Raw genomic sequence first — 58,586 nt, 5'->3', positions numbered from 1 at the left:
GTAGGGAAACTTTCACGGATTATTGTAGTGCTTGGATGATAAATAAATAATTTTTCTCTCTAGGCACAATTCGATACAATACAATATAGCAAAAACAAAACAAAAAAAAAACAATTCCCGTGACCATGAGAAAGTAAAACTTTTGGTCCATTCATTTGCACCATACCTATTTCTTTCCCACGTTTGTCCAAAAATCCATGGCGACCCAATGCCATGTCCAAACAAATTAAGAAAATGCCAAAATTATTTTGTTTTTTCTAGTTAAATGTCAAAATATACCTCAACCTCATCACAAATTTCGCACAATAACCACGGTGTTTTTACCCCAAATTTGGGATCATACTATTATTAAATCGTAAAAAAATTGCAAAAAGAATAAAAAAAAAAAAAAAAAAAAAAAAAAAAAAAAAACGTCGTCTGGTAAGCTGAAAAGTCAGCAAGGGTAGTTTAGTAAACTTAAATATCATGAGGGGTAATAATAAATAAAGTTCGTAATTAATATAAGAATTATTTTTTATAATCATCCCAACCTATATACTCTATTTTAAAATGTCTTTTAATTTTTAAAAAAAATTCAAAACACCTTTTAATATATACGATCAAACTACTCTTCTTGTTAAAATCCGTCTGCAGCACATAGATTTACTGACCCGGTGTATATTAACTATCAATTAGAGCCGTTAAGTTCTAATAAAACACATCAAAATGATTAAATAAGAACAAAAAAATTTAAGCGTGTTTAAAATTTATTTTAAAATAAATTTATTTTTTTATAAAAATAAAAATAAAAATATTTTTAATCTCAAACTTAAATTATTTTTAAAAATACGTTTGATAGTTTTATTAATAAATTATTTTCAGTATAAAAAATTTATTAATATCTCTCTTTACTTGAGAAAAAAAAATCAAAAATCAAAAATATTTTTCATTTTTTTTATTTTACACTAAATTAAAAACCATTCTTTTTTTTATTTTTTATTTTTATTACATCAAATACTGTTTAAAAACGTTTTTATTTTTTAAAAAAATATAAAAAATAAAAACAATATCAATTCTAAATATTTCACTTTGTTTCTTGTAAAAAAAAAAAAAAAAAACACGAAAAAACATAATTCCAGAAAAAAAAACACTCACGATCTGTCTCTCTCACCTCCCTGTTCTCTCGCTCTTCTTTATTCACTCTCACCGGAGAAGTTACAGAAGCTCACTCCAGATTTGATCGCGCTGTGGAAGGCTTGCGGGGTGAGCGAGATGCGGCGGCTGTTCGCTTGACGGTGGGCTTGCGAGGTGAGGCAGATCGAGGCGGGGAGGTTCGTGACAGGGCCGTGAGGTGATTGCGATTCGTGATTTGTGACTGCAATTTGTGATTGTTGCCCCGAGTGACAACAAAGCCTTGGGAATTGGGATTCGAGGTTGCCGAGGAGGATTTCCGGGATATTGCGGGTGAGTTGCGAGGAAGGTGGGAGCAGATCTTGGAGGCTGTGGGGTGGGCGGAGTTTGGCGATTGTTGGCTCGGTTGAGATTAGATCTCAGAGGTGGATGGCAGAGGTGATTGTTTAAGAAGCGCCGGTGGTTTAGAGGGCCGGAGGCGAGGCTGGGCACCGGGGTTGCCCGATTTTTCTCAGTTTTGAGAAGTTTATTTTTATTTTTATTTTTATTTTTATTTTTTAGGAAATCCGAGAAGTTTATTTCTTTCTTTTTTAAAAGTGATTTGGGCCGTTGATTTTAAGTATTTTAAGTTTTATTACGATAAAAAATTCTTATAAATAATTATATTTAATTTTTTTATTATATATTAATTTAAATTAAAAATTTAAATTAATAAATTAAATAGATTCTTAATTTTTAAATAATTCTGAAATAGTTTAGAAAATAAATTCAATTTTTTAGTAATTTATTATTTTTTAGGGACAAATTTATATTATTTTCATCTTAATTGAATTTTAATGTTTTAATATTAAGACACGGACCACGGTCATCAAAGATGCAAAGGGCATTATGATTATTTATATATATATATTGAGGTGTTTTAAACTGTTTTAAAATATTAAAAGGTATTTTAAAATATGGTTGGGTCATTTATAAAAATAATCTTTAGTATAATTGACATCTTTCACGAAGCTAGGCTTCCGAATTCAGGAGCTCTTTTTAATCCTTTTTTTTTTTTTTAACATAATCGCTATCTCGCACGTTGTCACGCCGTCCTTGTCGGCTTCCCTTTAATTTATTTGTTTCAGCAAATTTTCTATGTATATATACTGACACTGTATTATGGTATATTCTACTACTACAGTTTCGTTCCCCTAATTGGATGAGTATTAATTAAGCACAAACTTCGGTAATTGGATGAGTAATTAATTAAGCACAAACTTCGGTTTTTTTTTTTTTTTTCTTGAGTAGTTAATTGCTTTCTTTTTTAGGGATAATTAATTGCTTTCTTTTTTTTTTTTTTTCCTTGAGAGCTAATTAATTGCTTTCTCTTTTTTGAAGGGCTAATTAATTGCTTCCTCACCATAAAAATAAAGGCAATATTGCAATGATAACGGAAATAGAATAGTAACTGAAATTGGTAATAAAAAAAAAAAAAAAAAAAAAAAAAAAAAAAAAAAAAAACCTTCCTATTCGGAGAATTATGCACTATGCTTAATTTGTTTGTCATGATATAAAATGTCTTGTGTGATTCATATCTGAAAACAATGAGACTCCTGTATAATTTTGTTTTTTTTCTTTTTTCCTTTTGATTGATGAATAATCTTTTTTTTTTTTTCTTGAAGGGGGTTTCAATCTGTGGATTGTATGTGAAAAAAGGGTTACGAATTGAGACATTAATTTCCCATCATACTTGTTCCTTTTTGAAAGACATAAGTTGCTCGAGAAAAATATCGAATGATTGTTTTGTGCATCACTTTTTGTAGTAAAATTTTTGTAGATGAACAATATTAAGGGGAAGGGCAATTTTTACACATACTTCTTGAAATGGAGTTCTTTTTTATTTCTACCCCTTAATATTAGTCTATATATTTTTATTTTTAATTTTAAATTAAAAAATGATTATAATTTTTTTAAATGAGTACTTTTAATAAGTCATGTACTTACATTGACGTAGCCAGGATTTATTGATAGGGGTCAAAATTTTTGTTTATTAAATTTAGAGAACTATTAATTTAAGGGGGTCAAGTCTAATTTATACACATACTTTCTATATTGAAATTAAAACTACTATACTAAAAAAAGAAAAAAAAAATAGGGGGCCATAACCCTTCTTCCAACTTCATTGTCTGCGTCATTGGATATGTAAGTAGGTAGAATCTGTAAGGATAACAAATAAAAACTCATTAAAAAAATGCAGGGCAACGTAAATGAAAGATAAATAATCTATAGGGAAAAAAAGTCTATAAGAGAATGGTTGGCACTTAAAAAAAAAAAAAAAAAACGTGTGGCTTTTCGTTAAGTACTATTCTTACTTTGACTAATAATTTCAACTGAATTTTTACACATAATTTTATTTTTTTGGTTACAAATAGTCAACCCAATAAAATTATCCACAGTAAACTATATCACCTAAATTGATATATACAATCTAACTAAATAAGCCTTTTACTTAAGTAGTATCCTCTAATAATTCATTCTATAGATATTCTCAATGCACGATGAAAGATGAAAATATTCTTATTTACAGTATAACACTAGTTTTAAAAACTAGTGTAAATAAGAACATGCAAATATAAAAGAATAAAATCAATCATCTAACCCTAAAATTTGACTTAGAGTGTTATTCTAGTCCTTAAACTTTGAAAAATCTAGATCATCTTATTTTTTTTAATTAGTGTCGTTAAACGAGCAAGTTTAAACGGGACCAAACGGGCTAAACCCGAAGCATGTCACTAATGGCCCGGTTCAACTCGCTTTATTGTTCAGATGAGGTCGATAGTTTAGTCTCAAAAATATTTTTATTTTTAAAAATTACCCTTAAAATGTGCAGTCCGACCTGACCTTAGTTCGTTAGGCTTTAGGGTCGTGTTGGGCATTCCTTAATTCTTTTAGGGCTGAAACAACGTGGCTCAATCTAAAAACTCTCTTCAAACCTACGTAAGACTGGATAACTTAAACATTCACCTCTATACATGTCATTTAACATCAACATTTAAGAGAATGTTAGGAAAATGTAAATATAAAAACTTTGCTCAAGTATCAGCATAGTCTCTATACTTTGAAAAGTTATAAGATCTTCTTTTCTTCTTTTTTTTTTTGGCAATAAGTAAAGGCTCGATAATTTTGTTAAATGCTTACATATGAGTAAAAGACAAAATAACACAAACTTACTCTTGCTAATTTCCTTTTTCCGCGAACTAATGAAATACGTAGTACTTAACGTATAAACTGCTTATTAAATTTTGGCGCCATATTTAACATCAAGCTAACGCATGTATGCAGCCCCATACAACGTGGTTGTCAACGTACTAATGAGATACTAAAAATTAAACAAAAAATCTATTTTCGTAATAAATTTTTAATCAGAATAAGAAATAAGTTACCTTCAAAATACTTTTTTTTTTTAACTTAGAATATGCTCAACTTTGCTCAACTTTTTAATACAATGGAGAATTATTTTTGTAATTACATTTATTTTCATTCTAATTTCAGAAATGTATGTAAAATATGACAATTACAATTACCTGCAACTTAATTTTTTTTAATAAATAAACGTGCCTCTATCTATACCCAAGATAAATAACAATTTTGAGTAAAGAAAAAAAAATGACAACAACTTAACGTGTTGACAAATTAGAGGTGAAGTATCTTTTGTTTTGGGAATGAGTAAGAAGACACAAGAAAATCCCAAGAAATTAAAAAAAAAAAAAAAAAGAAAGAAAAAAAGTCTTCTCTATCCAAAAAGAAAAAGGTCGCACAGTACACGACTTAACCGCAGTTAGAATTTTAACTTCACCCTGGTTCATTGCGACTCTTCAGTCTTTTCCTTTCTTTGACACAAAAAGAGGAATATATAAAACAAGAAGAAAAAAGAAATCACAACCCAAAAAAAAAAAGAGTAAGAAAAGGAAAAAAAGTTGCTGGTGCTGCTTCTTTTCTTCTTCCTCTGATTCTCTCTCCTCTCTCTCTCTCTCCCCCTCTCTCTCTTCTATCTTTTTATTGTTTTCGGTGAAGAAGGGAAGAACGAAGAGGAAGAATCATATTCAAAGAACTTCCATGGCTTCCAGCTACAAATAATCATCATCTGGTACTGTTAGTTTTCTATGTTTTTCAGTTTCGATTAAAATCCTTTTCTTCTTGTTTACGAACATATTAATTTTAAGAATAAACTTGAGATTTTGAATATGATTTGCTAGTTTTCGCTGTTGTTAGATCTATGTTTGTTTGGATCGAAATCTTGTCTCTGCGTTTTATTTGGTGAATCGTGTCATTTCGTTTTCGTTGTTGTTTGTGGTTTTCATTTCGGGTTTTCGATCCAATTTTCTGTTTGGTAGAAGGCGGCTAGCTAAGCGTGCTCTGGTTTGAGCGCGAGATTCTCGGATCAGATATTGTTTGCGTAATCGCTTGGTCAAAAAGAAGTCTAAAGAGAAACTTTGTTGCTTAGAAATGAAAAAAACAAAAAACAAAAAAAGAAAAGTTTTGCTGGGAAGCTTGTTGTGTAGGCGATAAGAGATTTGTTTGTGTATAGCGAAAGTATGGGACTTTCTTTGCTCTTTAGCCTCATCAATGGCTCTTCTGATTCAAATGATTCTGATAATCCTGTTTGAGGTTTATTCTTCTTAGGTTTCTTCTGTTGCTGCTTCTTAAGTTATTTCACGGTAATTGTTTGTGTAATTACTGGGTTTATTTTTATTTTTTTTCCAGCCTGGGAAGCCAAACTTATAGTGACTTCTAACGTATATTTTTGTGGTTGATGATAAACCTAGGTGACATCTCTAATTTTTCTTTTTGTTTAATTATTTTGTTTTGTTTTCTTATGCTGTTTTAGTTATGTTTTGCTCATTTAGACGGGGCTTTCTTTTCCATTTAAGTCACAGTTGTGTTTGTGTGAACGTAATTATTAGCTTTTTGCCAGTTTCCTTGCATTAAATTTAAGTTCTTGCTATGTATCCAATGTATCTGATATGTTTTTAGGGTACGTGTTATTATTTTTTCTTTTCTCCGCTAAATTCTATTCAATTGATTCAGATTGCAGGAGATCAGATCCGAGCAACTTTTCGGAGTTGAGGATCCCAGAGAAGAAACCCTTGGATTTCTTTCGTTTCAAGTGATATATTTGGGCAAGTATTGAGTTCTGAAAAGGAACAAGGAGAAGGTTATATTTAGATTTGACCTTGTGTTGAAATAACTGGTTCACACACATTTTGGGATTTCCTTTTTGTGTGTGCTGAATGGGAATTTTTGAAGAAATGGGGTTTTCTGGTAATTTTGACTTTCTTTCTGCTCCTCCTCGGGAAGGAGAGGAGGTTATGGAGCATGAAGCAGAGGCAACAGTGGAAGAGGATTATAGTGATGAAGAAATGGATGTTGATGAACTTGAGAGAAGGATGTGGCGGGACAGGATGCTATTGAGGCGGCTCAAGGAGCAAAATAAGGGGAAGCAAGGAGCTGACAACGCGAAGCAGCGTCAATCCCAGGAGCAAGCACGGAGGAAGAAGATGTCAAGGGCTCAGGATGGGATTTTGAAGTACATGCTGAAAATGATGGAAGTTTGTAAAGCTCAAGGCTTTGTGTATGGTATTATCCCCGAGAAGGGAAAACCGGTTACTGGTGCATCTGACAATCTCCGTGCTTGGTGGAAGGAAAAAGTACGATTTGATCGAAATGGCCCGGCTGCAATAGCTAAGTACCAGGCAGATCACTCAATCCCTGGTCATAACGAAGACTGCAGTGCTGTGGCATCGACTCCTCACACTTTGCAGGAGCTACAAGACACCACCCTCGGCTCACTTTTGTCTGCTTTGATGCAGCACTGTGATCCTCCCCAGAGGCGTTTCCCGCTGGAGAAAGGTGTTTCCCCACCATGGTGGCCTACTGGTAATGAGGAATGGTGGCCGCAATTGGGTCTGCCCAAGGATCAGGGGCCACCTCCATACAAAAAACCTCATGATCTGAAAAAGGCTTGGAAGGTGAGTGTCCTCACAGCTGTGATCAAGCACATGTCTCCGGACATTGCAAAGATTCGTAAGCTTGTTCGTCAGTCGAAATGCTTGCAGGACAAGATGACTGCCAAGGAGAGTGCTACTTGGCTGGCCATTATAAACCAGGAAGAGGCTTTAGCCCGAAAGTTATACCCCGATAGATGTCCCCCTATGTCAGCTGGTGGGAGTGGTTCTCTTGTAATAAGCGAGACCAGTGATTATGATGTTGAAGGGGTGGATGGTGAACCTAATTTTGAAGTGGAGGAGTGCAAGCCTCGTGATATCAATCGCTTCAATATTGGGGCTGTTTCACCAAGAGATAGGCTTCTGATGCAACCAGTTGTTGCTCCTCAGATTAAGGGAGAGCTCATTGAAACCAACACAGATTTTGTTCAAAAGCGGAAGCAGCTCAGTGAAGAGGCAACGATGATGCTGGATCAGAAGGTATACACCTGTGAATACTCTCAGTGCCCATATAATGATTACCGTCTTGGCTTTCTTGACAGGACTTCCAGAAACAATCACCAAATGAATTGCCCATACCGTCCCAATTCCTGCCAACCTTTTGGAATGTCAAACTTTCAGATTAACAATGAAAAGCCAGCTGTCTTCCCCGTACCCTTTTCTCAACCTAAGCCAGGTCCTCAGCCGATGAGCCAGACATCTCATTTCAATGTTACAGGCCTCGATCTGCCAGAAGATGGACAGAAGATGATCTCTGACCTTATGTCCTTCTATGATAATAATGCGCAGCAGAGGAGCAAAGACTTGAATCCTGGGACCCTTAATGCTATGGAGAACCATAACCCAGCGCAGCAAAAATATCAATTCCAGATTGACGATAGCTATTTCGGTCAGGGAGTTGTTATGGGAGGCAACATCCCCGAGCAAGCTAACATCTCATCGCAGAATGCGGTTTTCCCATCAACCGAGGTTCAGTTTGATCAGTGCAAGGCATTTGATTCCCCATTCGATAATAATCCGAACGATAATATTGTAGACTTAAGATTCAGCTCTCCCTTTAACATGGCTCCAGTTGAATTTCCTGTGGATTCTCTGCCAAAGCAAGACGTCTCGCTCTGGTACCTCTGAAACAGAAGTCTATCTTAAGGCTTTCTTAGCTTGACTGCTACAATATTTGGATAATGGCAGTATAATTCTCAAAGTGGAAGCTCATCTTTTCATTGCTCTGCATCAATTGGATCTTTCTGGGTTTATTTGTCTAGTTTTTTGTTGAACTTCTGTAGATGTTTAATACTTTAGAGGAACTTCGTTTTTCAACTGCAACTTTATGTTTCTAGAGATAGGTTTGTCTAGTTGGTTTTGCTGCTTTTTTCAAGTAGGTTTTAATAAGGGACAGGAAAGAATCCGACCCAGTTATTTTCTGTTGCTGAGAAATTGGGGCATTTTCTTGTTGCTTAAGTTAACGTGTTGGGCTGTTAAATATTATTTACATATACCTCTATGTATGTAATGGTTTTATCTTCAAACTTACATTTAGGCTTGAACTTTGAAGTTATCATGTTAATTACCTATTTGCTGAAATGCTTTTTTCTTGTAAATATTACGAATCTTCATCTTGGTTTATTCAAAATCAGTTTTATTGATCTACCAGTGTTCTTGTTTTCCGTTTCCAGCAAGATACATAATAAATAAACATATGAAAGTGTGGATGAGCGAGGTAGATGTTATTTTTATGCGGTTTATTTTATTTTATTTTTTAATTCAGTTTATAATTTTAGCCGTTGGATATCCTTTAAGAAACGAAAAATAAAATAAAATAGGATAATAAGAAAATGATGGTATTAAAATAATATATACTGTTACTAGTTCCATGGGGGAGAGTACAACTGCGCGAGTACAAATTTTGTGGGATCGTCTGATGCTGCTTTTGCAGTCTGTACGGCTGCACCAGATTCGATGTCTTGAATTTCAGTTCTATGGGACGAGTGAATCCTTTTGGTCATTCTCTGCGGTTGCAGAATGCGTGGAAAGAAACAAAGTCCTTGAATTTAATCCTTAATTTCATTTTAATTTTTAACTTTTCAAAATATCGTAAAGTTGATCCCTAATATGCACATGAATCATGATGCTGATAGAACTAATTCTCTGAGGATAGAAATATGAGTGCGATTTTGACTGAAAAAATGTAAAATAATACCGCGTTGTTGACTGAATATTATTTATATTTTATTATATTTTAACACCTAACTCATAAAAAAAATTAAAATTGAAATAAATTGAAAGATCAATATTAATTTTGAAACATTTACAGATTAAACTAGAGTTGATAGATTCAGAAACTATTTTTAAATTTAACCCAAAAAAAAAAATTATAAAACTTCCTACAATGACAGTTGAACTAGTGGCTTAAGTGTTTCTGGAGATAAAGTAAAACTCAATGGGTCTTCTATCGATAACAGTATCTTGTAGCAACTGATGGCTTTCCTATGCTCTTGAATACTGTGATATGAATCATGATGTTGATAGAACTAACTCTCTGCGGATAGAACAACGCACATGAATGCGATTCTGACCGAAAAAATGTAAAATAATACCGTGTTGATTGAATATCATTCATATTTTATTATATTTTAACACCCAACTCATAAAAAAGATTAAAATTGAAATAAATTGAAAGATCGGTATCAAATTTGAAACATTTAAAAGTTAGTAAACTAGAGTTGATAGCAAAATTCAGGAACTATTTTTAGATTTAACCCAAAAAAACTTATGAAACTTCCTCCAATGACAGTTGAACTAGCGGTGGCTTAAGTGTTTCTGGAGATAAAGTAAAACTCAATGGGTCCTCTATCGATAATAGTATCTTGCAGCAACTGATGGCTTCTCTGTGCTCTTGAATACTGTGACATGAATCATGATGTTGATAGAACTAACTCTCTACGGATAGAACAAGGCATATGAATGCGATTTTGACCGAAAAAATGTAAAATAATACCGTGTTGACTGAATATCATTCATATTTTATTATATTTTAACACCCAACTCATAAAAAAGATTAAAATTGAAATAAATTGAAAGATCAGTATCAAATTTGAAACATTTAAAAGTTACATATTAAACTAGAGTTGATAGCAAAATTCAGGAACTATTTTTAGATTTAACCCAAAAAAAATTATGAAACTTCCTCCAATGACAGTTGAACTAGCGGTGGCTTAAGTGTTTCTGGAGATAAAGTAAAACTCAGTGGGTCCTCTGTCAATAACAGTGTCTTGCAGCAACTGATGGCTTTTCTGTGCTCTTGAATACTGTGACATGTCCAACTACAATCTTGAGCCTCGTTCAGTTCGCTTATTTAAGTTTTTAATTCGAGCTGAGATGTGATTTTATGTGAGAGCTTTTAACTATAGCAGAAAAAGTTAAATGTGACTTTTTGTGAGAGCTTTTAACTGTAACAAAACTAGAATTGAAAACTCAAATCGGTGAAAGAAACAAGACCTTGATAATGATATGATCTGCAGTTTATGTTTGTCTTGACATGGTAAAGGTATTAGGAGATGCACAGTCTTATATATGTATAACGGTGAAAGAACTCAGATCACTTGTCCAAAAATTTCCGCCCAAAATTTTTTCCACTCGTATGGGGGAAGAGGAAAAGAAAACTAGTAAGAGGAAAAGAAAACTAGTAAGAGGGGGAATAAAAATTAAGAATAATATTAGGGACATCAACTAAAATCTCAACTTTTGTATATCAACTGATGTGCCATGTGAATTGTCATTTTTATATTGATGGATGTTTAAAATATTACCACGTCAATTAATGAAAGAGATTATATTTATCAATAAAAAGATAACAACTCACATGACATTACTAAAAAATTAATAGCATAAATTTAAATAAAAGTTAGTAAATAGCATAATTTTGATAAATGTGGATTTTATTACTACAAAATATCAAGAAGACATATTCGGATGAATGCTTTTTAAGACACTATGATAGATAAAGTATTACATTTTATTAATAAATTTGTATATCAATTGTTTAATATTATATATACGAGTAAATATCATAAGGTTCCTATATGTTATAAGTCCTTTAGTTATGTATATTAAGGACTCGTTTACTTCACGGATTCGAGTTTTTAATTCGAGTTGGGATGTGACATTTACTGAGAGATTTTCACTATAACAGAAAAAGTTAGACGTGACATTTTCTGAGAACTTTTTACTGTACAAACCTAAAACTGAAAACTCGAATCGGTGAAGTGAACGATCTTTTATTTGGTTCACAGTTGATGAATAAATTTGGGGCCTTTACTAATGTGTTTAGAAAACATCGAACCGGGACTACAATATGATTGTTTTTTTATGTAGTTTCGTGAATGATAAGTATCAAATTCTATTATTGTTGATTATTTTATGAATTTACTGTACTTTTAAGTGATTAATGGTCTCACATATTCGTTGATTGTGCCTAATAATTTACAAATGAGCGAGATTAATTTTAATTTATGAAATTAATTACGTCTTGTATTAGCCTATGCGGTCCGTGGTAATCAACCAAAACGAATCCTCCAATTTATTGTTCGAGCAGCTGATAAAAAAAATAAAAAAATGTTCAAGCTAAAAGATAAGGGAGAAAGAGAATCAAAGTCAAAAGTCCTTTGTCTACAGCTTACGTGTCTCGTATTTATTGGGCAAGTTGGGAACTATAGATGGCAGCTGGACACGCGCCAACCTGAATCATATGACAGAACTATTATGGCGGCTGAAAAATTCCCACTTCTCACTATACCATACCCTGCCACCTCATCCAACGTGTCATCAGCTCCGTTTAATTTATTAATTTAAATTAAAATATAATTTTATGTGAGAATTTTAAATTATAATAAAAAAATTAAATGTGATAATTTTTTAAAATTTTTTATTGTAATAAAATTTAAATTTTAAACTCAAATTAGTAAAATAAACAGCCTTAACCTTCAAAATTTCTAACTTACAATTATATGTTTTTTTAACTGACATATATATTGGTCATGTGATTAATTCAAAAATTAGGGATAATTAGAATACTCAAGAATGATATTGAAAATGTTGATTATATAACTATCTTATGTTATACTTTAATTCTTTGGCGGTTGGTGATGATGGAGATTGGAGTGTGATGTTTATATGCTTTAAATTTGAGTTCATCTTTTTATTATTACTTGCTTATTATTATAGTAATAGTATGCAGAGGAAAGAAGATAACTACAGTTTAAAAGTATATGAGTTAAGATTTTATTTTTTATTTTTTATTAATAATTTTTTTAGTTAAATAGTTATATTAATCAAAGAATATAAATTAAGAATGAGGTAAAAATTTAGATTCATATACTATTAAGGATAAATTATGCAGTTTTTTATAGTATAAAATATGTATATATAAAATAATATATATATATATATATTATAAAATAAGTGTATGACGAAAAAACATGTGGAGACCTCAATTTCAGCTAGTTAGGAACAATCGCGGTTTGGACAGATTCCTTTAATCTGAAGGTCAACACAACTTAATTTATATAATATTTTAATTTTTTAAGAAGAAATTTATGTATAAACTTTTGATTAATTTTATGTATAAGCATTTATTTTAAGATATTTAATATATATTTATATATATATATGATACAAGAACGCATGCCTAGGGTAGGAGCTTCGCCAGAAGTATATATAAATACATATACATGTATATATAATACTTTTTGCAATCTGATTATTCTAATTACTTGTGAGTTGGAGAGTGGGGCCCATCAATCGGTCTAGTTCATTATTTTTTTATTTCTTTTTTTTTTTTTAAATCGAACTATTTTAGGTGGTTTGACAATAAATAATTCAAACAAACACAAGTGCGTCTCACAAAAGCAACCATTTATCATTTTTTTTATGTAGTTCATCAGCTCTTGCTTCATTAAATTTAAACAAAATAACAATAGTTTACCATCTTCAAACTCAATTATCTCGTTAGTTTTAAATATTAAACCCACCATATGATGGCACTTTTTTCTCCTTCTTTTTTGTGTTTTTTTTAATTTTTTTATTTTTTTTTATCATCGTGTAAAAAAATAATATAAATACTAAGACCCCGTTCTTTTCACAGATTCGAGTTTTGCTATAGTAAAAAATTCTCAGAAACAGTCACATCTAACTTTTTGCTACAGTAAAAAATTCTCACACAATATCACATCTCAACTCGAATTAAAAACTCAAATTAGCGAACCAAATGGGCCCTAATTCATACCTATACAATAATATTATAAGAACATGACATTGACAAAAATTATATGCAAAAATTGAACAAGGGATAGAGTGTATCATTTTATTCTTTATCATATACAATTAGATGAAGTGGATTTAAATTTGATTCGAGCTTGTTTTCTTGAATGTTGGTAAGATAACTTGGATGAATTCTTTTGGAATTGGTCCGTCATATGTGCTTATGTGCAGCGTATATATTGTCTTCATAGTTTAATAGTTTGGTTTTTATTGGCTTTTAACGTGAAAAATTGAACCAAAATTAAATCAATATAGGTATTGGCTTTTAAATTGCTCCGAAATTCATAAGGTCTATTGCATGTGTTTTTAGTCTGAAATCTATTGCATGTGTTTGACAATAGAAGAGGGGTTTTGCTTGAGTTATTACTTAATTTGTGTATGTAAGAGAAAAATAATGTAACAAAAAAGTGAATTTTGAATTTTTATGAGTTTTTAGTCTGAAATCTATTGCATGTGTTTGACAATATAAGAGGGGTTTTGCTCATTTAAGTGTCTATAACTTGAGTTATTACTTGATTTGTGTATGTGAGAGAAAAATATTATAATAAAAAAGTAGAATTTGAATTTTTATGAGAGAAAACACCGTAACAATGAAACTTGAGTTGTGAAATGAACACAAGCATAAACCGTATCAATTTATGAAAATTACATTTCATTATACTTAGAACGTAATAGTTTACTTTTTTCATAGTTTCTATTCAAAAGTTGAAATTTTGTAATACTACTGTTGTATCTTTTGTTGCTTAGTTTGCGAACAAAAGGGAAATAAAGGATTAGTCAAATGGTTAGAAAACATCTGTTTGTGAGATTCTAATATCTTTTGACAACTCAAAAAGAAGAAAAGATTTGTGAAATCCAACTAGGATCATTTCTTTAATTCCTAAACAAAAACAATCATTTGATTCCCTTAAAAAAAAAAAAAAATCATTTGATTAGAACAGTTTTTAGAACTTTGTTTTATTTTCCACATTGTTATCCAAACACGCCCCTACTAATTAGATTCTCCAAAAAAATTTCACGTGTCCAAGTGCATGTTCTGAAGGAATCAAAAAGTAAATCAAATATCTGATCATAAATCATATCGAAACAAAATTCATGCTTTAATAAGTAGCGAGGATCTTAAATCAGCAAATTGTAAGATCTGGTGATGGTGAGTTGCTATAATTTTACTCGTTGACTGGATTTTCTCTAAAGAAAAAAAGACTTAAAAAGAAAAGCGCAATTTGTTCATCATACCAAACAAAGAAGATTTATATATATCCACGTTCCAATATTTTCATGCGTCCTTTTGATGCTCTCCTGAACTTTCTTTGTTTTTTTTTTTGTTTTTTTTTTGTTTTTTTTTTCTAGCGTTAGAAAGAGAAGAAGTGGGGGGTGAATATATAAGATTAGTTCCATTATTAGTGGAATACAAAAGGAGCTGTGGAAAAGGCTAAAGGTTCATCTTCACTATAAATTCTAATTATCATTTTCTGTACTAGTTTGCCTACCTCTTATTCTTTTCTACATAACTAAGTTGACACTTCCTTTTCCGTAAATAAAAAAAAAAAAAGGCAATTTCCTAAATAATTATTATCCCATGTTTCATAATGAAATTAAATTTTGTTTTTAACTTATCAACTAAGTATTGAGATGAGAGTGTTAGATCTAAAAAGGTTTTACGCGGACGTTTGGTTCATGGATTAGAATCATGATATTATAATCATTTTCAATTTACGTGTATTTTTTATGAGAGAAAACACTGTAGTGAACCATAACCATGAACCATGATTCGAATCGGGGTACGAATCCCCCAACCAAACAAAATTTGCATTTTGAAAGAGCTTAATATTCATTTCTTATGAAGATCGATTTTATAACCTTTGCGGTAAGTGCACGAAGGGTTCTTCATTTTCTTAAGTAATAAAAGTAATGACTTCATTGTTTCATTTAAAATTGATTTGTTGTTCTATTGATCTCGATATTTTCACAAGGTTTACAAATTTAACACTTGTTTTAGTTGAATAAAATTGTTATCTTTATTATTTTATTAAATACAAGAATGTACCTAGATCACCCGCATGTGATTTTGATGTGCAGTAGAAGATTTCTTTCCCCGCTACTGTTTGAAACAAAGCTTTTTTTTTTTTCCTTTTTCTTTTCTTAGAAAGAAGTATTGAGTAGTAAATTGCATTGCATTTAAAACTATTCTTTTTTTTTTTTATGCATAATGAAACCGAATTCTTAATCTTGATAGATTACACCATGAACTTCAAAATCGGTAATAATTAAAGTCCAATAGTTGAGGATGTTCTCAAATTGAGAATTTCAGACACGAGATTTGTGCATGCATTATTTGAAAAATAATTATATTTGTCTTTCATGTGCGAATCACATATCTTAAACCATTAATTTTATATTATTCGTTAGTTGTTAAACCTCAATTGCTATTAATTTTAAATTTTAAGATGTCATTTACTGAAATTAAAAGTTTTGAATTTATTATGAAAAAATGAATAATTTAGGATTAAGGACAATTTACTCCGGTATTAATTGTTACAGGAGCATTGTAATTACTCCGTTGTTTAATATAATTGACTAACTTTTTATAGGGTGTTCTAATAATGTAAAATTTCCTATATATATATATATATTTGACAAGAAAAGAGTAGGGTGATTTATGAAAAAAAAAAACTAGTACATTTATATGTGGAAAAGGGCGTCTCTCTCTCTCTCTCTCTCTTTTAATGGGAAAAAGGCATCTCTCTGTGTTTTAAAGAGAAATTGCATTTAATTAAAAACTGATAAACAATTATTTCGATAACGAGCACATATAAAGTTTGAATTGAAGAAATCCCTCTCATTGAGATAATTTTCGAGCGGACAGATCGCTAAACTCCACAAAGAAGGGACATCTATACGGCATAAAAAAAATTCTAGCCGAACCAAGACAACCTTATAAGGAGACATATAAACGGTCTTAAGCTGATCACCAAAAACTAACAACAAACATCAAAACAAATGAGGGTAGGGTGGAGAAACCACCGTCCTTATTAAAAACATGAAAATTACATCAAAAAACCAAAAAAACTTCGACCACCACCATTAGAAGCCTCCGGTGAAGGGCAACTGGTCAATGGGCCGTCGAGGGAGATACTGACCAAGAGATGTCAACCACCAAACGTCAAACTTGCCTGAAAACAAAGCCTATCCATTCGGCTTCTAAACTCAAAAACCGGTTTAAATCTATCCAAATGAAACCACTACACCGTACACCACTATAATTAACGAGAAGCTCGAGACTAGGCGAGCCCGAGAACCAAGTTTCAAGACTGGGAGCCCAACAATGCATCCGGAAGTGGCCCTAAAACTCCAGTTGTCGCCACTCTTTTTTTTCTAGCTCGTGTGGGGGAGAGAGTTGAAAATCCTTATTCTTATTAGTCTTACACAAAAGGGCATCTCTCTTGATGCTTTACGAAATGCAATTATGATAAAGGCATAAGGTTGGAAAAAAAAAAAAGCCTTGGCTTCATGACACCCTTGGCGTACTTTCGAGATTTTTTTTTTAATAGAAAAAATGGTGATCTCCATTCAAAAAGAAAAACCAAATTGAAAAGGTATTTTTTATGCCCTTTGTAAAAGTAAACAAAATGGAAAAAGAAAAAAAAAAAAAAGAAAAACACTTTTGACGATTCCTCCACAAATCACAAATAGAAGTATAAAAAGTCACAATGAGTCTATTTGACATTATTTTTAGAGACTGTATTTAATTTTTTATTAAGAGGTTATAGTAAGTTAAAAAGTGTTTGATAAATCTTATTTTTATTTAATAACTTTTAAAAATCTTTCACAATTAGAATTCCATATGTTTACAAAAAAAAAAAAAAAAAAAAAAAAAGCATTCCATGAAGGAAGAAAAGTGAAGACACAATAAATCCTTACCAATAACACACACAAGATCCAAAGCTGCATCATCACTTTCTTTCGTTTTCCCAACCACCAAAACAACCAATCTCAAAGTTTAAAAGTTAGAACAATTTGCCATAAATTTCATTTTCCTTTTCCTTTATTTTCGAAATGGACAAAAAAAAAAGGGTCACAAGAGCACAAACTTTCCCGCGAATGTGACAAAGTAGATAATTAGTCCTCATTCAGTCACTTCCATATCTCTTTTTCTCGTGCCAGTTTTAATGTCAATGGGTCCCCAATCGTTCATATCCTTACCAAATAGAAAAATGCCAGAATGAATTTCCGTATTCACATAATTGCCACACTCGTCGGCCCCGTGTTTCATGTGCTGAGAATGAGATGAGACACAAACCTAGGGAATGGAAAAAGTCAGCAAGGGTGGTATCGTAAAAATGTGTGCGCTCCATTCATAAATTTTCAGGGCTTTCTTTACCGTGCCTTTTAAAATTGTGACTCACCATAAAGTAAGAGGACGTTTAGTTTATATATTAAGAATTATTTTCATTTTACGTATATTTTTTGTAAGAAAAAATACTATAGAAAATTATGAATCATGTTTCAGAATCATAGACGGATATGGAAAACAAACGTCACCTAAATATTGTTACTGTTAAATTAATTTTTCAACGGTCAGATTTATAATATGAGTATTTTTATGTGACGCATTGTAAATATTTTAATACGGACTTTCACATATCTGACCATAAAAATTTAATTTAACAGTAAAAAATACTTACTCCACCAGTAAGTTACAAATTGGAGATGCTCTGTAAAGTTTTTCAATTTTCAGTTCTCTAAGTTTTTTTTTTCTTTGGGAGAATGAACATTTTTTTTTTCTTTTAGGGTTTGGAAGAACAGTTCTGTTTAGTGGTGTCAAACGTGGCCCAGCACGGCACGTCCGACCCCAGGCCCGCCACGAGCCTGGCCGTGCCTGGGCCGGGCCTGAGGAAAGACCTTTAGGCCCAGGCCCTCGTCCATAAGGGCCATGGCCGGGCCCAACCCGGGCCCTTCACGGGCTAGTCCTGACCCTTTTAATTTTTTTACAATATTTAATTAAAATTATATATATCATATGCTCCCAAAAGATGTTATTTTATTGAATTGAGATAATAGGAATAAGTACACATAATGACTGCCTCGTTAAAAACCTTGCCAAGTAAAACACATGGAGAGATCGAGACAAAATCTTAGCGAAGGAAAAAAGAGTGCAATATTCTAGGATAAGTAAATTACAAAACCTAAGTGCTTCCAGAAGATTCTGTTATGTCTAAGTTAGAAAAATATTCTTGAATTGAATCATTTGTATATTGTTATTTTTGTCTTCTGGCATCTTCCTAGTCTTTAACGCACATTAGTCCCTCCAAGATATCCGGATACATTCTGCTTCTCTTCTCATCAAGAATTCGGTTGCTTGCACTAAATGCTTGCTCCAATGCTACCATTGACACTGGAGTTGTCAGAATGTCACGGGTTATTATGGACAGTGTTGGAAAATGATCGGTCTTGCTCCTCCACCACTGTAAGATGTCCAGTTTGTCGTCATCGATTACAAAATTTGATTCAAAATATTTTACCAGTTCGGTAGACGCTTGTGTTGATGACGATCCTGACGTTTTCTCTTTCTTCTTCAAGAAGCTCCACAATGAGACTTTAGGCCCCGAACTGCTTCTTGATGTCGATGTTCCCTGCTCTTTTTGACCTGTTCCGTATTTTGCTTCATAGAAACCAAATTATTTTTTTTAACATTTTCCTAGCATCAGTAATTGTTAGTTGCATTTCAATACCTGAATTTTCTGTCGTAGCAGTCATTAAAGATTCGGTCCCATCTACTCTGCATCTAGGATCTAAAATGGTTGCTAATGCATATAACATAGGACAACTAGACCAATAACTTTTAAATTTAGCTTCCTTTAGTTTAACTATAGTTCTAAAAAGTTTAGTATCCCTATAATAAGAAAATATTTCCGAAATATTAATTAGTTGATGCAAAGCTAAATGTGCAGTAAGATAATAAACTCCATAAATTAATTCAGTAGCATTGTAGAAAACTTCTAAAATTTTTTAAAAATACTCACTAATCTTCCAATCTATATCAAAAATTAAAATTTGATCGTTTTTACTGTTCACATACGTTGTGATGAGCTGTTGATACGGAAGTGCAGCCTTCAACATTAAGTAGGTGGAGTTTCACATGTCTCACATAAGTTGAAAACTTTCTTAAGCGCATCTAGCTATTCTTGCAATATTGTCAGAATTCTTAGAGTCGAGCTCCAGAACTAGATATGAAGGATGAAGATTCTCTAATATTTATTATATTAGTGGAAATATGTTCAATTCTTGCTTGTAATACTAAATTTGTTATGTGACACGCACACCGTTGATGAAAAATTTCGTCACCAAACGCTGGTTTCAAACTATGTTTAAACATGTTAATTGCAGCCGTGTTAGTTGACGCATTATCAAAAGTCATAGTTAAAACTTTATCTTCTATCCCATAAAATCCAAAAATTTTCATTATTGTTCCAAAAATAGCATTTGCGTTATGAGAAAATGGACATAAACGAAAATCTATTATTCTCTTTTGTAAAACCTATTCATCATCAACATAATGAGCCGTGACGCATAAATATCTAGTTTTATTACACCCCTCCCATAGATCAAAAGTACAAGATATAGTAGCATTGAAAGACCTAAAATTATCAACTAGAGATTGTCTCATTGCATAAAATACTTTTATGCAATCAGAATGAGTTGTGTTTTTACTTACCCGTTTAAATTGCGGGCATAAGGCTGTATGTATGAATTCTTCAAACGCTGCATCATCTGTAAAAGAAAGATGTAATTCGGCACTAGCTAAAAATTTAGCTAGTGCCTCACGAGCACGTTGTGCATTGTATGTAAAATTTTACAACCTTTGTGATGTGAGTGATAATGTTTGTTGGCAGGAGTCCACACTCCCACCTTGGTGCAATGATAGACATGCTTTTCAATGTCTATCTAAATGACCAGTACCCCCACCCTTTTTATTAGAAAAGTACTTTTTACAATATTTACATACTGCAATAATTTCCATTTCACCTTTTTTTGAATTTGGTTAGGGCTCCTCTGTGAAATGCTATCATACAGGAGCAGTTCGCGGTCTTTTTTCCCTGCCACGTTCTTCAACTTCCTCGTTGTGCACTGAAGTATTATCTACCGGAGCAGTTTTTGGTTTAGTGGGGGTGGAGTTGTGAGCCAACACTTCATCCTCGTAAAATGGCTCATCACCAAGCTTTGGGAGAGCAGTGAAATCAGAAAAATTTGATGCGGCCATTTTCTGAAAAAAAAAAAAAAAACAGAAACTAATGTTAATTCGTTCATTTATAAACAATAAATGATATAAATAAACTTGAGTAATATGATGTTATGTAACAAAATTGATAAGTAGAATACCTTTTTTTCCGGAATTTCTAAAAATTGATTGAACTTTGTAAATGAAAGAGCAAGAAAATGAATAATCTAGAGAGAAAAGCTTAGAATCAATATCAAAGAGACAAGATGAGAGATAGAATGAGAGTGAGGTGAGAAGTTAAGAGTGAATTGTTGTGTGAGATTAAGGGGTATTTATAGGGGATTTTTGGGCACATTTTCGGCTTGTGACCTTTGGGCATGCAAAGGGCTCAACAGTCACAAGCCTGGCGGGCCGTTTCGCAGGCCAAATAAGGGCTGAATCCATACTTGGGCTGAACTGGGCTTGGGCCGGGTTGCAGGGCTTCAAGGGCTAGGGTCAGGCCTCGGCTGCGGGTTGAGAAGCCGCAGCCTAGCCTTAGCCCATCTAACGTGCCGGGCCGGCACATCCTGTAATAGTACCGTATCAAGTTGTGCCGAATCTGACACTGTTACGGGCTGGGCCGTGTCGTCCATGGACAGCCCTGCCTATTTGACAACACTAGTTCTGTTACCAAGGATTAAAGGAAAAATTTATACATTTAGAAATGAACTTTCTCTGATAGTATTAGGAAAAAAAATAAATCATCGATAGCTTTTTTACTTTTAATCATCAAATTTATAATAAAAATTATTTTTTTATATATTTTTTTAATTTAATGTGATTTTAATAAAATCTAATAGTTATAAATTAAAACCATCCTACAATATAAATTCCTAAAAGAAAAACAAGTATAATTGACCTCCATCCAACAAAGCTGTGTCCTTTTTGTTTAATTGCTGTATTGCACGTTCTCCCACCGTCCCCATCGATTTCCCATATTTTATTTTTCTTAGCACGGTTTTTTTTTTTTTCCCCCAATCTTTTTCTTAGCTAGTTTGCTATATGAATGCTCATACCATAAATATACAACTTCTTTTAATCTAGAACTCATACACCTTCGGTTAAAAAGAAGGTAATTTCAAATTTAACCTCTGAGAATTCAGATTGTCTCACTTTGCCCCCTACAGTTTACAAGGGTACAGAATTAGCTTCAAACCTACCAGAAGTTGAAATTTTGGCACTTCCATCAATGAAATGTCACATTTTTTAATCGTTTTAAATGTAAAAAATTTTCATAACTTATCAAACTTTTAATAAATTCAAGGGTCAATTTTGTACCATTTTAATTGTAGTGAGTAAAGTAAGACAATTTCTATTTTTGGAGGTTAATTTAAAATCAATAAAAAATAATCACTGTGAAAGTCTTTCCACATCTTACCTAACAAAATACAAGATCGGTAGTTATATCATGTTTTTTTAACTATTAATGAATGAGAAATACTAGCATTATTCTTTTAATTACTCTCTTCATCATTCTTTATATTCACTATTTGACACATGAACTCTACTGACATGATATATTATTATTTAAACAAAAATTAAGATAGTGAAATTCACGTAACACACAATGAATGTAAAAAGTGAAAAGAAAATGACAGAAAAAGTAATGCTAATTTTTTTCTTCAATGATAGAGATAGGGGGCTTGGGGCCATGGCCCACCCAACTTTTTTCTTTTTAGTATAATCATTTTAATTTTAATATAATATATATTCGTATAAATTACACTTGATTTCTCTTAGGTTCCGTTCTTTTCACTGATTCGAGTTTAGAATTTGAGTTTTGTTACAGTAAAAAGCGATCAGAAACAGTCACATTTAAATTTTTTTTTGTTACAGTAAAAAATTCTCACACAACATCACATCTCAACTCAAATTAAATATTTAAATTAGCGAACCGAACGGGCCCTTAAATTAATAATTTTCTAATAAATTTCACTAAGATCAATTGAATATCACTGATAAATACAGTTGAGATGTCGATTGAACCTACCACCGCTATTAGCTATATTATTTCTCAATAAAAACTCGAGAACAACATATATATCAATGCAAATGATCCATCAATCACAAATTTACATATCAACAATTAAACATACTAATTATTACCCATTATCTCATACCATTTACATGTCAATTTCTACCTCATAAAAGAGTAGTAATGATCACTCCGGGTGACAATAAATAAACATTTCTCAAAATTCATTACATCGACTATTTGACTTTCTATTCCTTTTCGAAAAGAATTAATAATTAGGACATTTTTGATAGACTTTCTTATGGATCGTTAACTTCGCGAATTTGAGTTTTTAATTCGAGCTGACATGTGACATTTTTTAAAAGTTTTACACTGTAACAGAAAAAGTTAGATGTGATATTTTTTAAGAGCTTTTTACTGTAAAAACCTAAAAATAAAAACTCGAATCGGTGAAATGAACAAGGCCTTATTATATTGTCAATATCTAACTGTTAGTTTAAGTTAAAATAACATTAAATTAAAAAAATATGTATAATAAACAGTGTCTAATACACATAATATAAAACTATTAAGGTCCGTTTAGTTTGCTGATTTAAATTTTTAATTTGAGTTGAGATGTGACTTTATGTGAGAGCTTTTTACTATAGTAAAAAAGTTAAATATGACTGTTTCTGAGAGTTTTTTACTGTAGTCAAATTTGAATTTTAAACTCGTATCAGTAAAATAAATGAGACTTTAATAGTTTATTTTTTGTGATTCTATAGAAAAATTCTTTAGGTCTCGTTCATTTCACCGATTCGAGTTTTTAATTTTAGGTTTCTACAGTAAAAAACTCTTAAAAAATGTCACATCTAACTTTTTATACTACAGTGAAAAGCTCTATGAAAATGTCACATCTTAACTCGAATTGAAAACTCAAATCTGCGAAGTGAACGAGACCTTAATGATTTGACTTTTTATTTTTATTAAATCAGTGACGATGACGTTTGCATTTGTAATAACATTGTAACACGTTGATACAATTTTTGTGGGGACAGAACTTTTCACTTTCAGAACGAGCAAGCAGACACAAGAGAATCCCAAATGGCACCAGACGGCTTAACCACGGTTGAAAAGTAACCCGACCACGGTTAAATACCAAATGAGGAAAAAACAAAAAAACAAAAAAATAAAAAATAAAAGAGAGAGAGAGAGAGAAATGAGAATAAATTTTAAAAAAAAAAAAGTTGAAAGAAACTAGCTGGTGGAGAAGCTTATCATTCTTTTTTTGTCCCACCACTCCTGATTGCTCAGATTCTCTCTCTCTAGCTTCTTCTCTCTCTCTCTCTCTCCATGTGGAAAGCTCAGAAAAGTAAAATTACAGAGGAAAAAGGAGGGAGATCCTTCAGAGAGCTCGCACGAGGACCTTCCATGGCTTTTACCACTGAATAATCACCATCAAAAGTACTTTTATAACTCTCTTGTTTTACATCCCTTTTAGTTTTTTGATTTCGACTATATCCATCTTCTTCTTATCTGGGTATCTGTGATATTGGAAATAAAGCGTAAAAATGTTTCGGTTTTTTGTTTTTTGTTTTTTGTTTTTTTGTTTTTAAATTTCGTCAACTGCTTGTTTCAATGATATGCTAGATCTTTCTGTTTGTGATTGAAGTAGGCTTGTTTCTTTTCTGTTGTTTATGAGAAATAATTTAATTTTATAAAATTTTTTTTGTTGTATTGACCTGTTTTTTATCTAGATAGATGATGAATGAAATAACTTTGCTTGCTCTCGTATGTCTATAAGATTGTTATATTATGTAATTACTTGGTCAAAAATGATGTGCTAAAATAATTGTAATAAAGTGAAATTGTTTGCTTGGTTTTGAGGATGATTTGTTGGAAGCTTCTTCTTCTTTTTGGGTAGGCTATATAGCAGATTTGTGGATGCCCAAATTAATTTGTTTGCATAGTTGTGAGGATGATTCTTATGTTTGTTACTAATCCTTATTCGTGTGATTACATCATTTCTGTCCTTAATTCCTGAGGAAAGCTTGTTCGTTTTGAGCATCAGGATCAACCCCTTTAAGGATATTACCTTTCTTTTTTTTTTTTGGGTGAAGTTTATGTATTTTCTCTGTTTTTCTTTGTGTGTACATTTGACGATCCTTGTTTTTCTTTAGGAGGTATCAATTTGTTGATTTTATGCCATTTTTTAGTATTTTTCCTCAACTGAATGGTTTTGCTATTTTGTTCTTTCCTTTATTTTTGTATTTGTGTAATTAATAGCTTTTATGAGTTTTCTTGTTGGTTTGTTTTACATTGAATCGTAGTCTTAATTACTATCCAATTTAACTGGTGTAATATTTGCGGATGTAAAAAGTGACTGAAGTTGTCTTTCAATTTATGCAGATTGCAAACATCGGATCTGATCAACCATTTGGGGGTTGAGCTCTTAAAACTTTTCAACTGATATCTTTGAGCAAAGGTTGGAACTTGGTTCCGGACATAAAGATTGAAGAGTTGATCCACACACACAGATTGGCCTTCCCTTCGGGTGGGTTTTCAATGGGCATTTTCGAAGAGCTGGGATTTTCCGGTAATTTTGAGTTTCTTTCTGCTCCTCCACGAGAAGCGGAGGAGGCTTTAGAGCATGAGCCAGAGGCAACAACAGTAGAGGAGGATTACAGCGATGACGAGATGGATGTTGATGAGCTTGAGAGGAGGATGTGGAGAGACCGCATGCTATTGAGGCGGCTGAAAGAGCAAAATAAGGGAAAGCAAGGAGCAGACAATGCGAGGCAACGTCAATCGCAGGAGCAAGCAAGGAGGAAGAAGATGTCAAGGGCACAAGATGGGATCCTGAAATACATGCTGAAAATGATGGAAGTTTGTAAAGCTCAAGGTTTTGTGTATGGAATTATCCCTGAAAAGGGAAAACCAGTTAGTGGTGCCTCCGACAATCTCCGTGCTTGGTGGAAGGAAAAAGTACGGTTTGATCGTAATGGGCCGGCTGCGATTGCTAAGTACCAGTCAGATCACTCGATCCCTGGTCAGAACGAAGACTGCAGTACCGTGGCATCCACTCCTCACACCTTGCAGGAGCTCCAAGACACCACTCTCGGCTCACTTTTGTCAGCTCTGATGCAGCACTGTGATCCACCTCAGAGACGTTTCCCTTTGGAGAAGGGTGTTGCCCCTCCTTGGTGGCCTAATGGCAGCGAGGAATGGTGGCCACAATTGGGTCTACCTAAGGATCAGGGGCCTCCTCCATACAAGAAGCCTCATGATCTGAAGAAGGCTTGGAAGGTGGGTGTCCTCACGGCTGTGATCAAGCACATGTCTCCAGACATTGCAAAGATTCGCAAGCTTGTTCGGCAATCTAAATGCTTGCAGGACAAAATGACTGCTAAGGAAAGTGCCACTTGGCTGGCCATTATAAACCAAGAAGAAGCTTTAGCCCGCAAATTATATCCTGATAGGTGTCCGCCGGTGTCAGCTGCTAGCAGCGGTTCTTTTGTCATTAATGATACTAGTGATTATGATGTTGAAGGGGTGAATTTTGAACCTAATATCGAAGTAGAGGAATGCAAGCCCCGTAATGTCAATCTGTTCAATATCGGGAGTGTGGCACCGAGAGATAGGCTTATGATGCAACCAGTAGTGCCTCCTAAGATTAAAGGAGAGATTCTTGAAACCAATTTGGATTTTGTTCAGAAGAGGAAAACACTCGCTGAAGAGCCACAAGTAACGCTGGACCAGAAGATCTATAATTGCGAACACCCTCAATGCCCCTATCATGATTACCGACTAGGATTTCTCGATAGGACCTCGCGTAATAATCATCAGATGAATTGCCCATATCGGTGCAATTCATCCCAAGCGTTTGGAATGTCAGGCTTTCAGGTCAACAATGACAAACCTGCAGTGTTGTCCATGCCCTTTTCCCAACCTAAGCCACCTCCCGCACCTGTCACCCAGACGGCTCAAGTAGGTATTGCTGGTCTCGGTCTTCCGGAAGATGGGCAGAAGATGATTTCTGATCTTTTGTCATTCTACGACATAAATATGCCGCAGCGGAGGAAAAGCTTGAATCCTGGGAATTTTACGGCTACCGAGCACCATGATCCACAACAGCAAAACTATCAGTTTCAGATGGATGATGGATTTTATAGTCAGGGTAGTGGTGTTATGGGAGGCAACACCAACGCGCCTCTGCAAACTAATATACCTTCGCATCATGCGGTTTTCCCATCGTCAGATGTTCAGTTCGATCAGTGCAAGGCATTTGATTCTTCATTGGACAACAACCCGACTGATAACATCTCAGACATAAGATTCGGTTCTCCTTTTAACTTGGCACCGGCTGAATACACGGTGGATTCACTGCCAAAGCAAGATGTCTCCCTCTGGTACATCTGAAAATCGAGAACTGAATCTTAGTTTTTCATGGCTTACCTGCTTCAGTACTTGGGCAGCAGCTGTACCTGTATATTACTCGAGGGAAAGCTCAATCAGGATGGTTATAGTTCATCCTTTCACAGTCTTCATGAGTTTGACCTTTCTTGTTTACTTATTTTAGTTATTTGTTCAAACCTCTTAGATATTAAAAAATCTTAAACTTTGGTTTTTTCTCTATTGTAACAAACTTTGTCTTCTAAGAATATAGGTTCTGATATGGGACTGGAAAGTAACCGAGTCCTAATATTAGCCTCTGTTGTTGAAATTTAGGGCCATTTTCTTGTTTCATAAATTAAACTTTGGTCTATTTCCTATTATCTACAAATACCTCTCTCCATATTATATGTAATGGTTTTATGTTTTAGTGACACAATCAGATTAGATTTGTTCACTTATTGCTGAAATATTATTATTGTGAATATTACCTGAATCTTGGTTTATTCTTGATCGCAATAATTGGTCTTATTCTTCATTACTAAAGGCGGGAAATTGAGCCGTGTAGGTTCATGCTCTGAAAATTCAAATGGGCCTCTCTCATAATGATTTTTTGTTGGTTTTTGAGAACAAAAAATGACCCACTTGCATGATATTGAAAGTCCAACCAAAATGAGGATAACGATTGTCTTTTTGTTCTCGTCGTTCATGTTGGGTAAAATAATAGTGGAGCTTTGAACTTTGACCAGAGAGTTAGGACTAGTGTCAAGGCTTATGAAGAAGAATCTAAAATAATGGGGTGGTCCACATGTTTGGCACGAGGGAAAAATGAGGAAAAAGGAGGAGAGTTTCAGGAAGAAAAGAAAGCTCCAAAGCACCATAGATATTGGTCAAAGTTAGGCAGCTATGAAAGTAACTGAGCTTTCATGGAATTAAGACAATTTGTGAGAGGTTTATCAATGTAATATCTTGAAGATTTGATTCCAAAATTTTAGTTCCCGATTTATTTATTTATTTATTTAATATGAAACAACGTTAGAAAACCAACGTGAAACTGGAATACTAGAAGCTATTATTCCATACACATCCCTAGTCTGAGAAAGGTAAATGTAAGAGAATGTTGATTTGACACCCAAGGACTGAGGATACTGAAAATCTTTTAGTGAACGTTTGGTTATGTATTTAGAATCAGGATTCAAAATTATTCTCGTTTTACGTGTGTTTTTTGTGAGAGAAAAACACTATAGAAAATCATAAATTATGATTCGGAATCAGAAACGAATAAAGTTTAAAATTATTCTAAGTATGATTTTTCTAACAAAAATTTCCCTTTTTTTATTTTTTATTTTTTCATTTCACAAATTATTTTTTGTTGATGACAATCATAACTTAATTTCATATAGTTTGATTTTCTTTGTAAATATCTCCCCTATCAACAGTAGGGTTGAGAAAATTAAGATAGAACATCTTTTACTATGTTTAAACTGTAACAGATACTAGACAATACTTACCCATATAGTATTTTTCTCCCTTAAAGCCGCTAGTTAATACATAGAGTCCGATAAGCATATCTTGAGTTGGTACATAAATTGAATACCTACAGTGAGTGATGCGTCATGTTTTGTCTGACTATTGAAGTATTAAAAACCTTATCTGATCTAAACATGTATTAGATGTCTTATTTCAGGACGAAATAAATATAAAGACGCGTTTAGAATTCGTTTCAAAATGATTTTATTTTTTTGTATGAAAATGAAAATGAAAACGTTTTCAATCTCAGACAAAAATCATTTTTGAAAATGCGTTCGATAGTTTTATCAAGATATTGTTTTTAATATAAAAAAACTCATTCATGTCTCTCTCTTTTTCTCTCTACTCAAGAGAGGAGAAAACGAAAAAAAAAAAATGAAAAACGACTAACGTTTGTCATTTCTCTCATTTTACACTAAACCAAAAAATCGTTTTCATTTATGTTTTTTATCTTTATTGCGTCAAACGCCGTTTTGAAAACGTTTTTATTTTTTCTTTCTCAAAAAATGTGAAAAATAAAAACGAAATTAATTCCAAACACGGCCTTTATGTCTCATTTTTCATTAAGTTGTTGGCAGGGGAGAGATTTACAAAGGGAATTGAATTATATGATATGCAACTCTAATTTTCAAAATAAAAAGTTAATTGTAAAAAAAAATAAAATTAAGACAAACAAATATGAGGTTTTTTATAAGGTCATTCATCGAGTAATTAGCACTGTTTACTTGTGCACTTGCGGGTATTGTGGTCGGTTACTTGGTTTATGTGTTTGGTATCATCAAAAATAAACTTAATGACGATGAAATTTTCTAATTTTCAGCCCTTTGAAATTTTGTAATGGCACTCATTTGAGAAATTGTGACTGTAAGGGCTCGTTCATTTCACCGATTCGAGTTTTTAGTTTTAGGTTTTTACAAAAAGCTCTCAGAAAATGTCACATTTATTTATTTATTTATTTATTTTGCTACAGTGAAAAGCTTTCAGAAAATGTCACATTTCAACTCGAATCCGCGAAGTGAACGAGACCTAAGATTGGCTCATCAGATGAAAGCGATGAAATTTTCTAATTTTCAGCCCTTTGAAATTTTGTAATGGCACTCATTTGAGAAATTGTGACTGTAAGGGCTCGTTCATTTCACTGATTCGAGTTTTTAGTTTTAGGTTTCTACAAAAAGCTCTCAGAAAATGTCACATTTATTTATTTATTTATTTTTGCTACAGTGAAAAGCTTTCAAAAAATGTCACATTTCAACTCGAATCCGCGAAGTGAACGAGACCTAAGATTGGCTCATTAGATGAAAGCTGTCGCCTTTTGTCTATAGATTGTTGGCTATATTTAAGTCCCAACTAAGATGAAAATAAATAGATAAATAAATTAATAATAATAAAAATATAAATAATTTGCCCAGTATTTGAATCATTGGATACATTTGCAAATACAGAGGTCTTCTTAGGATGAGTTCTCTCGATAAGTTGGTAACAATTAGAGTAAAAAGGTCATTCTACAAGCGTAATGCGTTTGAATCATAGAGCAACCACAATATATCATCCTAGTACAATATATGGCCAGTTTGGTGCTCAAAATTACGGAGATTTGGATATGATTAAATTTTAATACCGTGTTTAGTGAATATTTTTAAAAGAGTTATTGGATAAACTTTTGTCCATCCCTTGCTTAAATACCCTTAGAAGCGGATGTTGCTATCCCTACTGAAGCATGAGATAATTTTTTAACTAGAGAGCACATTGTGAAAAATATTAGGATTTATTTGTCAAATTTTATAAAATTTGGAGTCTAATTGTAATTTTTTAAAAATTTAGTGGTCAAAATACAATTTTTATATGAGAAATATATTTGCAATTTATATTTTTGCCCCTTAATTTTTAAAAGATTACAATTTGATCCCAAATTTTAATTTTTTTTTACAAAAACACCCTTATCCTAATAACACAACACCACACATGGGATTGGATTAAAGTAAAAAATTTAATGCTAGTCTTTTTTATACATTCCAATCCATTACCTTAAATTTATCCTATGGCCAATATGCATACCAAACGGGGCCTATATTTAATGAAGCAAGGTACTATTGACCACTTTTTTTTTTCTCTCTTTTTTCACTCATTTGTTACAGTCCAATGAAAAAGTAATGTTATGAGGCTCTAATCTTGGAGAAAAGCCAAGACACAACTGTCGGCCGCCCTTTTTTTTTAAAGAGAATTTTTTTTATTTAAATTCTTTGTGTGAGAAAAAATATTAAAGCAGAATGATTTAAATTTAAATACTAAACAACCTCTAAAAAAATCAATTGTAACTCGCCAAATAGGCAAGGTTGCAAGCTAATTTTGAATGCCGTCAGAATTTACCGATGAATTTTTCTCAAATCAAGTGGATCGACATTTTTCCAGTCAAGGGGAAAATCACAAATCTATTTACCAACAGGTTTCCATCCGCTATGAGGTGCCGTGTTATTTCATATACCACTTTTAAGTTCTTAATTCATCTTACAGTTGATTTGTTTTTTTTTTTTTTTTCCTTCTCTTCAAATTCAGTTACCAATTTAAGCAAAGGTACTTTATCCATCACAACTATAACAAGTACCATATGAAGCAAGGCAAACGACCAGTTTTACTATTTTTGGCCAGGCAAAAGCCGTAAAACTGAGAAAATCTTGACTCCAAATTGGGAAACCCTTGGTCGACTTGCAGAATAGTTGGATTCATCATTAGAAAATCTATAAAAGAAGGCTCTGGAGTTGGGCACTAGAAGCTGATTTGAAACTTTCATGCCGGCGACCAAAATTTCTCCCAACTTTCAACTAATCATTATGCACTTATGACGCGCTTCCCGTTGCTTCTAGCAAGTAAATATGTAAAATCCGAGGGGCCTAATTCGGTTGCCGGTGAACTAACATGACAAAACCTAGCGGAAAATGGAAATCAAGAGGGCAAAGAAGGCTCTGTTTTTATCCATGTAGGCATATATTAGTTTCAACTCATTCGACAAGGACGAATTAGAAAAAGAACAAAAAGGGGCTAGCATTTGAAAACATCTCAAGTTTAAAAGCACACCTATCCAGGAACCATAACAATCCAACTCTTCTTAGTTGGTAAGCTCCATAATGGCAGAAACAATGTCTCCATCTGCAGCCTTCAGTGCTTTCACAGCCTTTGACCTTGATACTCCAGCTTGTGTCATGACCAACTCGATATCCTTTGGTTCCACTCCAGTCTCATCTACATCTTCGTCATCCTGGGCCATGGCCGAGGACTCAGGTTTAGAGATCACGTGGCTGAGATCAGGAGCCTTGAACTGCTCTGCAGCCTGTGTCTGGAGTTGTGAGCTCAAGTCCTCGATCTTAGCCTCCCCGAAAATGACATATGTATCTGAGGTTGGACTCTTGAAAACATCTGGTTTTGAGATGACAAACAAGATCTGATTGAAGTATCGTAAGTGTTAATATGGTAATCAAATTAACAATAAAAGTGGATCAATTTGAAAGAAAACATAGCCAAAATACCGGAGTAGGAAAAGGTACTAACATTCTTGCTCTTTTTGACAGTCACCCTGCTAACACCGGGAATAGGCTTCATTCCAAGCTTTAGCATTGCTTTCCGACTCTTCTTTTCACTTCTACTCTGCTTTGACCTACCAGTTGCATCTCCATCATGTTGCCCTGTTATAACACAAAAGGATGAAATTCATTCAAAACAAGAATATTAAACAAGTATAGACAGGATAGGATCATGTTTCATTACAAAGTCTGAACTTTTGAGCAAATCCAAGGTCAGAGGGAACATCACATTTATACATTCTTTAGCTTGTTTTCTTAAATAAGCAATTAACATACAATATTCTATCAAAGCTATGAATAATGTGATGGAACTTAGCAATTTCAACAATATACAAAATCACTAACCCATAAAATAAAGGTTAAAGTTTGTTGTTTGATAAAATTAAAAAAAAAAAAAAAGTTGCATTCAATAGACTCATCAAACAACTCACACACCCATACCCACACACACACTCATGATGACTTGAACCTCCAACCTAGAGGTTGGAGCGGAGGGGCTCACAACCAACTGAGTTGCCCTCGCTCGTTGATTACATTCAATAGACTAATTTACTAACTAAAAATCATTCCACAAAATTTAGCCCAAAAACCAAATATCTCAATGTAAGCCCACTTCATCACCAGCATTTAAAGAAAAGTTACAGCACCATTGCAATAAGAAGTAATTTACTGCCTATAAACTTAGTAAACCATCTCCTGACATCTTGTCTGATTGCTTCATAGTTCAGAATAACACATTCATACAGAGTTTTCTCCTATGGATATCTGGTTTCTTACCTCGCAATAAATGCTGTTAATAAGAACAAATTAGCATACTGCCAACTGGGTTCTAATTAAAAAACAAAATAAATAAAAAACACTAAACTAAACTAAACGCAAGAGAACATGAATATAAATGTATGCCATCAACTTAGATCTTCATGTCCAAAACCAAGTACCAAAAGAAGCAATAAATATAGGAGGATGTGGTTAACACAAGCTTCGATTTTTTTAAGGCCCCTACCATGTCAGATTACGCTAGTGATATAGTAGTTACCCACAATCATGATAGTCATTCCATAACTATTTGTGGAAAATAAGTTTTTTTTATTTTTATTAATTGATGATGCTATTAAAAAGGTAGCCTAGAAAATAAAATGGAAAGAACAATAGAGAGAGATAGAGCATTCAGTTGCAAGCAATAAACTTTACCTTCAACTTCATCATCATCCTTGTCATCCTCCTCATCATCCTCCTCATCATCGTCCTCTTCATCTTCAACCGTAGGCTGATCAGGCTGCAGATATAATTTATTATTAACCCAAATACAATTTCAGGCAAGAAAAAGAGGTGAAAACAATAGACAGATTCTAATACAGTGCATTCACCGATAGTTCTAAATTAGCCTCGAGATTTATGAGCACATAATTTCTCAATACTAAAAAGATACTGCAGGAAAATAAGGAGCAAAATCACAACATGAGCAACAATGAAGGCAATATAATGAGCAATAAAGTGGAAATGGAAAGGAAATGAACTTGTCTCCTTCAGGACAAAACAAAGTTACCATTTTCAAGTTTAATATTGCTGTATAAGATAAAGGGTATTAACGTAATTTGGATACACATCTTCCAGACCCTCAAACTTGCAATTCAACAAAAGAATATTCGGGATATTCTTCATTTTATTTCAGAAAAATTTGATTTGAAAAGGAACATACATATCGAAGGAGAACCAATGAAAAAGACAACAATAGCCACTACAACTACCAATATAGTATGAGCAAAATGAAAATATAACAATAAAATAACTAAGAATGAAAACATTGTTGGAAAATCTTGTAAATTGTCAAAGCTACATAAAGCCAGTAGTGAAAAGACGGCAATTTTACTAACAAAAAAGCATAACAAAAAATCCAAATACCACTAGAAAAATCTCATCTTCAACGGTTTAAAGCTTCAATTTATGTTCGTTTCCATAGAATTCCTCAAAAGCAAATAATTGCGTAAACCAACTACCGGATCTTACAGAGAAAAGGCAAAAACAAACAAAAACGCAAAAAAAAAAAAATCAACAAAATTGGCACATAAAGAGACGATTAGATATAGCGTCTTACATCAATCTTTTCCTGTTCGAGATGAGCAGCGAGAAGCTCTTCCTGGGTCTGAGCAGTCATGATTTGGTTTTTAGGTTTCAGCCAAAGTCGAAGAGAAGAGTGAAATAGACAAGGGTAAGCTAGTCTGCAAAAACCCTAAAGCCCCAAAATGGCCGGTTTTATAGTAGCGTTTTGCATTGATGAAATTACGCTTCTGACATTGACTTCTTGCAAATTGGCCTCATGGTTTTCCAGAGACAATTTAAAATTACCTTAAAGAGAGGATTAGTATAATATTTTAAAGTTTTAAGCACAATTGCTTTTTAAATTTACCGTGGTTTAATAAATTATTTCTAAATTTTTAATGTTAATAATTAACTCTCAAACTTGTAAATTTAACAATGTGTCTTATTTTATTAAATTTGTTTAAATTTTTTATTAGAATTAAAAAATTAAAAGTTGAGAAATTGAAAGATTTGTGTTGTATTTGAATTATGATGTTAAAACTTTCACTCAATGTGCTTTTTGACACTAATTTTTATAATTATATTCAAACTGGAAATATTGCAACAACCGTACGAATTGAAGGACAACTCACTAAAATTAAAGTTTGGGAGGTGATTTGCTAAACCAAAACAGTTTAGCGGCAAATGGGCCAAAAATTAAAAAATTTTATCAATTACTCTTAATTAATAGCATTTTGCCTAATATAGTTTTGTAATTAAAAAATATTAATTAAGAGTAAATGATAAGAATCTAAGACGCATGCATTGTAAAGGATATTTGTCTCATTTTTTTCCTATGGTTCTTCATCCTGGTAAATTTGGAATGCCAATCCAACCCAACAATCCGAATGATGAAATCAATAAGAAGAAGATTGGCCTATTGTGGTATGAAATCTTACGAGTTAGGTTGGTTTGAAACTTTATAAGAGAATTTTTTTAAGGGAGAAAGAGAAAAATAGGCCAAGACTTGAGATGAATTAAAATTAATAAGTCAATAGTTTACATAAGTTAATAAATAAGCTAAATTACTGTTTTTATCCATAACTTGTCTGGCTATGAACCATAACTTGATAAGTTTGTCCATAACTTATCTAGTTATGAACCATAACTTGACAAGTTATGGCCTATTAATTTCTATAACTAAAAATTGGCCTATATACTTTCTTAAGCTTTTCATATTGACATATTTTCTACTATTTCCTTTTTTTTAATAAAAGGATAATGAAAAGGTTAATTGGGCTTGCTCGACTCAGCCTAAATAGACTTTCAGGTTTAGATTCTTGGGCTAGCCAGATCTGTGCACAATATTGGGTTTTGAGATTGTCTATGTGGCCAGCACATTTGAATTCTTTGGCCTTTCATTAGAAAATGTTCTAAAAATTGTATACTAGTTATTTGTAATTATACACCGAACAATAATGTCTTAATGTATTTTCAACTAAAACACTCATTTTCTCGAGCGTCTTCCCACCATGCAAGAGTTCTTTTTGTTAATTTAAATGAAATTAATCCATATAGGAATAATAATCTTCCACTAATTTTAGCTAACCTAGACAATCTTCAATACCTCATTCACCGTCGAATTTGCGTATATCTAGTTCCATGTTAAATTCGTTATATGGTAGTGTTGATTAATTGCCCAAGTAATCCACGTGGCTTCAAAATGGTCAAAGCTAGATGATGTGGCAGTTACAAGGCTTTACTGTGTGGTGGGCTGTATTATAGCACAACCGGTTAATATATGTAAAAGTGAGACTCGTATAGAACTCTCTGGATTTTTTCCTCTGTATTCATCATTCTTATTCCGCAAAACTGTAGAGAGAGAGAACTTAGAGAGAGAAAGTTCTTGTAATCTGTTGTAACCATTCTTGCGATCATAGTGAAGAAGCCATCGAGCAAGCTGCTGCTCAACGGGGACGTAGGTCAAAGTTCTTTTGGCCGAACCTCGGTAAATCGTGTGTGCACTATTTCCATTCCTTCTCTGTTCGTGATTGTGTTTTTCCTTTTCTTTGTTCTATCGATTACTAGGGTTTTTTCTCTTAGTATCGAGATCTTGGTTGGTAACTGGAGTTTGAAGGTTTCTGGGTTAATCCACAACAATTGGTATCAGAGCCCTAATCTTAAAAGGCTAGGGCAAAACAACCATGGGGACAACTCGATTCGATGTCGAAAAATTCACGGGAGAAAATGACTTCAATCTCTGGAGGGTTAAGATGAGAGCTCTACTGGTACATCAGGGGCTCGATGACGCGCTTCTTGGAAAGGATCATATGTCGGATTCGCTCTCCGACAAATAGAAGGACATTCTGTCCAAGGCACACAGCGCGATAATTCTCAGTCTTGGTGACGAGGTCTTGCGCGAGGTTTCATGCGAACCATCAGCGGCAGGGGTATGGCTGAAACTGGAAGGCAGGTACATGACTAAATCCTTAGCTAATAGGCTTTTCTTGAAAAAGGCCCTTTATACTTTGACTCTGGAGGAAGGTGGTTCTTTGAAGAAACACTTAGATGAATTTAATCGTCTAATCTTGGACTTAAAAAGCATTGATATAACTATTGAGGATGAGGATCAGGCTATCTTGTTACTAAGTTCTCTGCCAAGCTCTTTTGAGAACTTGGCAGATACCATGTTATTCGGAAGAGACTCCATTACCTTGGAAGAGGTAAAGGCGGCTCTAAATTCTAAAGAATTGAAGAAGAAACATGGAGTTAAGGAGGAAGCAGGAGGAGAAGGCCTTACAGTCCGAGGAAGGCCTAAAAGGAGAGACAACAGATCCAAAAGCAGGCCAAGATCCAAATCCAAGGGAAAAAGAAAATGCTTTATATGTCACAAGGAAGGACATTTCAAGAAGGAGTGTCCAGAGAGAAAGAAGAGATTCACTGAGAGGTCAAAGGAAACGGGAAATGCATATTTGGTTATAGATGGGTATGACAGTTCAGAATTATTGCTGCTATCAGAAAACGAGCCTGAAGGTGAGTGGATTATCGATTCAGGATGCTCCTTCCATATGTGCCCCAACAAGTCAAGCTTTATTTCATTCAAGAAGCAAGAAGGAGGACAAGTTCTACTTGGGAATGACAAGGCTTGTCAGGTGGAGGGTATTGGCGACATTAGATTGAAGCTGACAAATGGCATGGAGAAGACTCTCACTAATGTCATATATGTCCCGGAATTAAGGAGAAATATGATATCTTTAGGGATGTTGGATGCTCAGGGTTTCGGCTTCAAATCTGAGAAAGGAGTACTCAAAGTCATTAGGGGGTCACTCATAGTCATGAAAGGAATCCTCAAGAATGGCCTATACATCCTGGAAGGCAGAACCATCGTAGGTGAAGCAGCTGCTGCATCACAGGATTCATCATCAGTAACCAAATTGTGGCATATGAGACTTGCTCACATCAGTGAAAAAGGTCTAGAAGAGCTGCATAGGCAGGGACTACTCAACGGGGCCAAAACCTCAAAGGTGGGCATCTGTGAACACTGCATATATGGTAAGACATGCCGAGTAAGGTTCAATACAGGTATTCATTGCACTAAAGCTCCTTTAGATTACATCCATTCTGATTTATGGGGTCCCTCTACAGTATCTTCTCATAATGGTTCTAGATATTTTCTTTCAATCATTGACGACTTTAGTAGGAAAGTTTGGACTTATATTCTGAAAAATAAAAATGATGCTTTTAATAAATTTAAAGAATGGAAAGTCTTAACAGAGAACCAACTAGGAAAGAAAGTAAAGAAAATCAGAACTGACAATGGCCTTGAGTTTGTCGCAGAAGAATTTAATCTGTTTTGCAGGGAAGAAGGAATTGACAGACACCACAGTGTGAGAGACACCCCACAACAAAATGGAATGGCTGAACGGATGAACCGGACCATCATGGAGAGAGTGAGATGCATGCTGTCAAATGCATCATTACCAAAAACCTTTTGGGCAGAGGCAGTACAGACAGCAACTCATGTGATCAACAGAAGCCCCTCCCGAGTAATTAGTAATAAAACTCCTCAGGAAAAATGGACAGGTCACCCTCCAAAGCTGGATCACTTGAGAGTATTCGGTTGCACAGCTTATGCTCACAGTAAGCAAGGAAAGCTGGATCCAAGGGCAATCAAATGCATGTTTTTGGGGTATCCATATGGAGTGAAAGGTTACAGGCTATGGTGCAATAAACCAGGATACGAGAGGGCAATAATCAGCAGAGACGTTGTATTCAATGAAGCTGAAATGTACAATGCCAAGACGCCCAATGCAACAAACACAGAGGAACACAACCCTCAGGATAAACTAAGGCTGGAGGTGGAGCCACAAAGCTCAACCAACAACGAAGTTGAAGAAGAACAGACGCAGGGAATCAGGTAGAGGAAATAGATCCTTTGGCTGACTATACACTTGCAAGAGATAGAGTGAGAAGGCAAACCAAACCCCCTGAGAGATTTGGTTATGCAGACCTCACTCATTATGCTCATAGCATTACCGATGGCACAACAGACTCAGAACCGTCTAACTACTATGAGGCAGTAAAGAGCGAGGAGTCAGACAAATGGATTAGCGCTATGAAGGATGAACTTGAGTCATTACATAAAAACAATACTTGGGTTTTGGTGGAGAAACCGGCCAAGCAAAAGATTGTGGGATGTAAGTGGGTATTCAAGAAAAAGGAGGGCATCGAAGGAGTGGAGCAAGCAAGGTATAAGGCTAGGTTAGTAGCTAAGGGGTTTACACAGCATGAGGAGGGCATAGACTACAATAAAGTCTTCTCACCTGTGGTAAAACATTGCTCAATAAGAGTTTTGTTAGCTCTTACAGCTCACTTCGATTTGGAGTTGGAGCAGTTAGATGTTAAAACTGCTTTTCTGCATGGAGAGCTCGAAGAAACAATATACATGCAGCAACCTCAAGGCTTCACAGCACAGGGAAATGAAGACAAGGTGTGTCTCCTCAAGAAATTATTGTACGGGTTGAAGCAATCGCCCAGACAATGGTACAAGCGTTTCGATGAATTCATGCTATCAAATAAATTCGGAAGAAGCAAGCACGATCACTGTGTCTACTTCAAGAAGGGGAAATCAGGTACATATATCTACCTATTACTATATGTAGATGATATGTTAATAGCCTGTCAAGATATGGAAGAAATTCAAAAGGTCAAGGGACTTTTGAAGGGAGAATTTGACATGAAGGACCTAGGACCAGCCAGAAAAATCCTAGGTATGGAGATAACCAGAAATAGGAAGGAAGGCAGATTATTCCTTTCACAAAAGGGCTACATTAAGAAAGTATTGGAAAGGTTCAACATGGCAGACTCAAAACCAATTCTTACTCCTATGGCTCAACACTTCAGACTATCATCATCAAACTGTCCATCATCGGAGCAAGAAGAAAACTACATGAAAAAGGTGCCATATTCCAATGCAGTGGGAAGTCTAATGTACTCAATGGTTTGTACAAGACCTGACCTAGCTTATGCAATAAGCTTAGTCAGCAGATTCATGTCTAATCCAGGAAAGGATCACTGGGAAGCAGTGAAATGGATTCTGAGATACCTCAGAGGAACATCAGAGGTAGGCCTGCATTATGGAAGGAACGACAAGCACAAACAGGGAGTATCTGGGTTCGTGGATTCAGATTATGCAGGAAACTTGGACAACAGGAGATCACTTACAGGCTATACATTCCAGTTCTATGGCTGCACAATCAGCTGGAAAGCAAATTTACAGCACGTCGTAGCTCTCTCAACCACAGAAGCAAAATTCATTGCTGTAACAGAGGCAATCAAAGAAGCTATATGGTTAAAGGGATTTGTTGAAGAACTGGGGATGGCTCAAGAGAGTGTGAAGATTTTTTGTGATAGCCAGAGTGCTATTCATCTGTGCAGGAACTAAGTTTACCACGAGAGGACTAAGTACATAGATGTAAGGCTGTATTTCATTCGAGATATCTTGTCAAATGGTGAGATTCAACTGGAGAAGGTTGCTATTGAAGAAAACCCAGCCGATATGATCACTAAAGCACTGGCATCACCAAAGTTCAAGCATTGCTTGAGCTTACTTCACATTGACTCAGGATGATCCCTAATGAAGGGATTATTGAGCAGCAGCTATACAAGTGTTCTCAGATTACTTGGACAAGGTGGAGAATTGTTGATTAATTGCCCAAGTAATCCACGTGGCTTCAAAATGGTCAAAGCTAGATGATGTGGCAGTTACAAGGCTTTACTGTGTGGTGGGCTGTATTATAGCACAATCGGTTAATATATGTAAAAGTGAGACTCGTATAGAACTCTCTGGATTTTTTCCTCTGTATTCATCATTCTTATTCCGCAAAACTGTAGAGAGAGAGAGAACTTAGAGAGAGAAAGTTCTTGTAATCTGTTGTAACCATTCTTGCGATCATAGTGAAGAAGCCATCGAGCAAGCTGCTGCTCAACGGGGACGTAGGTCAAAGTTCTTTTGGCCGAACCTCGGTAAATCGTGTGTGCACTGTTTCCTTTCCTTCTCTGTTCTTGATTGTGTTTTTCCGTTTCTTTGTTCTATCGATTACTAGGGTTTTTTCTCTTAGTATCGAGATCTTGGTTGGTAACTGGAGTTTGAAGGTTTATGGGTTAATCCACAACAGGTAGATTTTGAAGACAACGATGATTGTGGTACGAAAGTTGGTTAGGTATCATGGTGAGCCGTCAGACGGGGGATGAGGCTGGCGGGTGACTGGTTCGGGGATGGCGGCTAGTTGTTGTCCACGGTTGTTCTCCGGTGCTTTATAAGATCTTGGTCGACTTGTTGAACAGGTTCCCAATTATCAATAGCAGTGGTGGTAGCCATATATTTATCTACAAATCTTTTCTCTTATATATTGAGCAAGAAGCTCAATGGTAGTTTTCTAACTACCCAAGTCTCTATAGTCATTGTTCGATACCATGCGCTCGGGCGTCTAGTTCTTCAACAATAATCTCTTTTCTTTTTTTAAAGAATTTAACAGTAGTTTATTAAGAGGTAGTTATGTCTGTTGGCGTTATATTATTATAACTGTAACAGAGAGCTTTGGTACCAATTGATAAAGTTTATGCGGCGGAAATAAAGGAGTGACAAGGTTTTAAACTAAAAGTTATGAACTTTATTATTAAAAAAAAAAAGCTATGAACTTTATAGAATGATTGAATGAGAGCGTTAAGATGTGATTTTATGTGAGAGTCTTTTATTATAGTAAAAAAATTAAATGTGACGATTTTTAAGAGCTTTTTACCGTAATAAAACTCGAATTAGCGAAATGAACGGGTCTTAAATGTTTGAATGAATGCCATGACATAGAGTATATAATTCGTATCTTTTAATAGTAACTACCTCTTAATATATAATTTTTTAATCTTAATAGAACTAGAACTCTAGCTAATTAAAAAATAAATGATAAAGATAAATTTAAAATAAAATTAAAACAATAAACATAAATTTAAATTAACAGTCAAATTTTTTATTAAAAAAAAAAGACTACAGTAAAAAGCAACCTATGAATCAAACATGACCTGGGAAAGCCATAAAAAGGGAAGTTGTTCCCGCCTTCTCTTAAAACCTCACAAACAAATCCCCCAGAAATCCACTCCCTAAAAAAGCCAAAAAAAAAGAAATCCCAAACTCTATTTGTGTGTGAGAGCTTGTATCGTTGACAATGGCGGGAGCTGCTGCTGCTTCATCGAAGAAGAAGAAGAAGGTCGGAGAAGATGGCGAGGGATCGACCAACCCAGAGGCCGCAGAGCGGAAGAGGCTCAGATCCCTCGCCTTCTCCAACAACATCCTCTCCCAAACCCATGCCAAAACCCTTTCACCTCTTTCCCCTTCGAAAATGGTCGCCAAACACCACGGCAAGGACATCGTCAAGAGATCTCAGAGGAAAAACAAGTTCCTCTTCTCCTTCCCCGGCCTCCTCGCCCCCGTCGCCGGCGGGAAGATCGGCGAGCTCAAGGATTTAGGCACCAAGAACCCCGTTCTCTATCTCGATTTCCCTCAGGTTTATTCAATTGTTTGATTTTCTTCCATTTTTCCTTTTCCTTGTTTGTTTGGCGAGAAAATGCGAGAAAACTTGTTTTGGTGACCTGTTTGTTTGAGTCTCTTTTTCCAGGGTCGGATGAAGCTGTTTGGGACTATTGTGTATCCTCAGAACAGATATTTGACTCTTCAGTTTCCCAGAGGTTAAGAGTGTCACCTGTGAGGATTACTTTGATAATATGGTCTCTCTCTCTCTCTCTTGATAAGAAAAGGCCTTTTTCATTGATAACCATTAACATAATCATCAATTACAAGGAAAGAGGACGAGGAATCCTCAAAGCAAAAAAAAAAAAAAAAAAAACAAAATGGTAGCTAACCACCCTTGGAATATAATTACAAGGAAAGAGGACGAGGAATCCTCAAAGCAAAAAAAAAAAAAAAAAAGTCAGAATGTTAGCTATCACACCTTGGATCATTTGCAAAATAGCTAGGCAGAAAATTTTCAAATTGGCCCATCCCTGTAAGAAAAGTATCCTCAACCAAGGAGATAATCCTGTCTCGTCCCACATGTGCACTTAAACTGCCACCATGGAGCTCTCTAATAAGATGTTCTCGTAAAGTTTTCATATTTTGTGGGAACCAAGATGCATATTCTTGTACTTCCTGTCCAACTAGAATGCATGATCTTCCAACTTTCAGTTTTCCACTTAAGCTTATTTAATCTTTATTTGCAATGTGAATTCTATTAGTTCTCCCTTTTTAGATATCTCCCCATCCATCGTAGCCTTGTACTTCTAATCTCAGTCATCTTCTCTGGGTCGTAATTGTAGTAATGGGCCAAAACAATATTGCACTTCAAGGATTGCGAAATAAAAGGCCGAATAATTTAAAGGAAAAAGAACAAATAACAGGATTACTCCATTCCATCGAAATATTTGTTATCTTATTTTATCTGCTTTATTTATTGGATCTAAGTAAGAGTAATTTTATTAAGTTATTCTATGCATTTTATGGTAAAAGACGAAGGCGATATTACTCATAGATTGGGAAAGATTGATGAGATAAGGAAAGTATTGTTCCCTCAAGTTTTCCTATTACTTGATTGGGTTACAAAGAGTTCAGTTTTTTCTTGTTGCATAGAATCATATGCTTGACATATTCTTGTTGGTGGTAACAGATTGTATTTTCTGATGCATGGTGGATTGGGAGTGCAGCCGAGAACCCAGAAGAAGCTCGACTTGATTTTCCCAAGGAACTAAGTGATGTAAGTTTTCCTGCGTACTGGTTTACTTGGGTGGTTAGAAGTGAACTCATATCTCCTTTATTCTTTTTCAATAAATAAATGTTCTAAGCATCTGTTGGTTTCAGGGTCAACATGCTGAATATGATTTTAAAGGTGGTGCTGGTGGAGGCACATGTATTAATAAGCAAATTAGTCATAAAACTGGAATCACCGATGTAGAAGAGCAATCTCCTAGATCTACGCCTGAAGATGATTTATCTGAGGATGAAAACAAAGATTTGAAAGCAACTCCAGTTCGGCATTCAGCAAGAACTGCTGGAAAAACATTCAAGTACTGATCCACTATCACGTGCTGCATTCTTATTTGAAAAAGATGGTGTATTTTTTAACTTGCTAGAAAAAATTTATTATAGTTTTAACAGGGTTAAATCTTTTCTCCTATGTTTCCCTGACAAATTAAATCTTTTCTCTTATGTTTCCCTGTCAAATTAACAATCATTGCATAAACTGCCAAAGCATTCATATTTTAATGTATTCCTTTATGTCTGTATATTTTGAAAGTTTAGTTATTTATGAATGAATTATAGGTTGTAAAGCTTTTACCGCTTACTTTTGATATATTGTTACTATGTTCTATGGCATGTAGAAAAAGAAACAGCGTCACTTACAGCCAATTTATATTGTGAAATATTTGATGGCCAAATATTGTGGACCTTATATCCTTTCCTAGACTGGTCTTATATTCCCGCGAGTAATGCAATTCTTATCTAATAAAAGATAAAAAAAAGGTTTCATGATTGTAACAAATAGCACTGACATTTAGTTGCCATTTATGCAGCTTCTAATATTATATATGTGAGTTGTTATTTTAGATAATTATTTTATTCTACAATGCACGTTCCTTTTCTTTTTTCTTTTTTTAATCTTTTGTTGAATAAGAAGTCAGACAGGATTTCCTTTCAATTATCTGAACTGGAAAGACACAAAAGTTCAATTTTGAAATCCTTGATGTGATGGATCTAACTTGTTCCAGTCAATTATTGTTTTTAACTGTTGAACTTTTGATCTTCTATCAAAGCTTGTTTTATCCATACCCTCAAAAGAGTTCAGTAAGTTTCATGTTCTCTACCCTTTTATGGATTCAGGTTTGCAGAAGCTTTTTCAGGAGATGATTCTACCGCAAGTGATCCTGATGAATATGAAGAAGATAAAAATATTTTGGCACTGGATTCATCATCCCGGAATCATACTACTGGAAATATCCTTATTACATGTGTCCTTATTTAACTTGATTAAGAATTTATTTTTTCCTGATAAGATAGTTCAGCTCAACTTCAACATTAAAATTTTGTTATTCTATATCTTGCTGACATCTGGGATTGTTTAAGTTTAATTAAACGAGTTTGCCTTCCTGTAATCTTTGATTACTTAATTGTTGGATACAGAAAGAAAATGTCTGCCCTGCAGTCTTTGACATTGACAGTGATGATGCAATAGAGGGAACTCAATCTCCAATTCAAAATCGGCAGTCTGCTTCGTCGGAGACAGAGTCTAAGAAGCAGTCTTCAATTTCGATTAAGAAGAATAAATCCAGGGAGGATTCATCTAGTAATCATGGCTCACTTGTTCAGACCACCATATCTACACTGTTCAAGAAAGTGGAGGAAAAGGTAATGGCATAATGACGTAAAGCTTATTCTCCAAGTTATTGAAGATGCGATCTAATCTTTCCTAGATATTGTCATTTTTTGGGTACCTCAGCACATGTTTCATTTACCATTTTCTTAATTGATGCAAATTCTTTACATATATTACAGCTGTCACTACCCTTTTGTGAATTTATGGGTTTCTGTTGGGTCCAAGTCTTAAAATTCTTCTGTAACTTTTGGGTTTCTCAATAGTCAATTGTAGTATTACCTGAAGCTTAAAAGGTTTTTCAGTGCATTTGTGTTGTTCTGGACTCCGTATTGTTTGAGGTGAAAATCTCAAATTTTCAATGCTGCCTTTTGACTGTTTGATGGTGTTGAATCTTCCAGAGGATTCCTTGTCCTCTGGTTATAAAACTATTAGCCTTTTTGGCTTTTAATAAAGTAATGTTTCTTATTCAAAAAAAAAAAAAAAAAACGAAAGGAAATGTTATGTCATGTATCGTTTGGTTTCAACTAGTGCTAGTGTAACTTGAATTATACTTGATGTCATGTACAGTCTCAAGAAATGACATCGCTCGATCACTTGAATGAATCCTCATAGACTTTTTGTGCAACAAATTGCTTAAGTTGCTCTGTGTTATACTGCATATCTAGAGTGGGAAAAGGCATCCCAATATGTGTAGTGAAATGTAGACTACTTATTTTCATATTTTTCTGAGAAAGAATTTCCAATTTTCAGAGGACACCAAGAAATCAAAGGAAAGTTCCATCACCAAAAGGTTGTTAATTTTCCTTTTTATTTTGTTAGCGCGAGAATATTGAGATGACAATATTCAGAAAGTAAGATATGCTGATGTTTTCAGTTTCTGATGAGAAGGCACAACGTATTGATTCAAAAAGGAAGATCAGTCAGGTTTAGATTTTCAATTTCCCTCCCCCTTCCCCAATGTCAATTACTCCTGGTTCCGTGCTTCTCATTACATCAATGCTTTTACCCATGGCAGTTTTATGCTTCACATGCTTGTAGTTTGCAAACTGAAGTAGTTTCTAATTTTTGTAGGATGGAGAGATGAAGAAAAAGGCAAAATTGGTCAATGACAAAAAAACAGGTCTGCTTTCTTTATCCCTCTGCCTCTCAAGCTGAAACATGCAATTCTTTTTGTATTAGTTGTAGCAAAAAAAAAAAAAAAAAAAAAAAAAAAAAAAAAAAAAAAAAAAAAAAACTATTCATCTACATATTAAATGGATTATGAGAAGAAAAAGTTAATTTGGGAGATACCATAGGTATCACATATAAAGAACTTAAAAAATTATGGTTCTCAAATAGAGGAAAGAAAGGAGAGACAAAATGGACACCTAACCTAGAAAGTGAATGTTGAAGTAGTCATGGTCCACAAATAAATGCAAGAAAGAATTAACAAAGTTCAGTGCCTAAACTAGGAAGCGCAGGGTGAAGTACTTAGCACTACAACCTAACGATAGAAAGAACAAGTGATTTCTGCAGCAAAGTTATCTACGAAATCTAATAAACTGTTAAACCCAATTTTTGCATGAGAATAATATTTCAAATTATTGAGTTTTTGAGGTTTAGGACAAAACTTTTCTTTCGGATAGGATTCGGTTTTGGGTGTCTTTATGTGCTTCTCTTTCTACAGAATTTAGAGATGTGTGTGTCTGTGTGTTTGTCTTTTTGTTTTTGTTTTTTTTTTGTTTTACATCGGATAGTTTCTTGCTGTGTTGCTTTTCTTTTCACTTACCAGGCTTATTTTTCCTCTCTTTTTTTCCTCCCTTTCTCGCCCCCTCAAAATAAAGTTCTGTTTCTTACCATTATAAAGGTTCTGTTACTTATAAAAAATTATTTAAAAAAAAAATTCTGTACAAGCTTTCGTCTGCTTTCTGGTAGTGGTTCTATTCTTCTCGAATATGGATGCTCCCACTCTCCTGTAAGAAGTCGTTGGGCTGTCCACTTTAGTACCCTGGAAACTAATAGCGACAATGATACAGGATATGACTTTGAGATATCCAAACAAGAGATACAACATTGACACTCTGACAGTCTGCACTTGACTTTATTTTATAATCTGTTTTAACTTGCATTATTCTCTTACGACAGAAGCAAAGCAAACAGCCTTCGCATGAATGTGCCATTGCCTCTTTAATATTCAAACCACAATTTGAATATTATGTTAGAAGTATCATAATTCACTTTTAATAGCTAAATATAAGAATATAAAGCTATTAATGTTGACAACAAGTTCATGAGGCCAATAATGAAGTATTTGTCAACAAATGGAATTTTAGATTTGTCATAGGTTATGGTTTATGATTATCCAAAACCAGTGATATAGCTTGTAAATTTGAAACTATAGTCTAACCCCACATGGGACTTTCCAAAACTAACAACAATGAGTGCGTCATGCATAGGGAGGCAATGAAATTTACTAGGGTTTTATTTTGAGCCTGTCATCCATGCTTGTTTAAATATTACATATAGAATCCTCTAATCTTTTTTTCTCCCCAAGTAGCTGATCAAAACAAATCTGCATGTTCGTTATGAAAGACTGTACTGTATGAGTTCATTTCATCTCTTTAAGTATGTAAGTAAATGTGACCTTGAATACTTTGTTTAAAGTTGCCATCTTTGACTTGTAGGGGGGAAAGGCGTGGCAAAGAAAAAGTTGTACGAGGTACTGTGATTTTTCAACTGATATTTGTTTTCCTATTATGTGTTGGTTTAAATTTCAATATAAATTTTACTTTGCTTTGTATCTCTCTTTTTTGTTATAAATAAAGTTTTTGAGTTTCTTGTAAAAAATAAAAAATAAAAAATAAATAAATTCCGACTCACTCGCTTCATATTTAGCTTCGTTTTGGACGTGCTGATAAAGTTTTTTAATGTCTCGCTCTTTTCTTTAGTTGCATTTGATTGGAAAGAATATGCTGTTAAAAGTCTAAATTTTTATTTTCGCTTCGATCCCGATTGCTTGAAGTTCAATCCCCTTAGACATCTTGGCTCTGAATTCTTTTGTACTGGTTTCAATTTTGATATAATACTATCGCGTATTAAAAAACAAATTGGGTTAAATGCACAGGAGTCAAACTTTATACTGTTTCATTTTATTTTGGTCCCTAAGCCATTTTTGTTAGTATTGTTGATTATTGTCTTTTGTAGTCCCTGAAATGCATCACTTTTTGCCCCTCCAACATTATCTAACAGTGAACTTGACGTAGATCAACACGTGAATATCATCTGAGGGAGTATTGGAGGTTAAAATTGACATGTCTTATGCTTGATAGTGGGGTAATTGGCATGACAAAAGAGTTTTAACGGGTTTTTGCTCTGGATAAATGACTTGAAATGTGTGAAATGCATTGTTAGTTACGTTTATAAACACCAAAACCCGTCATGCATAAGCCAATAGAGGTCTAACTTTAGATGATGCGTTTTCATTAGAAGTCGAAGCAAACTTGCTTGAGTTGAGTCTTGTTCTGTAAGTCAAATCATCAATGCTGCTTCCCATGCAAAGATATTAACTGTCCACCCTCAGCTCACTGTAGCCCTGGGCCTTTTGCTCTTCTAACGTAAGCGCCAAGGCTTCACACCGAGTCTTTACTGACATAATATGCATGCCTAAGTTGGGTCGGCAGAACCGTTGTTGCCAACCCGCGGTTAAATAGGCAACAAGTCTGCTGATGACCATGTTGTTACTAGTCATTCAATATACTAATGTAGCAACTAAAAACTGCAGAGTGAGGAGGACGATATCGAAGAATTCTCAAGCGCTTCACAGGTAATCTCCCATTGAGTAGGATATATTTCTGACATTATTTTGAAAATAGTTATAGTAATAGAACTACGTAGATAAGCATTGATTGCCATTGCCAAAACTTACCTATTCGAATTTTTATTTTTCAGTGTCTTTTGTTTTGGCTGAAACAAAAGAAACTGAAAGTTTATGCATGTATTATTCTTTGGTGATTGTTTTGGATAAACTGATTGTTCATCTAAAAATAAAACACCAATTTTTCATTTATATTTATATTTTTATTTTTTGACACAAATATTCTGTCTTAATATACCTTGGCATGGTAGTCTACCACTTTTTCTGTAAAAAATCAATTCATGATTGCACTGTATTATTTATGCATATATACTTCTCTTTTTTTTTGGGGGGTGTGTGTAGGATAATGATGAAAGTGATGAAGAGTGGGCTGCCTGAATCTTAATGACGTTAATGACCAAAGAGATGTACATGTCAAGAAAGGTGATGTTTATTACCTTGAGAATGCAATGATCATAAGATTGGTTTCATCTCCTAGAGCTTAATGTATCAATTAGCTGCTAAAATGATTTTTTTTTTGTTGCCCCTTTTCTTTGAGCTTTCATATAATCGTAATTTTGGTATTTTAAATTTTTAAAGTGATTCTTATTTCTTAATTCTACTAGTATGGGCTGGTGCCTACGTGTTTGTGGTGGTTACATTTTTTTCCTTAAAAATTATAATAAAATCGATACACAAAAAATTATTTGTCATTAATTTTTTATCAACACGTAAAAGGGGAAAATGGTATACAAGTAGTTTTTTTTTTTCAGCCATGCATATTTTGTAATGAGTAGATGAAAGTAGGAATAGGCTATATGTGTACAATTTTCTCATTTTGGTTATTTGATGTCAAAGGCAATTTATCTTTTCCAAAGTTTTTTTAATGAATATATATGAAGATCTATATGAACTTTTTACTGCTGCATCGTTTTTAGCCAACCTTTCAAAAAGAATTAAGAAATGATCAACTATCTATGAGTACTTCAAAGAAGATTAAGTCTATATATTGCTATATACATTCACCTTACTGAAAAATTAATACTCTACGTTTTGTATTATATCCATACATAAGAAAAAGAGGCAAAAGTTCTCTTTCTTCATGTTGCCACGCGGCGGTAAGAGAGAAGAGTCTTGGCCTCTTTTATTACTCTTTATAATTTTTGTATTTTTTAATCTTTATTTAGTCTTATTTTTTAGTACGTTTATTTGCACAACTCAAGTTATGATTTGAGTTGTGTATGTGAGAGAAAAATAATATAATAAAAAAATTAAATTTAAATTTTTATGAGAAAAAACACTGTAATAATATGACTTGAGTCATGAAATGAATAATGTTAATTTTGAATTGTTTGATAGGTCAAAATAAAAAGTCTTTTAATATTCTTCTTTTTATTTTTTATTTTTTTAATCTTTATTTGGCATTCTTTTTGTGCTTTCTTTTTTTATGACTTTCTTTGATAGGACCTTTTTATCATTAGGGTATGTTTCTAATTGTTAGATATGGTCAAAATAAAAAGAGTATTTTTTATTTAAAGTAATATAATATAATAATATAATAACAAACATGAAAGAGTTAAAACTCTCTTTTATGAGGCTGTTACGTGACAGCTCATCTTTTTACCTCTTTATTTTTTTATCTCTATTTTTTATTTTTAAATTGTTAAAATAATTTTTTTAAATGTGTCGTGCTTAATTGTCAATATCAAAGATTATTTTTACACATATTTCTCTTTTAAAATAAATTTAAAAAAATTCTCAAATAGTTGTATAAATGAATTTATCGTTATTCAGTAAATAAAGACTTTTCAGGTATCTTCAACATAATAATACGTACAGAGCACGTTAAAAAACTAATAACTTATAAATATGCCAAGTAAATGCTGACAAAATATGCCAAACATAGATGGGCAATATTGAAGATAATTTTTTGGTAAACAATATTTGAGATCATATTAAGAATTGGTTTCCATGCATATATTAAAGCAAGTCTCTTTAATAAACAAAAAGCTTAACGTATATTTACCCAAAAAAAAAAAAAAAAAACAAGATTATAGTATGAGGTGTAAGAAAATACAAGAGCCTAGTGTAAAAGCTTGGCCATTGCATTTAAAGTAAAAAAAGAATTAGATGATATGAACTATTGGATTATTTGGTTGAAGAACAAAGGAATGCGACTTCATCCTCTACTCTATATGGAGTATAGCAGATTTGGTTGCACATACTGAATTTCATTTATGCGAGACAAAATGGTTATACATAAACAAAAGGAAAGCATTAACGGTGAAAATTTATTACCGCCTCAAATCTGTGTTTTATTTTCTCCAGCATTTTTTTTTTTTCGTTTTAAGTTTGCCGTATACAAGTGTGATGTTTGTTGACTCTGGTGAGAAACACCATGGTAGACACAAATAAAGCTGTACAAAAAAACCGTCAGCCGAGCAACACCGACAACAACTGACCAAAATTGATCGAAAAAACAGGTGTCACATCATGACCAAATGGTGGCGGTCGGTAAACCGTTGATTTGGTGTTTGGTTTCAGGTTTCTAAATTCGGTCAGTCAACCGAATCGAACATCCAGTAGGCTTAAAAATATATTTTAGAAAATATTGTAAAACATACATATACATACAAATAACATACTTTTATCTGCTAGGGTTTTCCTCTTGGCCTTTTGGCCTCTTGCCCTCTTCCCCCATTCGAAAGGAAAAAGCCCCTCCATCCCATCTGCTGCTCATCGTCCTCCGTGGCGCCGCCACTCGTGACCTTGACGGCCCGCTCGTCCTCCCCGTTGCTCTCGTCATCTTCTCCGTCCCATATGCTTATCATCCTTCGCTGCTCCGCCCCTCGTCGGCCAACTCGTCCTCCCCGTCGCTCCTCCTTGTCATCTTCTCTGCCCCGCCAGCCTCCTCTTATCTCCACCGATTTGCTCATCTCACAGCCATGTATTTGAAGTTTTTTTCTTTTTTTTCCCACCACAAATCTGAAAATCCATTTATGGTATGACGTGAACTGAACATGAAATTGTGTTTTAAGATGCTTAGGATTTAGGACTCAGGAGCATAGAATTCTAAGGGGTTGTTCGTTTGAGTTTAACTCAAAAAAAGTTTGAACTCAAATTACAATTTTATTTAAGTTCATATTCTTTTGTAAAATTTGAGTTTTAACTTGAGTTTGAAGCTAAAATTTGAGTTCAGGTTCTCCCTTCAACTTAAGTTCCTAAACTCAAACTCAAATTAATGACCAGTATTTTTTCTATTCTTAAAAACGTCATAACTTTTTTGTTTTAATTCCGATTGAAATGATTTTATTTTTTTATGCGTTCACAACGAAGAAACGAATAAAACCCCATCCATATATCCTATTCAAATTTTCTCGCTCCTCCTTGTCATCTTCTCTGCCCCGCCAGCCTCCTCTTATCTCCACTGATCTGCTCATCTCACAGCCATGTATTTGAAGTTTTTTTCTTTTTTTTCCCCCCACAAATCTGAAAATCCATTTGAGATATGACGAGAACTGAACATGAAATTGTGTTTTAAGATGCTTAGGATTTAGGACTTAGGAGCATAGAATTCTAAGGGATTGTTCGTTTTAGTTTAACTCAAAAAAAGTTTGAACTCAAGTTACAACTTTATTTAAGTTCATATTCTTTTGTAAAATTTGAGTTTTAACTTGAGTTTGAAGCTAAAATTTGAGTTCAAGTTCTCCCTTCAACTCAAGTTCCTAAACTCAAACTCAAATTAATGACCAGTATTTTTTTTATTCTTAAAAACGTCATAACTTTTTTGTTTTAATTCCGATTGAGATGATTTTATTTTTTTATGCGTTCACAACGAAGAAACGAATAAAACCTCATCCATATATCCTATTCAAATTTTCTATCACCATTGAGTTTTTATTAAAATACTATCTAAATACAAATTTATGTTTTGATCCACCCAAACACAAATTCAAATAAATTCTTAATTCAAACCATAACTCAAAATGTGTCTATCCAAACATAAACTCAAATTAGAGTCCAAACTTAAACCATACTCAAATACACCTTAACTCAAATCAATGTCTGAATTCAAATCACCTTAACTCAAAAAATGCAAATGAACAAGCCCTAAATGATTTAAGTTAGGCTTTTCTTTTTCCTCATTTTCTCAAATCTGTCTCAAAATTAGGGAATTTTAAAGCTCTCTTTTGTCACAAGGGAAAATTGTCAGTTAACCGTCAAAATTGAACTAAACTGACCGAGTATAGCAGTCGGGTTGATACTCGCTTTTATACCCTTTGTTGGACGGTTTCGATTCCAGTTATCCGCAAAACTGAACTTTCGATTCTGTGGCCGACCGAGAGAAGCCGACCGCTGAATATCCGTAGACAAATGCAATATGGATGAAAACGGTCTATAGGTTTTTACATATGTTAAAAGATAAAATAAGATAAGATGATTAATAGTTTAAAAAATAGCATGAAAAAATTGTTTGAAAGGGAAATATTTGGAGCAAAAATGTTTTATCGGGCTAATCATAAAAAAAGTACACATAAGGATAACTTTTAATATAAGAGAAATTACACATAAAGCAGGACACCACATTTGAAGAAAATTATTTATCATTGAAAAAATAAAAAAAAGAATAAAAAAGATTATCAAGAAACACATATGAAATAAATTATTTTTATAAGAGTAAAACTTCAAAAGAAAATATTTGTGAAAAGCACACTGTAAAAAAATTAGACTGTAAAGAAACATTGACAAAATAGAAAAAAAAAATAACACATTTAAAAAAATATATAAACAAACCAAAAAGTAGGAAAAGCAAAACAAAAGGAAAAAAAAAGTCTAAAAAGGAAGAGGAAAAAACAGAGGTTGAAAAGAAAAGAAAAAAACAAAAAGAAAGAAGAAGTTGCTATGTGATAGTCCTTAAGAAGTGAATAGTAACGAGATATTGTCTCTTTTCATGTATGTTAGATTATATTAGATTCGATTAGATGATTAAAAAAAGAAGAGATAAAGTTGACGCGTGACCATAAATGTAGCATGGATGAATATAGTCTACATGTATTTTGCATATGTTAAGATAAGATAAGATTAGGTAATAATAGTTTAAAGGATTGCATGAAAAATTTATTTAAAAAGGAAATATCTTAGGAAAAAAAGTTTTCTTGGGCTAATCATAAAAAAATACGAATGAGGATAACTTTTGATATAAAAAGAATTACACAGAAAATAATTAAGTAGAGACACATTTAAAGAAAATTATCGTAGCCATTGGCAAAAATAAAAAAAAAAGAGTGAAAAACTATATAAGAACACATATTAAAGAAATTATTTAATAAGAGTAAAGTTAGAAAAGAAATATTTTTAGAAAGTACATCATAAAGAAATAGACTTTAATGAAATATTGACAAAATAAAAAAAAAACATTTTAGAAAATATAAAAAGAAATCAAAAGACAGGAAAACAAAAAGGATGAGAAAAAAGGCTAAAAAGAAAGGGGAAAAAGGCTAAAAAGAGGGAAAAAGTGGCTAAAAAGGGAAAAAAAGAAAGAAGAAGAAGCTGCCTTATGGTAGTTCTTGGGAAGTGAATAGCAACGAGGCGTTGCCTCTTTTATATATGTTAGATTAGATGATTTAAAAAAGAAGAGAAGAAGTTGAGACGTGACCTTAGATGCAGATTTCCAAAATACAGAAGTCTCCATGCCGCGTTTTTTAACACATTAGACGACCGTTTCATAAAAACCGTCGTTAAATAGGCATCGTCTTATCTCATATTTGTTGTCATTTAAGTATTCTTGTGTTCATTTATTTTTTCACATTTTACGTTCTTGTTCTAGTGCTCGATTGACTCAAATCGACCCGAATCGACTCACCAACGCGATCGACTCCTAGGAGCAGTCATTAACCCTCTAAATAAATTTAATTATAGAATCCAACCACTACAATAATAATACTAATAGTAGTAGTAATAATAATAATAATAACAATAATGAATTATAAGAAAAGAGGAACCACGCAATTTTTAAATTTAAGAAAAATAATAGAAACGATAATATGTGGCATTACAAAGACAAACTTTAGCACTAGCAATTTCCTTTTGGCGAGGGTAACTTAATGACAAATAATTAATCATTTTCCGTTCGATCTTTCAAAAAGCTAAATATGCATTTCGAAACTTCACCACAATTTCACTCACATAAAATATCCCACAAAGTCATAAAACTCCTGTTGAAACTAAACATTTCTTATAGTGCATATTTTAATGGTATTGAAAGGTTATTTAGAGCCCGTTTAGTTGGAAGATTCGTTCTCTGATTCGAATCATAGTTTATAGTTCGCTACAGTATTTTCTCTCACAAAAAACACACGTAAATTAAAAATAGTTCTAATCTCGTGGTTCTAATCCATGAACCAAACGGGCATTTAAATCATTGAGAATTGAAGCATGTATGAGTCGGTTACTTTGTGGTAGTGTTGGTGGGCCGTTGGAATACAGTATTTTCTCTCACAAAAAACACACGTAAATAAAAAATAGTTCTAATCTCGTGGTTCTAATCCATGAACCAAACGGGCATTTAAACATTGAGAATTGAAGCATGTATGAGTCGGTTACTTTGTGGTAGTGTTGGTGGGCCGTTGGAATATCGCCGGAAATCGCCGGAGCCGACGGTTTAATGAACTCTCATCCTTCTCTCCCTCTACTATACTATTCTAAGCAAATAGTAACAACATTTCTTATTTTGGGCTCACACTTTATTTGGCTTATAGTGCATATTTTAATGGTATTGAAAGGTTATTTAATCTAATAAGTTGATCAAAACATTTATAAGAGAGTTCACAAGTTTCAAATTAGTCAACAAACCGAGAATCCCTCTTATTATGGACCGATATACATAACTAAATTTACATCAATAAAATTATCTGTAAGATGCTTTAACAACAAATTAAAATAAATTATTATAAAAATATTCCAACAACTGCTCTATAAAAGCAGCTCAAAGTTTGCATATACAACCCACAAATCTCTCAAGGCCATACTATTATAACACAGAAAAATTACAATGGTCCTTGTGAAGAAGCTCGTTGATGAGGTCTCTGGCTGGCTCAGAGTCTACGACGACGGCTCCGTCGACCGGACATGGACCGGCCCACCGGAGGTCAAGTTCATGGCCGAGCCGGTACCACCACACGACGATTTCATCGAGGGCGTCGCGGTCCGAGACGTCGTCGCGGACCGAAAATCCGGCCTCCGGGTCCGAATCTATCTCCCTGAGAAGAACCCCGGCGAGGAGAAAACAAACTTTCCGATCATTCTTCACTTCCATGGCGGCGGCTTCTGCATCAGTGAAGCAGATTGGTTCATGTACTACTACATTTACGCCCGCCTCGCCCGCGCTGCCCGGGCCGTCATCGTTTCGGCCTACCTGCGCAGAGCACCGGAGCACCGCCTTCCCGCGGCAGCGGACGACGGATACTCCGCCCTTCTCTGGCTGCGCTCCCTGGCGAAATCCGGAGAGTCCAGCGACCTCGGGGACGTGGACTTCAACCGTGTTTTCCTCATCGGGGACAGCTCCGGCGGGAATTTAGTCCACGAGGTGGCGGCCCGTGCCGGGAAGGAGGACATCAGCCCGGTTCGAGTCGCGGGGGCGATTCCTATCCACCCGGGGTTCGTCCGTTCGGAGAGGAGCAAGTCCGAGAAGGAACAGCCGCAGTCGCCGTTCCTAACCCTAGACATGGTGGACAAGTTCCTGAGCCTCTCCTTACCAGTTGGGTGCACGAAAGACCACCCGTTTACTTGCCCGATGGGGGCGGCGGCACCGCCACTGGAGGAGCTGAGGCTGCCGCCAATGCTACTGTGCATTGCGGAGAAGGATTTGATCAAAGACACGGAGATGGAGTATTATGAGGCCATGAGGAAGGCCGAAAAAGACGTGGAGCTTCTGATTAGCCATGGAATGACTCACAGCTTTTATCTGAACAAGATTGCCGTAGATATGGACACTAACACTGCCGCACAAACTGATGCACTATTCTCTGCAATCATAGAGTTCATCAAGAAGCATTGAAAGATACAAGTTTTTATGTGATAAATTCGATATGTTAAAGTTTTCATGTAGCAAGTTGATAATGATAAACTAAATCTTATTCTGTGTTATTTTGAATAATTAATTCTCGTCCGTAAGAAGTTCATTTATTTTTATGTGATTCCGTCATATGCGTAATTATTTTTAGGTAAAATTTGACTTCATAGAAATGTTGAAAATAAAATTATTGGGGGACAAAGAAAAGATTTGAAAACATGTCAGGCGATTATGTTCCATAAAGTGACAATTCAGTGTCCAAAACTTTTTTGCCAAATATATGTGTATGAATTAGATATGTTGTCCTTAATTTAGAATATTAGAGTTTGATATTGCTACGTAAAATTGGTGCTTATAAAGGACTTAGCGGCAACAGAAAGGGACAAATCGAAACAACCAATGTTTGCATTAAATAAACGTGAAACGTTGTTTTGCTTTAAAAAGATTCAGAGAAACATGATAAACATTTGTTTTAACAATTAAAGTAAATACTTTCTCACACTGCTTCTATTTTTATTTATTTTAATACTTAAAATAGCAGGTATGGATATTCCATTAGACTATTCCGTTATCGATCGTTAGGCTTGTTTATGGGGGCAAGAATCACACCAAATATCATATTCATCTTAACAATTAAAATAATTATTCAAATAGATTGAATAATTATTTTATCACATAAAATAAATGTGTGACAAAATGTACGTGTTGCACGGACGCACGCCACATTGTCTTTCACACGGTTTGTTCGTCAATGCACCATATAGCGAACTATACTGTGTCATATTTAAAAAAAAAAAAAAAAAAAAAAAAGATATTTTACACAGTTGTGAGAAACGTCTAAAATATCTAAATTCGATTAATTCACTATGTCAATAATTGAGTTAATAAAGGTATCAAATAAATCCACATAATTTAAGCTTCAATAATTATTATTTATATAATTAATCCCGACTCTAACGTCGGTAAAAGCCTTTCCTGAGCGCTTTGGCTTTTAAAATAAAACAATGATCATTTGCGAAAGAAAAGTACTTGACACTAGAAGTCTAGAACCTAATTTGGTCACTCTTAATTCAGTAATTTTTTCCTAATATATAATTTATATAAGGTTTGCAAAAAAGTTACTTTTTTTTTTTAATTTATAGGTGGGTGAAAGAAAATTTGAATTCTACCCTTGCAGAGAAATCAAATGTATGATTGCCACTAGAGTAATTTTTTCCTAGTAAGACTAGTCTAAAAGCCATCATCCCACGATGAAATAATTCAAAGTGATGCTGAAACTTTCTTACTAATATTCTTGAATCTTGATCACCATATTAGCATTCAAGACGCGTTTGATCAAAAATTGGAAGAAAAAAAAAAAGAATTTCTAATACAGTATTTGGCACTCAAGTGGTCAAACCTAATTTGGTCTCTCTTCTCTTTTGGTAGTACGTGAGATGGTCATAGCCACTATCGGTTTAACTTTTCAGTCTTCTCTAATCAATAATTTAGTTGACTCAAAAAGTTTCAAGAATCACAAGTAATATTTTTTTTTTTCGTTTATCTGTCTTGTTCATTTTACCGATTTTAATTTAGAATTTGAGTTTTATTACAGTAAAAATTTTTTAAAAATAATCACATTTAA

The 58,586-nt window shown here is 33.9% G+C and overlaps 5 protein-coding genes across 5 annotated transcripts; 4 read left to right on the top strand and 1 right to left on the bottom strand.

Moving 5' to 3' along the window:
- Nucleotides 1-5,095: 5,095 nt before the first annotated feature.
- LOC21386059 (ETHYLENE INSENSITIVE 3-like 1 protein) lies at nucleotides 5,096-8,672 on the top strand. The gene is made up of 2 exons (XM_010107826.2): nucleotides 5,096-5,239; nucleotides 6,181-8,672. Exon 2 carries the CDS (start codon nucleotides 6,384-6,386, stop codon nucleotides 8,223-8,225), a length of 1,842 nt encoding a protein of 613 aa, XP_010106128.2. The 5' UTR covers nucleotides 5,096-5,239; nucleotides 6,181-6,383; the 3' UTR covers nucleotides 8,226-8,672.
- Nucleotides 8,673-23,855: 15,183 nt separating this feature from the next.
- Nucleotides 23,856-27,486, top strand: LOC21386058 (ETHYLENE INSENSITIVE 3-like 1 protein). The gene is made up of 2 exons (XM_010107825.2): nucleotides 23,856-24,088; nucleotides 25,034-27,486. The coding sequence occupies exon 2, from the start codon at nucleotides 25,190-25,192 to the stop codon at nucleotides 27,041-27,043; it is 1,854 nt and encodes a 617-aa protein (XP_010106127.1). The 5' UTR covers nucleotides 23,856-24,088; nucleotides 25,034-25,189; the 3' UTR covers nucleotides 27,044-27,486.
- A 4,000-nt stretch (nucleotides 27,487-31,486) lies between these two features.
- LOC21386057 (nascent polypeptide-associated complex subunit alpha-like protein 1) lies at nucleotides 31,487-34,345 on the bottom strand. Its single transcript, XM_010107824.2, has 4 exons — nucleotides 34,217-34,345; nucleotides 33,313-33,397; nucleotides 32,090-32,223; nucleotides 31,487-31,982 (listed from the first exon to the last, which is right to left on the bottom strand). The coding sequence occupies exons 1-4, from the start codon at nucleotides 34,274-34,276 to the stop codon at nucleotides 31,650-31,652; spliced, it is 612 nt and encodes a 203-aa protein (XP_010106126.1). The 5' UTR covers nucleotides 34,277-34,345; the 3' UTR covers nucleotides 31,487-31,649.
- A 7,478-nt stretch (nucleotides 34,346-41,823) lies between these two features.
- Nucleotides 41,824-51,963, top strand: LOC21386056 (DNA-binding protein RHL1). The gene is given in 14 exon segments (XM_024172034.1): nucleotides 41,824-42,200; nucleotides 42,312-42,382; nucleotides 42,384-42,420; nucleotides 43,356-43,442; nucleotides 43,547-43,752; nucleotides 44,567-44,679; nucleotides 44,865-45,091; nucleotides 45,810-45,849; nucleotides 45,934-45,983; nucleotides 46,131-46,179; nucleotides 47,723-47,757; nucleotides 48,820-48,861; nucleotides 49,255-49,335; nucleotides 51,375-51,963. Coding segments are annotated over 13 exon segments (1,332 nt in total). The 5' UTR covers nucleotides 41,824-41,861; the 3' UTR covers nucleotides 49,291-49,335; nucleotides 51,375-51,963.
- A 3,921-nt stretch (nucleotides 51,964-55,884) lies between these two features.
- On the top strand, nucleotides 55,885-57,066 carry LOC21386054 (probable carboxylesterase 15). Its single transcript, XM_010107821.2, has one exon. It carries the CDS (start codon nucleotides 55,943-55,945, stop codon nucleotides 56,945-56,947), a length of 1,005 nt encoding a protein of 334 aa, XP_010106123.1. The 5' UTR covers nucleotides 55,885-55,942; the 3' UTR covers nucleotides 56,948-57,066.
- Nucleotides 57,067-58,586: the final 1,520 nt, after the last annotated feature.

Source organism: Morus notabilis, unplaced genomic scaffold (genome assembly GCF_000414095.1).
Source record: "Morus notabilis unplaced genomic scaffold, ASM41409v2 Scaffold3287, whole genome shotgun sequence".
Lineage (NCBI taxonomy): Eukaryota > Viridiplantae > Streptophyta > Magnoliopsida > Rosales > Moraceae > Morus > Morus notabilis.
This window is presented reverse-complemented; position numbering and strand designations above follow the sequence as displayed.

Bases quoted from the DNA above. Each gene is read 5' to 3' on its own strand.
- LOC21386059 (XM_010107826.2), top strand. From the start codon at position 6,384: ATGGGAATTTTTGAAGAAATGGGGTTTTCTGGTAATTTTGACTTTCTT.
- LOC21386058 (XM_010107825.2), top strand. From the start codon at position 25,190: ATGGGCATTTTCGAAGAGCTGGGATTTTCCGGTAATTTTGAGTTTCTT.
- LOC21386057 (XM_010107824.2), bottom strand. From the start codon at position 34,276: ATGACTGCTCAGACCCAGGAAGAGCTTCTCGCTGCTCATCTCGAACAG. The intron at 33,398-34,216 runs GTAAGACGCTAT...TTATATCTGCAG, and splicing joins TCGAACAGGAAAAGATTGAT to CCTGATCAGCCTACGGTTGA. The intron at 32,224-33,312 runs GTAAAGTTTATT...GTGTTATAACAG, and splicing joins GGATGATGATGAAGTTGAAG to GGCAACATGATGGAGATGCA.
- LOC21386054 (XM_010107821.2), top strand. From the start codon at position 55,943: ATGGTCCTTGTGAAGAAGCTCGTTGATGAGGTCTCTGGCTGGCTCAGA.